The sequence below is a fragment of the Myxocyprinus asiaticus genome, chromosome 13 (assembly GCF_019703515.2).
Source record: "Myxocyprinus asiaticus isolate MX2 ecotype Aquarium Trade chromosome 13, UBuf_Myxa_2, whole genome shotgun sequence".
Taxonomy (NCBI): domain Eukaryota; kingdom Metazoa; phylum Chordata; class Actinopteri; order Cypriniformes; family Catostomidae; genus Myxocyprinus; species Myxocyprinus asiaticus.
Window position 1 is genome coordinate 49766922 of NC_059356.1, and position 68968 is coordinate 49835889.

At 39.8% G+C, this 68968-nt stretch overlaps 3 protein-coding genes across 7 annotated transcripts; all 3 read right to left on the reverse strand.

Moving 5' to 3' along the window:
* Positions 1-341: 341 nt before the first annotated feature.
* LOC127449853 (gastrula zinc finger protein XlCGF57.1-like) lies at positions 342-58018 on the reverse strand. Of its 5 annotated transcripts, none has more exons than XM_051713448.1 (4): positions 57877-58018; positions 11016-11122; positions 3455-3602; positions 342-3133 (listed from the first exon to the last, which is right to left on the reverse strand). In XM_051713448.1, exons 3-4 carry the CDS (start codon positions 3507-3509, stop codon positions 1605-1607), a joined length of 1584 nt encoding a protein of 527 aa, XP_051569408.1. In that variant the 5' UTR covers positions 3510-3602; positions 11016-11122; positions 57877-58018; the 3' UTR covers positions 342-1604. The 5 variants fall into 5 exon arrangements, with proteins under 5 accessions (XP_051569408.1, XP_051569410.1, XP_051569406.1 ...); XM_051713450.1 differs by lacking the exon at positions 11016-11122 and adding an exon at positions 55613-55736; XM_051713446.1 differs by lacking the exon at positions 57877-58018 and adding an exon at positions 11295-11461.
* LOC127449860 (gastrula zinc finger protein XlCGF57.1-like) lies at positions 21919-26171 on the reverse strand. Its single transcript, XM_051713461.1, has 2 exons — positions 26032-26171; positions 21919-25777 (listed from the first exon to the last, which is right to left on the reverse strand). Exon 2 carries the CDS (start codon positions 25162-25164, stop codon positions 23710-23712), a length of 1455 nt encoding a protein of 484 aa, XP_051569421.1. The 5' UTR covers positions 25165-25777; positions 26032-26171; the 3' UTR covers positions 21919-23709.
* Positions 58019-60168: 2150 nt separating the features above from the next.
* Positions 60169-67621, reverse strand: LOC127449816 (alpha-2-macroglobulin-like protein 1). Its single transcript, XM_051713388.1, has 34 exons — positions 67539-67621; positions 67207-67390; positions 66970-67126; positions 66832-66884; positions 66665-66685; positions 66406-66571; positions 66249-66333; positions 66057-66171; positions 65864-65984; positions 65667-65776; positions 65422-65589; positions 65114-65341; positions 64826-65038; positions 64590-64739; positions 64300-64425; positions 64079-64194; positions 63711-63845; positions 63376-63601; positions 63180-63303; positions 62982-63103; positions 62846-62897; positions 62649-62732; positions 62386-62562; positions 62221-62296; positions 61974-62130; positions 61821-61895; positions 61575-61737; positions 61299-61483; positions 60991-61209; positions 60796-60917; positions 60640-60721; positions 60476-60559; positions 60286-60391; positions 60169-60209 (listed from the first exon to the last, which is right to left on the reverse strand). Exons 1-34 carry the CDS (start codon positions 67619-67621, stop codon positions 60169-60171), a joined length of 4326 nt encoding a protein of 1441 aa, XP_051569348.1.
* Between the last annotated feature and the right edge of the window lie 1347 nt (positions 67622-68968).

The following is a 68968-nucleotide window of genomic DNA, read 5'->3' on the forward strand; positions in this document are numbered from 1 at the left end:
TTCTTTGTCTGAAACAAGAAAGGAAATTGTTACTACAAACGTTTCCGCGCTTGGTAAAAAGTAAGCCAGTGTTTTTTTCCCTCTGCTCTGGTGTGCTAAAGGGGCTGCCGTACAGTGTTGTTTACTGCCTGTGTATGTTTACTGTTACTGTACTGTAATAAATGTTGTCCACAATGCTTACATACATCCTATTATTTTGAGAAGAAATGATAGTGAACGTTTTCAGGTTCACACGGCCTCGGGTCTCATTTTAAGGCCCATGCAGACCTTTACTACATGGTAGTCCTTCAACTTAGACTGAAAGTCTCAAAAATCAAAGCTCAGGGAGACAACTGCAACCTCAAAACCTCTGTTTTATTGGTTACAATGCTTAAAATTAAAAAGGTATTGTAAATGGTTAGAAAGGTTATGAAAAACAATTTCAACTGAACAACAACAGCATTGCGGAAACAGTCAAAATCAATGTCGAATCCCATGTTCAGTCAACTTATCAGTCTTTATATAGTCAGTCTCTGCATTCTTTCTAAGTTAAAGGATTCTCTGGGTGACATCACTTGCAGCTTTGAGAGCGCCTTTAAAACCCTCTTTTGCAGTTTCTTATCCAGACGAACTTTTCTTCTCATGGATCTCTTTCTCTAGAGTCTGTTATTTTGTCTGTAAAACTATTCATACATACCCCATCCTCTGTTGTACACTTATGTTTACTACATGTTTATCTCACTGGTTACATTTACTTTATTCTACTACATGTATATACAGTACTTCTAAACGTAAATATATAAGAAAACGGTGTTAAGCAGTTAAAAAAAAACCTCTCTTTTTATCTTTTTAATATTACACAGAAACAGCTGTTTGATGAAGCCAGTCGCTTGTTACATACACAAGACTTCTTCATTTCAGCTCAAAACTGATACATCGAAGCCATCTTCTGAACATTCAAATGTATGACATAAGCATTTCAAACAAGGTACACTACATCAAACTTATAAGGAATAGTTGTAAGGTTACATATAATGAAAATAAACATAGTAAAGTTTAGTATAGCAAAGTATTCTAGTAAATAATTCAGAGTAAATACACATTATACAGTACTTGTAAAAGCAAAAACAGTATAAAAAAAAAAAAAAAAAAAAAAAAGAAGTGTAAAAAGCAGTGTTCTTGCATTTATCTAATATCCAAACAGTTTTTAGACTATTTGTTTTTTCATTAAAAAAATACTATAATACATTTTTTAGAAAGACTATATGGTCTTACCAGTGGTTTTGGACTTATTATTAGAAATGCCACTCTTAAGCAATGGAAGAGCAATGGTAATCTTTCATAAAGGCAAGTACAATTTAGAATGAATGGGTTTGAAGTCTAGACTTCCATGAATTATGGACACTGTCTTCTGTCCTGCTAAACTCATTACTTTCTTGTTAAAATAAAATTTCCAAAGAAATGCATGCAGTAACAGTCTCCAGAACCTTTATCACTTTTTGTTGGGTGTGGGATTTTGGCTAGTGAAAATGCATGCACGACCAAACTGGTTTGATTACACTAGGCTGGGCTCAGAACTCTAAGATCAAACTGGTGCAATCTCCATTTGTGCTGCTATTTGCCAGTTATAATGTTGTTTCTGTAATTTCATCTTTGTGATTTATCTCATGGGTTCTCAGATTTCCTGACATCATGAAACACTTTTCACAATGAGAACACTTGAAAGGTTTCTCTTCAGTATGGAGTTTCATGAGATCCTGAAGGTTTTTCTTTTCTGTGAAACTCTTTCCACACTGAAGGCAGGTGAAAAGCTGCTCTACGGTGTGAATTCTCATGTGTTTCTTAAGGTGTCCTGCTTGTGTGAAACTCTTTACACACTGAGTGCATGCGAAAGGCTTCTCTCCAGTGTGAATTCTCAGGTGCCTCTTTAGATTTGCCTTTTTTGTGAAAATCTTTCCACACTGAGTGCATGTGAAAGGCTTCTTTTTAGTGTGGATTTTCATGTGATCCTGAAGGGCTTTCTTTATTGTGAAACTCTTTCCACACTGAGTGCATGTGAAAGGCTGCTCTACGGTGTGAATTCTCAGGTGCCTCTTGAGATCTCCTTTTTTTGTGAATCTCTTTCCATACTGAGTGCATGTGAAAGGCTTCTCTCCAGTGTGAATTCTCAGATGTTTGTTAAGGCTTCCTTTTTGTGTAAAAGTCTTTCCACACAGAGTGCATGTGAAAGGCTTCTCTCCAGTGTGAATTCTCAGGTGCCTCTTTAGATCTGCTTTATTTGTGAAACTCTTTCCACACTGAGTGCATGTGAAAGGCTTCTCTCCAGTGTGAATTCTCAAGTGCCTCTTTAGATCTCCCTTATTTATGAAACTCTTTCCACACTGAGTGCATGGGAAAGGCTTTTCTCCAGAGTGAATTCTCATGTGTTCTTTAAGGCTTCTTTTTTGTGTAAAACTCTTTCCACACTGAGGGCATGTGAAAAGCTGATCCACAGTGTGAATTGTCAGGTGAATCTTCAGGTTTCCTTCTTGTGTGAAACTCTTTACACACTGAGTGCATGTGAAAGGCTTCTCTCCAGTGTGAATTATCATGTGTTTCTGAAGGGTTTTCTTTATTGTGAAACTCTTTCCACACTGAGTGCATGTGAAAGGCTTCTCTCCAGTGTGAATTCTCAGATGAACCTTTAGATCTCCTTTTCTTGTGAAACTCTTTCCACACTGAGGGCAGGTGAAAGGCTTCTCTCCAGTGTGAATAATCATGTGTTTCTGAAGGATTTTCTTTATTGTGAAACTCTTTCCACACTGAGTGCATGGGAAAGGCTTCTCTCCAGTGTGAATTCTCAGGTGAATCTTTAGATTTCCATTTCTTGTGAAACTCTTTCCACACTGAGTGCATGTGAAAGGTTTCTCTCCAGTGTGAATTCTTATGTGCCTGTTAAGATCAGCTTTTTTTGTGAGTCTCTTTCCACAGTGAGGGCAGATGAAAGAATATTTGGATCTTGTTCTTTGAGTGCTTTTTTGTGAGAAAATCCTTTCACTCTTTAAGCAAATATTAGATTCTTCATCAGTTATTGAATTATTAGATTTAGGATGCTGATGGTGTTTCTGATCTATGTCATTTAGTTCTTGACTTTCCTCTTTCACCTCCATCAGGTCTAAAATGAACAGTAAACAGAAACAGACAAAAGAAACAGAAATGTGAAACAAAACATTCAATTGAACTCCAATTTAATGTCTCAAAGCAGCAAAGGCTGCTATCTATTTTGTGTTATCTTTAACATGTTGAAGGTTAGTTCTGTCATTCTCAGGTTAATATCACAAAATCTGGTAGATTCTGGTTTTATTTTTTTAACTGTAATTTCACTGCTTCTATAATTGTCAAACTACAGCTGCAAGATCTAGCAAACGGTCTGAAGATTTGTTCCTTTACCATGTTCATCAACAGTCATTACAAACAAACAAAAATGGACACCAACCTATTTGTTCCTCAGTATCTTCAATTTTTATTCTGCATGGTTTTAGATCACTCATGTCTTCACTGTTGCAATAGTATGTCAATAGACTTCAGCTGTTACACTTGGAGTTGTTCCCTCTTTATATGCCACCTTATTCTTCTTTCTTCACCTATAGGATAATGGGAATATTCCAAGCATTTATAAGTTAATTGCAAAGGGAGGGGCTTACCTTAAGGTGTGAACTGTGATTGCTGTGTAATTATACATTGTGGTCTTTTCAATTTTACTTGATTTATATTTGGTATGTGAGTGAAACAATATTTGTTGTATTCTACACGAGAAATTTCCGATCTGTATGATGTTCTGATTGTTTCTTTGACAATATGTTGTACAGTAAATAAAAAAGGAGAGGTCTGACTTTAAAGTAAAATAAGTTAGGATAAGAAATATACTTTTGGTGATGTGGGCATGGCCGAGCGACGTCTGTGGAGAGCGAGGCCGGGAGAGGAAGAATGGCAAGGATTGACACATGTGGGAAATGATCTCTAACAGGTGTTCTGTGTTACAGTGAGAGCTGGAGAGGGATAAGAGTGCAGTCCAGACTGCCGGAGGGGAGAGAGAGAGAGCGACACACGAACCTGGCTGTGTGTGTGAACAGTGTGCTGAAAAGAAATTAGTGTGTGTGTGTTTACACTGAAGTGTGAATCCGTACCCACGGCAATCGCACTCCCCTGACTTCCAGTGCTTGTTCACTAAGGGTGGCGCCCAACGCATGCTCGCCAGAGACGGTACTCCACACTTGCTATCTGGAGGCAGCTCCAAATGCTTGCTCAACGAAGGTGTTTGGTTTTGGATATTCCAGTAATTGAGGCCCCTCTGCTCTCCATTCTGTTGGTCCAAGTCTTGATGGTCCCAATAGTCTCAGCCACAGTGATCCCAGCCTCTGTGGTCCAAGAGATTTCTGGTTTGGTGCCTATGACCTCTGAGCCCTCGGCCACCCTCCCCTACCCAGCACAGTGAATCGAGTCAGTGATTATTTCTGATACCAGTATTGTCAGATTTTATTGCTGATTTGAAATATGTTCTTTGGTCGTAATCTTCATCAACTGTTTTTGAGATTTTGGTCTTTCTCCATTCATGTAGACAGGAGCTGCACTGGCATGACTGGAAATAGCCTCCCAAGAGTGTTCCAAAGATGGCCAACAGTGGACTGACTTGCTAGAAAGACTCTGATCGAGTTGATTACATACTAATATGTTGGGCAACTGTTTCAATTTTTGAAAACATACAAAATAAATTTTGACATGTTACTTGAGCATGTAACTATTACTTTAATGTCCTTTTTCTCTCCAGACAAGTTTTCTCTCTCATGAAAATTCTTAATGTCAAGCCCTGTAACGTTTTCCCTAAACATCATTTGAATTTTAAACTTTACACTCTTTGGAGATGGGGGCGTGGTTGAGTGATGTTCTGTGGAGAGCAAGGCCGGGAGAGGAAGGTGGTAGGGATTGAACCCTGGGTGAAATTATCTCCAACAATTGTTTTATGTTGCAGTGAGAGCTGGAGAGGTATATAAGGGCAGTCCAGTCCACTGGAGGGGCAGAGAGCAGAACTTGAAGCTGTGTGTGTGTGTGATTCCAGATTGTTCTGCTGAAAAGTGAGTATTTTGTCTTACTTTGAACGAAGTGTGCTGCCACCGTGTAACGGGTGGCAGCTGGTACGTGACAGCTATGCGGTATGTATAAAACACACTCCCCTGGCCTCAAGAGGTGCACTAGCAACTGAAGCTAGAGGCTGTAGCCTTTAGGCTCCTTGTTATTGCACCCACCTCCCATGCCGGCTTGTTACAGTGGTGCAGTGACCCGGATCAGAGTGAGGTTTAGGGTGGTGAGTGTAACGGGAGCCAGCTGGTACATGATAGCTGTGCGGTCTGTATAAACCACATTCCCCTGGCCTTAAGAGGTGCACTAGCAGCTGAAGCTAGAGGCTGTAGCCTTTAGGCTCCTTGTTAGTGCGCCCACCTCCCATGCTGGTGATGCCGGTTCTAATCCCATTTGGTGCAGGTCGAGCAGGACCGGTTACAGTGATTGTGTTGCAGTGAGAGCTGGAGAGGGATATAAGGGCAGTCCAGACCGCCGGAAGGGCCGAGAGCTGAGACTGAAGCTGTGTGTGTGCGTGATTCCACAGTGTTCCGCAGAAAAGCGAGTATTTTGTATAATAAAGACTGTTTTAGTTTGAATGGAGTGCGCCGTCTCCTGCTTCCTCATTCCCTGGAACAAATGCAATTGCTAAAGTGGTGCTGAAACACGGCTCAGAGTGAGGACTGGGACGGTGAGTGTAACGGGAGCCGGCTGGTACATGATAGCTGTGTGGTATGTGTAAACCACATTCCCCTGGCCTCAGGAGGTGCCCACCTCCCGGTTCGAATCCCACTTGGAGAAAGTTGAGTAAGTCCTGTTAAAATGGTGCTGTGACCCGGATCAGAGTGAGGTTTAGGGTGGTAGTGTAATGGGAGCCAGCTGCTACGTGATAGCTGTGCGTTATGTATAAACCACACTCCCCTGGCCTCAAGAGGCGCACTAGCAACTGAAGCTAGAGGCTGTAGCCTTTAGCCTCCTCATTAGTGCGCCGACTTCCAATGCTGGCAATGCCGGTTCGAATCCCGCTCGGAGCGGGTCAAGCAGGACCGGTTACAGTGGTGCTTTGACCCGGATCAGAGAGAGGTTTAGGGGGGTGAGTGTAACGGGAAGCCAGCTGGTACGTGATAGCTGTGCGGTATGTATAAACCATACTTCCCTGGCTTCAGGAGGCACACTAGCAACTGAAGCTAGATGCTGTAGCCTTTAGCCTGCACGTTAGTGTGGCCACCTATGCTGGCGATGCCTGTTCGAATCTCGCTCGGAGCGGGTTGAACAGGACTGGTTACAGAATCTAATTATAAGTTTTGACTCAAACAAAAGCATAAAGCTGCCATTGAAATTATATAACATTCATTATTAAATTAGATTATCAACGTGTGTTAGAGGTGTAATGATTCACTCATCTCACGATTCGGTTTGGTTCACGATACTGAACTTATGGTTCGGTTTGGTTCACGATTCTTTAAACGAAGCCAAAATCAAGAAAAGTTGAGATTTAAAATTTTTTATTATTATTATACTTTAAAGACATATGCAAAACAGTTCCTTTCCTGTAGCTAAAACTACTGTTTTTAAAAATTTTAAATGATCCATCCATGTACAGGAACTAAAAATCAGCCTAGAACAGGGCAATGGTGACACCAAATGAAAGTATAAGATAATTCTGCTTACTGGAAATACGGAATTATGTTAGGATACTGTACATATGCTGCTTACACAATGTCACTGATTATTAGGGGTGTAACGGTTCTAGTTTCTCACAGCTCGGTTTGTATCACGATTTAAGGGTTACAGTTTCGGTATGGTTCAGTATTTTCTTTGTTCAGAAAAAAAATATTACTGCCAAATCCAAAGAATAATCTATTTGGTAAATACTTCAACAGATCTGCCCTTAAATAACAATCATTATTTTACAACAGTAACCATAGTTTAACCATGGCATTTGTAGTAAAATCATAGTAACCACAATATAAACATGGTTACTGTCATGGTTACAATATATAGTAAAATCATGGTTACTATATAGAAACTACAGTATTACTGTTATAAAACCATGGTTAATTTGCATAAGGGTCCTTAACTAAAACACATTCTCGAATTACTAAATCAACATTTTAAATTAATAACTACACTAATATGCAACATGCATCAACAAAGTGCACTTCATTCTCAACATACAGTACTGTGCAAAATGTTTAGGCACTTAAGACATCCTATCTGCCAACAACCAAGAAAAACTGTGTCCACGTGTACCTAGGAGAATTGGAGCTGTTTTAAAGGCAAACGTGGCCACACCAAATATTGATTTAGATTTTTTATGTTTACTGGACTTTGTATGATGTTAATTGATAAATGAAAACTATTTATGGCATTATTTTTGAAGACATCCTCACAATGCAACATTTTTCACAAGTGCCTAAAACATTTGCACAATACTGTATATTCAATATTCGGAAGCTGTACATCACTATACAAGGAATAACCTTGCTATTAAAATGCATATGAGAATATTGTGATAATGCTGCTCGAGTATTATAATAATTTGTGGAAATCCCACATTAATACCCCAAATGCTTTAGTTATTGTTCCAAGTCTGCTTAAATTAGCACTGAGGGCCTGCTAAAAAAACGGCAGGGAGTGTGTGCAGTTTCCTCTCACCTGTGGCTCTTTCCCTGGGTGATGTAGGCGTAAATGATTAATCATGTATCAATGTATTACGATAACAGCATCTTAATGCCATTAATCAAAGCACATTATTAACGCTCGCGATAGATTACAGCCACGTGAGGAAACAGGAAGAACTTGCGTGTGCGTTTTAAATAAACCCTCATGCACATTACTGACATATATTACCAGTATACAGCACTCATGTCGAGCGATGTCTGCAAACAGTGCCTGTTTTCTAAACATCTTTTGACCATCGTTGTTGTAATTGACTGCAAAAAGAAAATGTTTCCAAAAAGGAGAAATGAAGGGGGCTTCTCTACCAGTGGTTCGTTTTCTCCACTTGCCATTTTCAACTACAGAATACGTGCAGAACTGTGATGTCATCAAGTTGACCCACATGAAACACAGGCAGAGCGTATCCATCTAAAGATGCATACAGGTGCATTAGTGGAAGTTGTAACTGTCTGTTTGATGCTTTGTTTTCTTCACCAAAACTTGTGCATCAGATGCATCATTAAACTTGAGGTGAACTGACCGCGGTGCCAATGCTTCCCGAACCATAAGGTTTTTTTTTGTTTTTTTTTTTTACTGAGAACCGTTACACCCTTACTGATTACATACATTTAAAATATTTTAAATTAAACTGCTTTAAATTAAATCAACTATTTTAATTTTCAGCAAACTTAACGTGTAAATATTTCTATGAACATAAGAAGTTTCAAGACATAAACTGAACAAGTTTCACAGACATGTGACTAACAGAAATGGAATAATGTGTCTTCCCTGTAATGCACAGCATTGAGATTGCCTGTGATAACAACAAGCTCAGTCTGATGATGCTGTGACACACCGCCCCAGACCATGACGGACCCTCCATCTCCAAATCGATCCCGCTCCAGAGTACAGGACTCGGTGTAACGCTCATTCCTTCGACGATAAACGCGAGTCCGACCATCACCCCTTGTGAGACAAAACCACGACTCGTCAGTCCTGTCTGGTCCAGCGAAGGTGGGTTTGTGCCCATAGGCGACGTTGTTGCCGGTGATGTCTGGTAAGGACCTGCCTTACAACAGGCCTACAAGCCCTCAGTCCAGCATCTCTCAGCCTATTGCGGACAGTCTGAGCACTGATGGAGGGATTGTGTGTTCCTGGTGTAACTCGGACAGTTGTTGTTGCCATCCTGTACCTGTCCCGCAGGTGTGATATTCGGATGTACCGATCCTATGCAGGTGTTGTTACACTTAGTCTGCCACTGCGAGGACGATCAGCAGTACTTCCTGTCTCCCTGTAGCGCCGACTGTCTTAGGCGTCTCACAGTACAGACATTGCAATTTATTGCCCTGGCCACATCTGCAGTCCTCATGCCTCCATGCAGCATGCCTAAGGCACGTTCACGCAGATGAGCAGGGACCCTGGGCATCTTTCTTTTGGTGTTTTTCAGTAGAAAGGTCTCTTTAGTGTCCTAAGTTTTTATAACTGTGACCTTAATTGCCCACCGTCTGTAAGCTGTTAGTGTCTTAATGACTGTTCCACAGGTGCATGTTCATTAATTGTTTATGGTTCATAGAACAAGCATGGAAAACATTGTTTAAACCCTTTACAATAAAGATCTGTAAAGTTATTTGGATTTTTACAAAATTATCTTTAATACACAGTGTCCTAAAAAAGGGACGTTTCTTTTTTATCTTTAAAAAAATAATTATTAAAGATTTAGGGTGTGTTCACACTTGTAGTTTGGTTCTCTTGGTCCGGACCAATAAAGAAAATGATACATATAGTCCTAGTTCGCTTAGCGTTCACACTGGCATTTTTAACACCGAACCTAAAGATACAAATGAAAGGCATCAGTAAAAAGTCACAACCTGATTGGACAGCTTTTATGACAAAACAATGCTGGCTGCTGGGCGAAATGCGCTCATTAGATTTATATGTATATATGGTTGTATTTTTACCAGCTGAGAACAAACGAAGAGCTAATAAAATGTGTAAAGGAGTCAAAACAGTGCCAGGAATTCCTCCGTTGCACACACAAACGAAGATATGCTGCAAGGACGGATGACGGTGGTTCTGGCGCCTGTACCGAACTGTAATGGGCAAAATAGCTCCAATGATGAGAAGAACCAGGTATGCTTGAGGTCAGTATTAGGCAAATTACTTCCTGTTATTGGTCCGTTTAGATGTCTTTGGTCCATGTTGCGTTCATATTTCAATCGAACTGCACCAAAGTTCATTTGGAAGCGAACCGAGACCCACTATTCAGGCGGTATCGGTCAGCTTGTTTGGTGCGCACCAAGGTTCGGATGGCAGCGTTCATACATGTTCAAATGAACCGCACTAATAGAGCAATCGCACCAAAGTTCGTTTTAATCGAACCAAACCTGCCATGTGTGAACACACCCTTAATCGGTTTTTGGGTGAGAACAGACCAAAATGTTACTGCTTTTCACTGTACAACTTGTCATTGTACTCTCTAGGCACGATCATGATTTCAAGCTCGATTATACATCCTAGTGCTTGATGCATGCACAGAGCGCTCGATGGCGTTATAGGTAGTGTAATTGAGCTTGCTATCATGATTGCCAAGGAGACTGCTGATGTCAAGATTAACAGTGGAAAGGAATAACATTTCAGCACATTCTTATCTAAAACCCATTGGATCACTTCAAAAGACATTAATTAAACCACTGGAGTTGTATGGATTACTTTATGCTGCCTTTATGTGCTTTTTGAAGATTCAGAGTTCTGGTCACCATCAACTTGCATTGTATGAACCTACAGAGCTGAAATATTCTTCTAAATATCTTAATTTGTGTTCAGCAGAAGAAAGAAAGTCCAACACATCTGGGATGACATTAGTGTGAGTAAATAATGAGAGAATTTACTTTTTTAGGTGAAAAATCCCTTTAATTTCTACAAACACATCATTTTATATTATTAATAATGAATAATAAATATAATAAAAATGTAATATGTTATCTCACTATATTTCATGTATATTTTCATTTTATGGACCATGATTGAAGAACATTTCATCTCCCAGAAAGCTCTAATTTGTTCAATATATTAAACAATCAATAGAGTCGCGTTTTGAAATAATAACTCAATAATTTATGTCATAAGATGTGTCTCGGACTAATGAAATTGTGTTACTGTGTTGAATTTCTTTGAATTCAACTTCCTGTGTGTGTGTAATCGAATTCATTTGAAATTCCAACTCATGAGTTGAAAGAGGGTCAGTTTTGGATTTTGCAGTTATTTATGTTGGTGTTACTCACAGTTTGTCCTCCTGCAGCTCACAGTCCATATCTGTGAACATTATCAGCTCTAATCGTGTGTGTTCAATGTGAATCAGATGTTCAAACTGTCTTCATTCATTCACACACTGAAATACAACAGAAATACACACTCTTCAATACTCTCTACTGACATCACACTCATATTTACTCATATAAAGATGCTCATCATTACTGTCATTATTCATATATTATTATTTTGACTACAGGTGTTCATCAGACAATAATAAAACAAACAGTTTATGAAGGTTTCTCTCTTACCGCTCGGTCGGTGAGTTGTTAAAGCTCAAAGACGCGTTAACATGTGAACTAATGTTTAAAAAAGTATTATTTGACGATTCATTGAGATAAATTCATCAGTTTCATCTAAACAACAGTCTGCAGGAGCTCGAGTGTCTTCTTCTTCTTCTTCTTGTGTTGTTTATTGACGGTTGGCAAACCAACTATTGTCTCATTAGCGACACCAGCTGGACTGGCGTGTGCAGCGACAACGTTGAATAGTGACCAAAATAAACAATATTAAATACCAGAGGTGGGTAGAGCAGCCAAAAACTGTACTCAAGTAAAAGTACAATTATTTCAAAGATAATAATTACTCTAGTAGTAGTAAAATTACTAACATAAATAATTACTTGAGTAAGAGTAAGAAAGTATCCAACTAAAATATTACTCAAGTATTGAGTAACTCTCTACTTTCACAAATGACATAATGGACATTAACTTCCCTATATTCCATTATATAATACACATTTAACATGTATTACATAATTATTATTATTAATGTAAATTGAATTTTTGCACCAAAAGTGGCATAAAGTCACCCAACAGCAATGTGAAAGACTGGTAGAGAACATGCCAAGACGCATGAAAGCTGTGATTGAAAATCAGGGTTATTCCACCAAATATTGATTTCTGAACTCTTACCAAGTTAAAACATTAGTATTGTGTTGTTTAAAAATGAATATGAACTTGTTTTCTTTGCATTATACGACGTCTAAAAACACTGCATCTTTTTGTTATTTTGACCAGTTGTCATTTTCTGCAAATAAATGTTTTAAATGACAATACTTTAATTTGGAATTTGGGAGAAATGTTGTCAGTACTTTATAGGATAAAACAAAAATGTCAAACACACTCATTTTAGTCAAATACATACCTATAAATAGTAAATCCAGTGAAACTGAAAATTTTGCAGTGGTCTCTTAATTTCTTTCCTGAGCTGTACATTTATGGTGGTTTTGGAGCAGTGGCTTCTTCCTTGCTGAGCAGCCTTTCAGGTTATGTTGATATAGGACTAGTTTTACTGTGGATATAGATACTTGTCTACCTGTTTCCTCCAACATCTTCACAAGGTCCTTTGCTGTTGTTTTGGGATTGATTTGCACTTTTCGCACCAAACTATGTTAATTTCTAGGAGACAGAATGCGTCTCTTTCCTGAGCGGTATGATGGCTGCGTGGTCCCATGGTGTTTATACTTGCATACTATTGTTCCATTGCACTTGTGTATATGGCTGTGTGACAATAAATGTGATTTGATTTGATTTGATTTGAATAGTGGATAATTCATGTACATTCTGATATGCTGCCAGATGGCCACAAGAGGGTGCCAATGCCCACATCAAAGGCTACAGAAGTAAAGGTCAATTGGCTTAAAAATGAAAGAAAACAGAAATTGACACATTTAACACGCAAAATGAAGGAGATTGACAGATTAATACCAGATGAAAAAGAAGTGAAGTCAGTTGAAAGACAATTTAATGTCCTTAGCCAGATGTTAAGTGAGTTTGAAGAGTTAAATGCTGAAATGTTATTCACTACATCAGATGAGGGGATAAAAAAGATGAGGTTAATATGTTTCAACCTAAGATTGAACGTTTTCAGCGGTTTATGTTTGATGTGAGAAACTGAATCTCAATGACAAGTAAAGATGATGAGTCTGATGAGTATGAACACCGAGACGAAGATGACGATGGTGTCAAGCCAAGTGATAATGTTTCAGAAGTGATGTCACATAAAGAAAAAACTGGATCTGTGGCAAGTAGTTCCATGACACAATCTACAACCAGTTCTGCTTGTGCAAAGGTGGAAGCTAAGTGTGCAGCACTGTTAGCATGTGCAGCTGCTTTAAAAAAGAAGAAAGAATTAGAGGCTGAAGAATTAAGAGTAAAAGCTAAAGAGAACATTGGAAATGGATACATAGATTGCTGCATCAAATGCTGAGCTCAAAGTGTCTGTCAAGTGTTCAAAGTGCAAAGAGCATGAAGAAGGTCAGGATGGTATGAATAATTATTAAGTCACTGATTACATTTCAAGCTGATGGTTTAACCAAAGACAGAAAAGTATGTCAAATTAAGCCAATTCCTACTCCCCGTAGAAGGTCTGAGCCAAAACGAATTGAGTTGCTGGTCAAGCAGCAGAGCTTGTCTCAGTTACCTCAAAGAGACGTGCCAGTATTCTCTGGAGATCCTCTTGCCTATACATCTTTCATGAGGGCCTTTGAGCATGTAATTGAGAACAAAACAAACAGCCCACAGGACAGGTTGTACCATCTGGAGCAGTTCACAAGTGGGGAACCACAAGCTCTTGTTCACAGCTGTAAACATATAAGTCCTGCGAGGGGATACAAAGAGGCTAAGCATCTCCTCCAGCAGCATTATGGGAATGAACTGACAATAGCCACAGCTTACCTTGAGAAAGATCTGAAATGGCCACAGATCAAGGCAGAAGACAGTATGGCAATGAAAACCGATGGATGTAGAAACACCATGGCGGATGTTGAATTCATGGATGAGATGGACAATCCCACAAACATTAGCATTTCAAAACTTCCTTTTAAATTCAGAGAATGCTGGAGAAGCACAGCATTTTATATCCAGCAACGGAATGGAAGAGCCACATTTGAAGATTTGGTGGACATTATTGATTTGAATGCTCATATTCTGAACGACCCTCTTTTCTGTGATATCCAGGATGTTAAAGCTAAGAGAAAGGGAAAGTCCAGGTCTCAAGAGAGGAAGAAATCTAAGAAGAGTGGCTTCAAGGGCAGTAGTTTCACCACAAATGTCTCACTGGCTGGAAACGACAAAACAGAAAACACACAATGGAAGAAACAGAGTACAGAGAAGTCTGTTCATGCCTTCCAAAAATCGAATTTGTTCTGTAGCAAGGAACATTCTCTGGATTCCTGCGATAAGCTTAAAGAACAGGAATACAAGGATAGAATTCAGTTTAGAAAGAGTAAAAGTCTCTGCTTCAGATGTCTGACCCAAGGACATCTGAGCAAAGATTGCAAGAAAATAATGTCATGCCCAGATTGCTCACTGAAGCATCCAGGTATCCTACATGTCATCAAACAGGACAATATTGTGGGCGAGAAGTCTGAAGACAATAGCCCTACGGCTTCCAATGCTCTTCTCTCATTGGGTCAGTAAACTTGTGGATATAATGGGGCTGGTGGCATTTCCATAATAATGCATAATTCCTGTTAAGGTAAAGTTCAAAAGGATTAAATGATCATTAGAGACTTACGCCTTCCTGGACCAGGAAACACAACCACCTTTTGCACAAAAGACCTCATGCGCCGACTTTATCCCAGGCAAGAAGACTGACAAAGAAAGGTGCATGGATCCTTACTGTCTGACTTAGAGGTGTGCAGTTTAGAAGAGACAACCTACACTGATCTTCTCAGTGTGTTGACTCAACACTTACCTGTGAAGAAAGGGAATATTACAGAAAAAAAGGATATCCAGAAATGGTCTTACCTGAATGAAGTTTGTCTTCCACATATTGAAGCTGAAGTGGGGCTACTGATTGGAGTGAATGCTCATAAGGCCATGGAACCTTGGAAAGTGATATATAGCAGAAACACCAGAACATATGCAATGAAGACGGTTCTCAGCTGGATAGTGAATGGACCAAAAGAAGAGAGCTTCAAGACAAGAACATCTGTCTTACACAGCTAAACAGTGAATTGCATATCTGTGGGGAATATTGAAGATTTGCTAATAAAGCAGTTCAATATTGATTTTCCTGAACGTCGCAATGAGGACAAGTCTGAAATGTCTCAAGAAGATTGACAATGCATGATGTCTGTCACCAATTCTACTCAGTTCCTTGATGGTCACTACTGCATGAAATTGCCTTTGAAGAATGACAAGATCCATATGCCAAACAACCAGGATGTAGTAGAGCAGTGTCTCAAGAATCTTTAGAAAAACTCCATGAGTTCCATGAGGACTACACTGGATTTATGAACAGCATAATTGAGAAAGGGTATGCCAGGAAAGTACCTGAAGAAGAGTTGCACCGTGGTGATGGAAGAGTGTGGTACATTCCTCACCATGGGGTGTACCATCACAAAAAGAAGAACATTTTTGTTTTCTTAGACTTTAATGCAGCCTACCACAGATTTTCTTTGAATGATCAGTTACTTAAGGGGCCTAATCTCACTAACACACTTATTAGAGTACTGGTCAGATTCTATGAGGACTGGTTGCAATGATGGCTTACACTGAATCAATGTTTTATCAAGTCCAAGTGCCTAGTGAAGACGCAGACCTCCTGAGGTTCCTTTAGTGGCGGGAGGGCAACTTAGATCAAAATGAAGTAGAGTACAGGATGTGCATACACCTGTTTGGTGCAACCTCTTCTTCAAGACTTTCATGTTACACTCTTTGAATAACAGCAGAAGATGGAACTAATGTTCAGTTGTGCATTCATGATGGGAATGTCCAGAGTGGCACCATTCAAGCAAGTTACTATCCCAAGAAATTTGAAAGCAGCAACCATCAAAATGGACAGGATGCTGAAGCAGGATGTCCTCATCCCAAAGCTAACACTGCAGTCAGAAGAATCATTAATGAGTGTCAAGTTTGCCGACGATTAAATGCCAAGCCGAGTGTACAAAATATGGCAGATCTGCCAGAGGATAGGCTGCTACCAGACAAACCATGGTTTACCAACAAAGGGGTTGATTACTTCGGACCGTTCAAGGTTAGAGGACATACAATGGTCAAAAGGTACAGCTTAGTTTTTACCTGCCTTACCATTAGAGCAGTCCATTTAGAAGTTGCACCTTCCCTGGACACAGATGCATGCATGAATCCTTTTTGATGATTCATTAGCAAAAGAGGGCATGTGTCAGTTATCTGTTCAGATAATGGATCAAATTTTGTAGGAACTGAAAGGGTGTTGTGTGAAGCACTGCAAAATTTGAATCAGTCCATGATCAAAGAAGAGATGCTAAAGAGAGGAATTCAGTGGATATTCAATACACCTGGTGCATCTAACCACGGCAGCGCCTGGGAATGTCAGTTGTGCACAGTGTGGAAAGTTCTAAATTCCGTACTAAAACAGCAAGTATTGGATGATGATGGTCTACATATACTGTTGTGAAAAGTGGAATCAATTATCAATGATAGGCCCATTACCAAAATTTTGGATGACCCTAACCACCTTGACCCCTAACCTCCTGTTGCTAATGAGAAAACAACTAGTTTTATCTCCAGGTGTGTTCAAAAGAGACAATATCTATGCAAGGCATAGATGGAGAGAAATTCAATACATGCCGGAACTTTTCTGGCATAGGTGGACGCTGGAATACTTACCTCTCATGCAGGAATGGCCTGTTTAAACTTGAACAAAGATCTGCATCAATTCTTGCATGAAACAAGAAAGAAATTTGCTAGTACAAACATTTCTGCGCTTGATAAAAGGTAAGCCAATGATTTTCCCCTCTGCTCTGGGGTGCTGAAGGGCAACGTGCCATGTTGTTTACTGCCAGTATATGTTCAATGTTACTGTAATGTTATAAATGTTATCCACAATGCTTACATACATCCTATTATTTTGAGAAGAAATGATAAAGAGAGTGAACGTTTTCAGGTTCACATGGCCTCGGGTACGGATCTCATTTTAAGGCCCATGCAGACCTCTACTACATGGTAGTCCTTCAACTCAGACTTAAAGTCTCAAAAATCAAAGCACAGGGAGACAACTGCAACATTCATCTTAGTCATCAATTCGTCTTTATATAGTCAATCTCTGCATTCTTTCTAAGTTAAAGGATTCCCTGGGTGATGTCACTTGCAGCTTTAAGAGAGCCATTAAACCCCTCTTTCGCAGTTTCTTATCCAGACAAACTTTTCTTCTCATGGATCTCTTTCTCTTGAGTCTCGGTCATTTGTAAAACATATTCATACATATCCCATCCTCTGTTGTACACTTATGTTTATAACATGTTTATCTCATTGGTTATATTTAGGTTAAACTTGTTAAGCAGTGTTAACTGCTAAAAGTGTTAAGCAGTTAAAAAAAAATTATCTCTTTTTATCTTTTTAATATTACAAGGAAACAGCTGTTTGTTGAAGCCAGTCGCTTATGTTACATACACAAGCCTACTTCATTTCAGCTCAAAACTGATACATTGAGGCCATCTTCTGAACATTCAAATGTACTACAATACAAGCATTACAAACAAGGTGCACTACATAAAAATTATAAGTAATAGTTGTAAGGTTACAAATAAGGAAAATAAACAGTAAAGTTTAGTATAGCAAAGTATTCTAGTAAATCATTCAGAGTAAATGCAAAAACAGCACACACAAAAAAAGTGTTCTTACATTTAATATCTAAAGTTTTTAGGCTTGTGATGAGGAGGAGGGCATGGCCAGGCCAAGAGAATGCAAGCCTGGTGCTGAGTTGCCAAGTCAGCGGGAGAGAGATAAAAGGAGGAGCCAGGGATGCCAGAGAGAGCGAGAGAGACGCACAAAGCTGTGTGTGTGTGCGTCTTGGTTTATGTTGAAATTCTTCATCAGTGTTTTATTAAAAGTTAGAGAGCCCTTGCTGCTGATGGAGGATCACGATGCAAGATGAGGATTGATTCGATGGTACTGGAGCCGTCCGCCAGGGGACAGAGGACCCGCTGCCGTATGCCAGGAAGCGGAGGAGCCGTTGCCTCCTCCAGGGGACGGAGGACCTGCTGCCATACGCCGGGAGGCACAACGGCGCCGAGTTGCCCAATCAGCAGGAGAGAGATAAATGGAGGAGCCGGGGACACCAGAGAGAGAAAGAGAGATAGAGAGATAGAGAGAGAGACGCACAAATATGTGTCAAGACATTTTTATTTGTATAGCACCTTTCACAACATTGTTTCAAAGCAGTTTTACAGAAAATCATGCATTAACAGAAAATGAAATCGTAATATCTATAAAGTCATCATTGTGTAATTTGATTAAATACAATTAAGAAGTGTGTATAAAAATAATTAAATAATAATTGTATTTAGAAACCCAGTGAGCAAGCTGAAGGCGACTGTGACAAAGAACACAAAACTCCATAATATGTTGGTTAATGGAGAAAAATAACCTTGGGAGAAACCAGGCTCACTGTGGGTGCCAGTTCCCCTCTGGCTAACAGCATGAATATAATGCTTTACCAATTTATGTGCAGTGCAAGACATGGTTTAAAATTATTAAACAGTAAGTATTAAGGGCCAGTGTTTAAACAAAGATTTTATAAGAACTGTAAAATTTATGACTAATGTCTTTGAAGATTATCCTGGATTAACTGCAGAATTCATATAGATGCATTGTCCTTTGTTAGTTGGCTGATGAAGGGTTTTGTTGGCAATTTATTGATAGTCTATGTATTCCATTTTAAGAGTGTAGTCCATCATTAGACCAAGGTGATGCAGGCCGAGATCAGTGAAGTGCTTCGCAGTTCAACAGGCTGGTAATTTCGTGAGGTCTATCCTAAATCCAAGGTTTAGGCAGTGGCATATGTGATTTGAGTTGGCATCAGTTCATCCTCTGAGGTCCATTGTAATAGACTGAAGTGATGTCTGGCTAGCACTGGCTGCATTTTGTCATCATCACTCAGAGACATGTAGCAGTGGTGTCCGATACTAAGCAGAAATGGAGCTGGATGCAGTTAACAGAATTTTAAAATACTAAATTTAACAGGTAGACAATGTAACAACGATAAAATGGGGCTAATATGATCATATTTCTTGGTTCTAGTCGGCACTCTGGCTGCTGCATGTTGAACCAATTGAAGTTTGAACTTGCTGGACATCCTCCCAGTAATGCATTACAGTAATCTAGTCTTGAGGTCATGAACGCATGAATTCATTTTCTGGCATCAGCAACAGAGAGCATGTGTTGTAACTTAGCAATATTTCTTAGGTGGAAGAATGCTGTTCTACAAACACTGGAAATTTGATTTTCTAATGACATATTGGTATCAAATAAAACACTTAAGTTCTTCACTGTTGAATGTTGTGATGTAACAGTACATCCATCAAGAGTCAAATTTTTAGAGTTTTTGGTCCAATAACTAGTACCTCTGTTTTGTCGGAATTGAGTAAAAGGACATTTCTGGCCATCCAATCTTTTATTTCATTGATACACTCTGCTAATTTGGAGAATTGTGAAATTTCATCGGGTTTCGAAGAAATATAAAGTTGGGTACCGTCGGCATAACAGTGGAAACTTATTCCATGATTCCTGATAATATCTTCCAGGAGAAGCGTATATAAGGAGAAAATCAGAGGCCCTAAAACTGATCCCTGTGGCACTCCAAACTTAACTTTTGTTTGATTTGACAATTCCTCGTTTACACAGACAAAGTGGTAGCGGTCTGCTAAATAGGACCTAAACCATGCTAATGCAAGTCCACAAATGCCAACATAATTCTCCAGCATATTCAAGAGAATAATGTGATCTATCATGTCAAAGGCAGTACTAAGATCTAAAAGCACTTGAAGGGAAATGCAGCCATGATCAGCAAGTCATTAGTAACTCTAATAAATGAAGTCTTTGTACTGTGGTGTGGCCTAAATCCTGACTGAAATTGTTCATATATACTATTTCTCTATAGAAATAAACATAATTGGGAGGATACAACCTTTTCTAGTATTTTCGACATAAACAGGAGATTTGAAATCAGTCTATAATTAGCCAATTCTCCAGGATCAAGTTGTGGCTTCTTAATAAGCGGTTTGATAACTACCATTTTAAAGTTTTTAGGATATATCCTAAGAATAGCGAGGAGTTAATAATATTAAGAAGAGGTTCTGAGATTACTGGGAATACCTCTTTTAAGAGCTTAGTTGGTACTGGATCTAACATACATGTTGTGGCTTTTGTTGTTTCGATAAGTTTTGTTAGATCTTCATGACCTATGACAGCGAAGGATTGAAGTTGCACGTGAGGAAAATTATGAGACATTGTTTTTTGAGGTACTGTGATAGATGATTGCATAATTCCATTTTATCGAAATTTTTAGTGCCTGTCAGTAGCTACAGACACTATACTTCCATGCACCGCAAAATACCTCTAATTTTGTATTCTTCCACTTGTGCTCCAGTTTCCGAGCTGGTCTCTTGAGAGTATGAGTGTGATCATTGTACCATGGCTTTTCTCATAAAATTTTCTTTAATCATAGGGGGCGACACTATCAAGAGTGCTAGAGAAGACTCAAGTTCTTCTAGACTTTGGGGCTTACTGAGTGTATGAGATAGATCTGTAAGATTATTAGTGAAGCTATCTTTAGTGGTCGAAAGAATTGTTCTACCTTAAGGATAGCATGGTGTAGCTTGATTAACATTAGCTGATCGCAGCAAACAAGAGCCGCGGTAATGATCTGAGATGTCATCGCTCTGCAGTAGAATTTGTATAGAATCAAAATCAACTCCATATGACAGAATTAAATCTAGTGTATGATTATGCCGATGAGTTGGTCCTGTCTCATTTTGTCTGACTCCAAGTTGGTTGAGAATATCGATAAATGCTAATCCCAATGTGTCATTTTCATTATCTATGTGAATGCTGAAGTCACTACTAGATCTGATAGAAAATTTGCTAATTCACCAAGGAAATCAGAAATAGGCCTGGGTGATCTATATACTGTAGCAAGGGTAAAAGACAACAGAGTTTTTTTATTTATATCTGATGGTGTTATATTAAGCATTATTAGTTCAAAAGACTTAAACTTATATCCTGTCCTCTGAGTAACACCAATTACATAATAATAACATAATAATAAAGTCACTGTAAATTGTAACAACATCTCCTCCTCAACACTTCAGACGAGGCTCATTTTTATAACAATAACCTGGGGGAGTAGATTAATTTAATATATTCATCTGGTTTAAGCCAGGTTTCAGTCAAACAGAGCATATCCAAACTATGATCTGTAATAATTTCATTTACAGTTAGTGCTTTGGTTGAAAGAGATCTAATGTTCAGTAGCCCTATCTTTATATGATGTTTATCTTCAATTTTGTTTTTTTTTTGTTTTACAAGTTTGACCTAAATCAATTTTTCTAAATGATTTAGTGAGGGGTTTGTGTTTGGTAGTTCAGGGAACAGACAGTCTCAATATGATATCTAGGTGATACAGTCTTTATGTGTTGTAGTTTATGTGACCTGAGTGTTGTCTCAAGGCAGCTAGCAGACGTTCGGATTAGCCAGTTTGTCTGCTTCCTGACATAGGCCCCAGTTAGTCAAATACTATCACTATTAAGACTATGAGCCAAATTACTAGAGAGGAGAGCAGCACCTTCCCTGGAGGGATGGAGTCCGTCTATCTTTAGCAGGTCAGGTCTACCCCAAAAACTCTTCCAATTGTCTATAAATCCTGTGCCATTCTCTGGACACCACTCAGACATCCAGCCGTTCAGTGACACTAATCTACTACAAACCTCATCACCACGATGAGCAGGGAGGGGGCCAGGGCATATTACAGTGTCTGACATAGTTTTTGCAAGTTCACACACCTCTTTAATATTATCTCTAGTGATCTCCGACTTGCGAAGCCGGACATCATTAGTGCCGACATGAATAACAGTTTTAGAAAATCTACGTTTAGCATTAGCCAGCACTTGTAAATTTGATCTGATGTCAGATGCTCTGGCACATGAAATGCATTTAACGATGGTGGCTGGAGTCTCTATTTCCATGTTCCTTACAACAGAATCACCAATTATCAAGGCTCTTTCAACATGATTCTCAGTGGGTGCATCACTGAGTGGGGAGAATCGATTGGAAACCCTAACAGGAATGGGAGAGTGGTGTCGCTTTGCTGAGCGAATATGTCGCCGTGACTCACCCAATCGCCCTGCTGCGGGGGCTCTACAGCCAGAACCAAAGTGTGTGTGTTGCTCATTGTATTACCCGCATCCGAAACAGTATCTACCGGCTTCTCTTTCACACTGACCTCCACTAGCGTTCAGATGCGGGTCTCTAACTCATTAACCTTCTCTGTCGGCCTGACTAATTCCTTACATTTATCACATGTGAATGCCTCACTGCTGACGGAAGAAGCTATAGTAAACATGTGGCATGTGCAGGAAGCAATGATCCCTCATGCAATTGTTTCTTATTATAGTTGTTCTTTATAAGCGGTGCTTTGAGATCAATGCAATAATCCGTGTAACACAGAGGAGAAAATGGGTGCACGCTGTGAAATGCATGCAGTTTAATCGCGATACAAATAGAAAGCAGATGCACGGGGGAAAATGCACGCAGTTGAATCGCGATAAGAGAATAATGCGAGGGAAAATCTGACGTGTGTGTGCGTTATTGTTTATGTTTAAAGTCTTTGTCAGTGTTTTAATAAAAGTCTTGTGATTGTTAATCCGGTTCATCCTTTTATCTCTCTCCCGCTGATTGGGCAACTCAGCGCTGGGCGTGCATTCTCTTGGCACAGCCATGCTCTCCTTCCCGTCACAAGGCTATTCATTTAAAAAATACTGCAGTTTATTTTTTTAGAAAGACTGCAACCATGGTCTTACCAGTGGTTTTGGCCTTATTATTAGAAATGCCACTCTTAAACAATAGAAGAACAATGGTAAACTTTCATAAAGGCAAGTACAATTTAGAATGAATGGGTTTAAAGTCTAGACTGCCATGAATTATGGACAATGTCTTGTGTCCAGCTAAACTCATATCTTTCTCGTTCAAATAAAATTTCCAAAGAAATGCATGCAGTAACAGTCTCCAGCACCTTTATCACTTTTTGTTGGGTGTGGGATTTTGGCAATTGAAAACACATGCACGATCAAACTGGTTTGATTACACTAGGCTGGGCTCAGAGCTGTAAGATCAAACTGGTGCAGTCTCCATTTGTGCTGCTATTGCCAGTTATAATGAAGTTTCTGATCATGAAATTTCATCTTTGTGATTATCTAAATTTCACACAGTTTACTTGAAAGAGTCTACCCTGAAAATGATCTTTGCTCAGTATGACAACTTTGGGCAACACTTTCTAAGATGAGTCAGTAGATTATACTTGATTCAGTGAAACTCTTTCCACATGAAGTGCAGTGGTATGGCTTCTCTCCAGTATGCACAGTCTCATTGGTTCTCAGGTTTCCTGACATTAAGAAACACTTTTCACAATGTGAACACTTGTAAAGTTTCTCTTCAGTGTGGATTTTTGTGTGATCCTGAAGGGTTTTCTTCACTGTGGCAGGTAAAAAGCTGTTCCACAGTGTGAATTATTTCTTAAGACTTCCTTCTTGTGTGAAACTCTTTCCACACTGAGTGCATGTGAAAGGCTTCTCTCCAGAGTGAATTCTCAGGTACCTCTTTAGATCTGCCTTTTTTGTGAAACTCTTTCCACACTGAGGGCATGTGAAAGGCTTCTCTCCAGAGTGAATTCTCAGGTACCTCTTTAGATCTGCCTTTTTTGTGAAACTCTTTCCACACTGAGGGCATGTGAAGGCTTCTCTCCAGTGTGAATTCTCATGTGTTCCTTAAGGCTTCCTTTTTGAGTAAAACTCTTTCCACACTGAAGGCAGGTGAAAAGCTGATCCATGGTGTGAACTGTCAGGTGACTCCTAAGGTTTCCCTCTTGTGTGAAACTCTTTCCACACTGAATGCATGTGAAAGGCTTCTCTCCAGTGTGAATTCTCACGTGCCTCTTTAGATCTCCTTTTTGTGAGAAACTCTTTCCACACTGAGGGCATGTGAAAGGCTTCTCTCCAGTGTGAATTCTCAGGTGCCTCTTTAGATCTGATTTTTTTGTGAAACTCTTTCCACACTGAGTGCATGTAAAGGGCTTCACTCTAGTGTGATTTCTCAGGTGCCTCTGTAGCTCTCCTTTTTTTGTGAATCTCTTTCCACACTGAAGGCAGCTGAAAAGCTGATCCATGGTGTGAATTATCCGGTGAATCTTAAGGTTTCCCTCTTGTGTGAAACTCTTTCCACACTGAGCGCATGTGAAAGGCTTCTCTCCAGTGTGAATTCTCACGTGCCTCTTTAGATCTCCTTTTTGTGAGAAACTCTTTCCACACTGAGGGCATGTGAAAGGCTTCTCTCCAGTGTGAATTCTCAGGTGCCTCTTTAGATCTGATTTTTTTGTGAAACTCTTTCCACACTGAGTGCATGTAAAGGGCTTTACTCTAGCGTGATTTCTCAGGTGCCTCTGTAGCTCTCCTTTTTTTGTGAATCTCTTTCCACACTGAAGGCAGGTGTAAAGCTGATCCATGGTGTGAATTGTCCGGTGAATCTTAAGGTTTCCCTCTTGTATGAAACTCTTTCCACACTGAGTGCATGTGAAAGGCTTCTCTCCAGTGTGAATTCTCACGTGCCTCTTTAGATCTCCTTTTTGTGAGAAACTCTTTCCACACTGAGTGCATGTGAAAGGCTTCTCTCCAGTGTGAATTCTCAGGTGTCTATTTAGATCTGATTTTTTTGTGAAACTCTTTTCACACTGAGTGCATGTAAAGGGCTTCACTCTAGTGTGATTTCTCAGGTGCCTCTGTAGCTCTCCTTTGTTTGTGAATCTCTTTCCACACTGAGGGTGTGTGAAAAGCTGTTCCACAGTGTGAATTCTCATGTGTTTCTTAAAATTTCCTTCTTGAGTGAAACTCTTTCCACACTGAGTGCATGTGAAAGGCTTCTCTCCAGTGTGAATTCTCAGGTGCCTCTTTAGATTTGCTTGTTTTGTGAATCTCTTTCCACACTGAGGGTAGGTGAAAAGCTGTTCCACAGTGTGAATTCTCATGTGTTTCTTAAGGTGTCCTGCTTGTGTGAAACTCTTTCCACACTGAGTGCATGTGAAAGGCTTCACTCCAGTGTGAATTCTCAGGTGCCTCTTTAGATCTCCTGCTTCTGTGAAACTCATTCCACACTGAGGGCATGTGAAAGGCCTTCTCTCCAGTGTGAATTCTCAGGTGCCTCTTTAGATTTGCTTGTTTTGTGAAACTCTTTCCACACTGAGGGCAAGTGAAAGGCCTTCTCTCCAGTGTGAATTCTAATGTGTTCCTTAAGGCTTCCATTTTGTTTAAAACTCTTTCCACACTGAGTGCATGTGAAAGGCTTCTCTGCAGTGTGAATTTGCATATGACCCTGAAGGGTTTTCTTTACTGTGAAACTATTTCCACTTTGAAGGCATGTAAAGGGCTTCACTCTAGTGTGATTTCTCAGGTGCCTCTGTAGCTCTCCTTTTTTTGTGAATCTCTTTCCACACTGAGGTCGGGTGAAAAGCTGTTCCACAGTGTGAATTCTTATGTGCCTCTTAAGGTTTCCTTCTTGTGTGAAACTCTGTCCACAGTGAGGGCAGATGAAAGAATATTTGGCTCTTGTTCTTTGAGTGCGTTTTTGAGAGAAAAGTCTTTCACTCTTGAAGCAAATATTAGATTCTTCATCAGTTATTGAATTATTAGATTTAGGATGCTGATGGTGATTCTGATCTATGCCATTTAGTTCTTGACTTTCCTCTTTCACCTCCATCAGGTCTAAAATGAACAGTAAACAGAGACAGAAATGTGAAACAAAATGTAATTGACACTTTAACATGTTGAAGGTTAGTTCTGTCATTCTCGGGTTAATATCACAAAATCTGGTAGATTTTGGTTTTATTTTTTTAACTGTAATTTCACTGCTTCTATAATTTTCAAACTACAGCTGCAAGATCTAGCAAACGGTCTGAAGATTTGTTGCCTTAATGTTCATCAACCGTCATTACGAAGAACCAAAAATGGACACCAACCTATTTGTTCCTCAGTATCTTCAATTTTTATTCTGCATGGTTTTAGATCACTCATGTCTTCACTGTTGCAATAGTATGTCAATAGACTTCAGCTGTTACACTTGGAGTTGTTCCCTCTTTATATGCCACCTTATTCTTCTTTCTTCACCTGTAGGATAATGGGAATATTCCAAGCATTAATAAGTTAATTGCAAAGGGAGGGGCTTATTTGAAGGTGTGGATTGTTGTGTAATTATACATTGTGTTCTCTTCAGTTTTACTTGATATATATTTGGTATGTGAGTGAAACAATATTTGTTGTATTCTACTCTACACATTTCCGATCTGTATGATGTTCTGACCGTTTCTTTGACAGTATGTTGTACAGTAAATAAAAAAGGAGAGGTCTGACTTTAAAGTAAAATAAGTTAGGATAAGAAAGAAACATACCTCTTTTAGGCTTTAAAACAGTGCTTTAGAAAAACGAATTTGTGCAGAGTTTCAAAGTCATGGTCTTTACTCTTCTAATTGTTTTTTTTCCTTCATATTTTAGTAGTTTAATAGTTTAATTGTTCTTCTGTTTTATCTAATTTCTACTTACCCATAAGAGGAAACAAAACGAGAACCGCTGATCCATGACCATGATTTCGCAATCTGTACTCTCAGTTTATAAATCATACTCACACATTTGTAAACTGCTCCCTCATTTTAACTAATCGTGCCCATGGTTTTTTTAAACCGTATGCTCAAATTTGCTACCTGTACCCACAGATTCATAAACTGTACCCACGGTTTCGCAATCCATACCCACGGACAATCGCACTCCCCTGACTTACAGTGCTTGTTCACCAAGGGCGGCACCAAACACTCTCTCTCAAGAGACAGTACTTGACCTCCGAGCCTTTTGAGTCCCCAATGCCTCGGCCCGCTGAGTCCTCCATCATGGCTGCCATGCCCGAGTCCCCAGTTGCCTCGCCTGAGTTCCCAAGTGCCTCGACTGAGTCCCCAGCTGCCTCCACCGAATCCCCAGCTACCTCGTCTGAGTCCACACGTGCCTTGACTTCTGAGTCATCTAGTACCTCACCTTCTGAATCCCCTAGTCCCTTGACCTCTGAGTCCGCAAGTGCCCTGACTCTGGAGTCTGTTTTGTGTCTTTGTGTGCTTTTGCTTTTGGTGTATTTACTCATTTTGAATATGGACTCTTATTTTGATAGTCTTGTGCTCACTACTGCCCATGTTCCTATTTCCTGTCTTTCCCTTGCCTAGATGTTTCTAGTTTGTCATTAATTTCATGTGTTGTCACTCATGTTTTCCTTGATCACTGTCTGGTCTTGTCCTTCTTAGATGTATCATTGGTGAGTGTTGTTAAGTCTTTTTGTTGTACTTTTTCTATGAAACTGAAGCAGCTGATAAAATGTTGCCGATAAGCTTCCCATTTAAGATTAATAATTTTCATAACTCTATGGGTAGTTCTTTTTTGCTCACTCTGCAAAATAATAAATAAAAAGTATCAGTTTCACTAAAATCCTTTTAGTCCTTGACTATGACTACAAAATGATATAGGAATTAATGGCTGAGCATGAATATGTGTTAGCTGGTTCTAGTCCAGGAGAAACGGTTGGCTATGCAATGAACTGTCATTTTAAATGAAATGTTAATATTGGCTATATTAAGATTATATTTAATGTACATAAATTGCATTGCATACCTCTATGAAATTATCAGAAAAAATAAAACAAATATGTCAATTTTACACCTTTGTCATATGTTATATTATGATGGAGTAACACCTTATTCCCAAACCAACATGTACATCACTCATTGTTAAGTATAAAAGGTGCTGAGGCCAAAACTTTCACCAATATGTCCAGGAGCATAGGTGGAGCCACAGGGCACGGCATGTGTATATTAATACAATAATGATAATTAGTGGTCGACCTATATATCGCAGTGGCCGATAAACCGTCCGATATTCTGACTTTTTTTAATTATCGACATCGGTTGTAAAATTTTGCCATTTGGCAGATTTGTTCCTTGAGAGTGCAGAGAATCGCCTGCTTATGTGCCATTGTGTTACTACAATAATAGACCAGTGTGCAACAGAGTCATTTAAACGGTCCGCATATGAGCCGCGGCAGACACGTTTGAGTTCATTGTTAAAGTGCTCTCCTGTTTCATTCATCTTCTCTCTCATCAACAGTTCCCTGTAACTTTTAATTATCTTGTCTAATGATTAAAAGACAAATATTAATAAAACTAATATTATATACCATCTGCAAATATACGCATATTTCGTTTAAACAGATGTAATAAACAATCCTCACAAAACTTGAGCAGATCCAGCATCCTGTGGAGCGCTCATTTATTTACCTCTAAAGCACGTATTCTAACAGCCTCTTCTCAGCAGTTCCTTGTCACCTTTAACTTTCTTTTCTAACAATAAAAGACAAATATCAATAAAACTTCTATTATATACATATGCAAATATCTCATTTAAACAGATGTAATTCGCTAATCTCATGAAAATCCAGCGCTTTCTTACCATTGAGCGCTCATCTAATATATATCTCTGAAGCGAGTATTTCATCAGCAAGAATCAATACTTCAGGATCAGGATAAAAAGTTCCTGATCCTGAAGTTTGGGAGAGAGATGCGTCTCTGATTTCAGTATTAGTTTCCACAGTTTCAGTCAAACTCAACTTACAACAGCTGTAGCTGGTAGTGTGCCATCATGTTTTAGAGTTCCTTCAGATCAAATCACTTTATTGTCACTCAGCCATATACAAAAGTGCAACAGTGGGTGAAAGTCTTGGGTGCAGTTCCAAGCAACATAGCAGTCATGACAGTGATGAGACATATACCAAGTCAAGTCATTTTTATTTGTATAGTGCTTTTCACAACACACATTGTTCCAAAGCAGCTTTACAGAAAATCATGCTTTAACAGAAAATTAAACTGTAATATCTATGAAGTCTTAGAGTGATCATTGTGTAGTTTGATTTAATATGATTGTAAAATGTGTATAAAAATAAATAATTAAATAATAACTGTATTTAGAACCCCAGTGCGCAAGCCGAAGGCGACTGTGGCAAGGAACACAAAACTTCATAAAATGTTGGTTAGTACTCCACTAAAAATAACCTTGGGAGAAACCAGACTCAATGTGGGGCCAGTTCCCCTCTGGCTTACAGCATGAATATAATGCCAGTATTAGTTATATGTGTGCAGTTCAAGTCATTGTTTAAAATTTGTAAATTAAGTGTGAAGGGTCAGTGTTTAAACAAAGATTTTGAATGAACTGTACAATTAATTACTAATGTCTTTGAAGTCCATCCTGTATTAACTGTAAAGTGCACATAGATCAGGGCTCCAGACTGAAAAAAAAGACTAAGGAGCTATTGGCTCCTAAACTGAAACATTTAGGAGCCAAATGGCTGTTATTTGCTATATCACAGAATTGCTCGATTTAGATCGTTGTTCAAAAACAAGATAGAAAGCCAAAAAAAAAAAGACAGCTAATAGCTCATTAATCAGGTGTAACATAACCTGAGCTCCCGAGTTCAAACGAGCTCTTGTCGGCTGATTCATTATAAAGATCCGGTTCAAAAGAGTCATTTGTTCACGATTTGGACATCATGGCTCATGCGGTGTTTGTTGTTGCGTGCAGCCAGCAAGCTCATATCATCAACAGAACGGGTGAAATGTGGCAGGAGACACACTGGCGCTCTAAAGATGTATTCAATAACTCACAAGATGATATATGACGAAACCGCATATGAAAGCACACATCCCGACTGTAAGACTGTCACAAAATTGTTTGCATCACTTCCGGGAAAGTCAAAGAACTCTGCGAGAACCAACGTCATAAAACTCTCACACAGAGGAGCATCTCCACCTGAGAAAACACACCCCATTGATTGGGGACCATAAAACGCAAATCACACTCACATCTGCTCTCTCTCTCTCACCTCAGGTCACTTTAAGGACACTAAAAACTAAGTTATGACTTATCCTGTTCTGTAATGTAAAAGGTTTTCTGATCATACATGTTTGGTATCATTCAAGAGGTCTCAGTGCAACTGGTAAAACGGTCTCATTCCCTTTCAGCAAAGTCAAATCGCAAGTAAGATTTAAGAACTTAGTAAAATACAGTATTCTATCCGGGGCATGCCCCTCCCAAGTCTCACACAGAGACCAGATGCTGTATGCAGATTAGGTGTATTCTTTGTAAACATCAAACAACCTACTCAATCAAAGGTCGACTTACAACTCCCTGAATTGTAAACCAAATCCTAAATAACATCAAACATACACATCTGAAACAACAATAGATTCGTTTGGTACTTAAGGAAGGATGGCAGAGGAGCTCTTGGAATCTGTAAGCCAGATCTCCCATGCTTTGCCGTTTGCATGTAGTTTTTCTCTACCAGGTATTTCTCATTATTGATAAATGTTTGAAGGAATCTGTAAGCAGATGTCCCATGCTGTACTGCTGCATGTAGTTTATATTTATCAAAGTCTCTCTGTAGCCAGAAGATATGAACGTGGCCAAATAAGACTAAACGGATAAAGCCGGGAACCTATAAGGACTTAGTCTAAAATGTACTAATATCTGAAACTGATGAATTTGTAGTTAAAGGACCTGTGTCCGTCCGGCACAGGACCCAAATAACATTGAAATAACAAATGCAGTCTAGAAGAGAGAATTACTAAAATTCAGAGCATAGATACATCAATGAGGTTTTTCATAATTGGAGTCAGATAAATAAAGAAAATAATTAATGATAAGATTAATAAAACATGGAACTCAAATCAAATAATCAAAGTATTATTTAATGTCACGCACGATAAGACAGAACACGCAGGAGACCTTCAGCCACGCCATTGGATACCGTCCTTGGACCAGTGGGTGACCTCCCCCTTACACGACTGTCGCCAGTGGCAACTAGATTTTCAATTATTGTCGCAATCATTTATTTTTGGTCGCAATTGCGACCATTTTAGTCAAAATCTGGAGCCCTGTAGATGCATTGTCCTTTGTTAGTTGGCTGATGAAGGCTTTTGTTGGCAATTAAATGATAGTCTGTGTATTCCATTTCAAGAGTGTAGTCCATCAATAGACCAAGGTGATGCAGGCAGAGATCAATGAGGTGCATTGCAATTCAACCGGCAGGTCATTTCGGTCAGGTTCGGTGGGGTCCATCCAAGTCCAAGGTTCAGGCAGTGGCATATGAAGTATCCGATGTCTTACAGTTGGAGTTGGCATCAGTTCATCCTCTGAAGTCAAAAGACTGAAGTGATGTCTGGCTGGCACCGGCTGCTATTAGTCATCATCACTCAGCGACACGTAGCAGTGGAGTCCGACACCAAGCAGGAACAGAGCTGGATCTGGCCGGCTCTGGTAACCTTGGGATATGAATCCCGGGGTTGGGACAGGGAAACAAACAGCATGATATTAGCATAGATGCCATTCACTTTATTGCAGAGTTATAGATTATTATAAATTTTTCTGAGACATATTTCTGGTACCGGCAGACCTAACTAAAGCAGCCTAATTGTGAGATGATGGATAAATTAGGTGTATGCCTGGCTACGAGTCTTTAGTCTATACTAAGGCTGGGCGATATGTAAAAAATATTTTTGAAATAATTGCCTTAAAAAATATCACGATATCTGATTACATCGTCAACCCCCCTGCCGAGCCTCAGTGAATTTTTTTGTTTTATTGATTTTGCTTTAAAAATGTAATTCATTTATTGAAACATGAAAATCATAAAAAAAAAAGACATTTCTAAATTCAAATTGCACTTAAAACTAAATGAAAAAATAAATAAAATAATGAAGTGATCAAAAAATTGTATTCAACCATCTCCCCAAATCCAAACATTTAACGTCTCCTATGGCTTCATTTGCCATCATGCAAGCATCCATTAACAGATGGAAAATTACTAATAGCCTACAGATTAAGAATTAAGACAATTATAAATGTAAAGACAATAATAATCAAAAATGTGTCAGACAAGCCTCTTGTTCATCGGGAAAGGAGGAAGCAGGAACTGGGTTATCAACCAAAAAGACTTTAATTACAACATAAAATGCAGAACTGAAACACAACGACACACACACACAGCGGCCACGTGCACGTGTCTCTCTCTCTCGAACTGGCATCCCCGGCTCCTCTTAATCCCTCTCCCAGCTGACTGGGTTGATTCAGCGCCAGGCGTCCATCATTACGGCCCAGCTATGCCCTCCTCCTTGTCACAGTAAGCCTAATAACTTCCCTTGTGTTCCCAAAATAATGCTGACAAATGTGTGTTCTTATCGAATTTGTGTTTGTATTGCGTTTTGGTAATACAGTTAATGCTGCCTAAAGAAAATAAAATAAAACTCAATTTTAGGTTCAAGGTGAATGTGTCTTGCATTACTTTATGATTTAATCACTTTCGTCTTTGTTTCTTTAATACTAAGGTATATATTACTGAACCTGCAGAGTTGCGTTCCAATGCATGCCAATCGCGAGGAAATAAAGTGAACTAAACTTCGATCGGAGATAATTTGCAGCATTCTCACAGATGACATAATTCTTGTAAACAGTTTTCAGATGAATGAAACAGAGAAAGAGTGAAAACTCTTAACATGCGCTTGTTCCACATGACAGGCACGTCAACAAACAGCGAATAAGGTGATGTTTTTTGCTTTATTGATTTTGCTTTAAAAATGTAATTCATTTATTGAAACACGAAAAACAAACAAAAGACATTTCTCAATTCAAATTACACTTAAAACTAAATGAAAAAGCAATAAAACAACAAAGTGATCAAAAAATCTTATATAACCACCTCCCCAAATCCAAACATTTACCATCAGCCTTGTGCTGCATGCCGACATGAGCTTGTTCCATGAGACAGGCTCGTGCTGCACTCCTCTGAACAAACAGTGAATCAGACACAAGCATTGATAGCTATTTTTTTGTCCGTTCTTAAAAATATAATAAAGTGTGTTTCTTCAAGCGCATGTATTTGTGACTAACAGCATTTCTTGTCATGTGTACCCACCTTTTGCAGGTAGATAAGCAAAATTACCTGCGCATGAAATACATTTGGATGAGGAGCTTGCGAACTGGTTTCAGCCTTGTCGCAATTGGCAGGTGCTAGTTTCACACCCTGGCCACCGTTTAATATATTTCATGACTTCACAGATCCATGGTTTTGCCATTTCCCGATACTGTCAATCATCATCTGTTCGCAATCGGCATCTGGATCTTTATAAGACATTGTCAATATCCGATTACACTGCCATATCGCCCAGCCCTAGTCTAGACTTAAACTGAGTGATGGGTCTGCATCCTGAACAGTGTTAGGGAGACTATTCCATAGTTTAGAAGCCAAATAGGAAAAGGATCTACCTCCTTTTGTGGATTTTGATATTCTAGGATCTATTAACAGGCCAGAATTTTGTGATCCTAATGAACATGATGGAATATAGCGTGACAGAAGGTCACTTAAGTACTGTGGAGCTAGACCATTCAAAGCTTTGATGGAGTTAACAGAATTTAAAAATTAATACGAAGTTTAACAGATGTAGCCAATGTAACGACAATAAAATGGGGCTAATATTATCATATTTCTTGGTTCTAGTCGGCACTCTGGCTGGTGCATTTTGAACCAATTGAAGTTTATTTATTGATCTTGCTGGACATCCTCCTAGTAATATATTAAAATAATCTAGTCTTGAGGTTATGAACGCATTAATTCATTTTTCAGCATCAGCAACAGAGCGCATGTGACATAACTTAGCAATATTTCTGTGGAAGAATGCTGTTCTACAAACATTGGTAATTTGATTTTCAAAGGACATATTAGTATCAAATATAACACCTAAGTTCTTTGCTGTAGAAGATGATGTAACAGTACATCCATCGAGAGTCAAATTATATTTTAGCGGCTTGTTTTTAGAGGGTTTTAGTCCAATAATTACCGTCAGAATTGAGTAGAAGGAAATTTCTGTGATGAAATCTTTGACTTCATTGAAACACTCTGCAAATTTGGAGCATTGTGAAATTTCATCAGGATTAGAAGAAATATAAAGTTGGGTATCACCGGCATAACAGTGGAAACGTATTCTCGATTCCTGATAATATCTCCCAGGGGAAGCATATATAAGGAGAAAAGCAGAGGCCCTACAACTGATCACTGTGGCACTACATACTTTACTTATGCTTGATTTGACAATTCCATGTTTACACATAAAAAGTGGTAGTGGTCTAATAAATAGGACCTAAACCATGCTAATGCAAGTCCACTAATGCCAACATAATTCTCCAGCCTCTTCAAGAGAATGTCATGATCTATAGTGTCGAATGCAGCACTAAGAAATAAAAGCGCTAGAAGTTCTCTTGCAGCCACAATCAGATGATAACAGCAAGTCATTTGTAACTCTGATAAGTGCAGTCTCTGTACAGTGATGGGGCCTAAATCCTGACTGAAATTGTCCATATATACCATTTCTCTATAGAAATTAACATAGTTGGGATGACACTACATTTTCTAGTATTTTCAACATAAATGGGAGATTTGAAATCGGTCTGTAGTTAGCCAGTTCTCCAGGATCAAGCGGTGGCTTTTTAATAAGCGGTTTGATTACTGCCATTTTAAAGTTTCTTGGGACATGTTCTAAGGATAGTGAGGAGATATTAATATTAAGAGGTTCTGAGATTACTGTGAATACCTCTTTTAAGAGCTTAGTTGGTATTGGGTCTAACATACATGGTGTGGCTTTTCAATTTTTTATGTTTTGTTAACTCTTCATGACCTATTTCATGAAGTCATTACTATTGTGCTTTATTCCAAACCAATTTTGCCACAGTACTGAATAAACACCTAGGATTGTTGTGGTTATTTTCTATGAGTTTACTATAATATGCTGACCTGGCATCTTTTAGTGCCTGTCTGTAGCTACAGACACTATCCTTCCATGCACTGGGAAATACCTCTAATTTTGTATTCTTCCACTTGCGCTCCATCTCCAATCAAAATCAAAGGACTTTAATGACTACAGACCTGTTGCCCTGACATCTGTGGTCATGAAATCATTTGAAAGACTGGTGTTGGCCCACCTGAAGGACATCACTGGACCCTTTCTAGATCCCCTTCAATTTGCTTATAGAGCAAACAGGTCTGTGGATGATGCAGTCAACATGGGATTGCATCATATCCTGCAACATCTGGACAGACCAGGGACATATGCAAGGATCCTTTTTGTGGACTTCAGTTCGGCTTTCAACACCATCATCCCAGCTATTCTCCGGACTAAATTACACCAGCTCTCTGTTCCTACGTCTATCTGTCAGTGGATTACCAGCTTTCTGAGGGACAGGCAGCAGCTTGTGAGACAGGGGAAATTCACTTCCAGCACCTGTACAATCAGCACTGGTGCCCCCCAGGGATGTGCTCTCCCCACTACTCTTCTCCCTCTACACCAACGACTGCATCGCCAAGGACCCCTCTGTCAAGCTCCTGAAGTTTGCAGACGACACCACTGTCATCTGCCTCATCCGAGATGACGATGTGTCTGCATACAGAAGGGAGGTTAAACAGCTGGCTGTCTGGTGCAGTCAAAACAACCTTGAGCTGAACACACTCAAAATGGTGGAGATGATTGTGGACTTTAGGAGGAACACCCCAACACTGCCCCCCCTCATCATTCTAAACAACACTGTGGCAGCAGTGGAGTCATTCAGGTTCCTGGGCGCTACCATCTCACAGGACCTGAAGTGGGAGACCCACATTGACTCCAATGCAAAAAAGGCCCAGCAGAGGTTGTACTTCTTTCGCCAGTTGAGAAAATTCAACCTGCCACAGGCGCTGCTGATACAGTTCTACTCAGCAGTCATTGAGTCTGTCCTCTGCACTTCAATATCTGTTTGGTTTGGTTCAGCTACGAAATCGGATATCAGAAGACTACAAAGGACAGTTCGGACTGCTGAGAGGATTATTGGTTGCCCCCTGCCCTCCCTTCAAGAACTATACACTTCCAGAGTGAGGAAAAAGGCTGGAAAAAAATCACTCTGTACCCCACTCACCCAGCCAACTACTTTTTGAACTGTTGCCTTCTGGCCGATGCTTCAGAGCTCTGAGCACCAGAACCGTCAGGCACAGGAACAGTTTGAGATCTCCCCAGAGTGGCTTGATGATATTAAGGTCAGGAGACTGTGATGGCCACTCCAGAACTTCATCCTTTTCTGCTGTAACCACTAGAGGGTCAACTTGGCCTTGTGCTTAGGGTCACTGTCGTGCTGGAAAGTCCAAGAGCATCCCATGCGCAGCTTTCATGCAGAAGAATGCATATTGTCTGCCAGTATTTTCTGATAACATGCTGCATTCATCTTGCCATCAATTTTCACAAGATTCCCCGTGCCTTTAGAGCTCACACACCCCCAAAACATCAGTGAGCCACCACCATGCTTCACAGTGGGGATGGTATTCTTTTCACTATAGGCCTTGTTGACCCCTCTCCAAACATATTGCTTAAGGTTGTGACCACAAAGCTCTATTTTGTAGATTGAGTGGCATTAGCTGATCGCAGCAAACAAGAGACGAGGTAATGATCTGTGGTAGAATTTCTATAGTATCAACATCAATTCTATATGACAGAATTAAATCTAGCATATGATTATGGCGATGAGTTGGTCCTGTCACATTTTGTCTGACTTTAAGAGAGTTGAGAATATTGATAAATGCTAATCCCAATGTGTCATTTTCATTATCTATGTGAATGTTGAAGTCACCAACAATTAAAGCTCTATCTACAGCAGGGCTCCAGACTAAAAAAAAATTGAAGGAGCCAAATGGCTGTTTTTACTTGCCAAATCACAGAATTGCTCGATTTAGATTGCTGTTCAGAAACAAGATAGAAAGCAGAAGGAAGACAGTTGATAACCCATTAATCAAAGGTTTAATAAACAGTATACAGTAAAGATAAGTTTGCATTCCCTTTTGTCTCATAGATGTTCAAACCCCTTTCAGAATTCACACAAATATAAGAGATAAAATATTTTTTTATTTAATACAGCTCTTCACAATCTACATTACAGATAATTACATAAAGTATAGTATGCATTTAGTAGTTTGTTGTCTTGAGACAGTCAATCCACACATTATCTTATCACGTGGCTTGTTGAGCGTGTTACCGTGGAGACATAGCGTGTGTGGAGGCTTCACGCCATTCTCCGCAGCATCCGTGCACAACTCACCACCCGCCCCACCTATAACTAAATTATAGTGACAACAAGGAGGTTACCCCATGTGACTCTACCCTCCCTAGCAACCAGGCCAATTTGGTTGCTTAGGAGACCTGGTTGGAGTCACTCAGCATGCCCTGGATTCGAACTCGCGACACCAGGGGTGGTAGTCAGTGTCTTTACTCGCTGAGCTAGTTTGTTTTCTTCTTGAGCATCAATGAATGTTTTCACCTTGTGTAATAGTTGTGAACAAGTCCCTTAATTGTCCAAAGTGTCAAAAGCTTGATCTCATATATATATATATATATATATATATATATATATATACATACAGGTGCATCTCAATAAATTAGAATGTCGTGGAAAAGTTCATTTATTTCAGTAATTCAACTCAAATTGTGAAACTTGTGTATTAAATAAATTCAATTCACACAGACTGAAGTAGTTTAAGTCTTTGGTTCTTTTAATTGTGATGATTTTGGCTCACATTTAACAAAAACCCACCAATTCACTATCTCAAAAAATTAGAATACATCATAAGACCAATAAAAAAAACATTTTTAGCGAATTGTTGGCCTTCTGGAAAGTATGTTCATTTACTGTATATGTACTCAATACTTGGTAGGGGCTCCTTTTGCTTTAATTACTGCCTCAATTCGGCGTGGCATGGAGGTGATCAGTTTGTGGCACTGCTGAGGTGATATGGAAGCCCAGGTTTCTTTGACAGTGGCCTTCAGCTCATCTGCATTTTTTGGTCTCTTGTTTCTCATTTTCCTCTTGACAATACCCCATAGATTCTCTATGGGGTTCAGGTCTGGTGAGTTTGCTGGCCAGTCACGCACACCAACACCATGGTCATTTAACCAACTTTTGGTGCTTTTGGCAGTGTGGGCAGGTTCCAAATCTTGCTGGAAAATGAAATCAGCATCTTTAAAAAGCTGGTCAGCAGAAGGAAGCATGAAGTGCTCCAAAATTTCTTGGTAAACGGGTGCAGTGACTTTGGTTTTCAAAAAACACAATGGACCAACACCAGCAGATGACATTGCACCCCAAATCATCACAGACTGTGGAAACTTAACACTGGACTTCAAGCAACTTGGGCTATGAGCTTCTCCACCCTTCCTCCAGACTCTAGGAACTTGGTTTCCTAATGAAATACAAAACTTGCTCTCATCTGAAAAGAGGATTTTGGACCACTGGGCAACAGTCCAGTTCTTCTCCTTAGCCCAGGTAATACGCCTCTGACGTTGTCTGTGGTTCAGGAATACAATAACTGTAGCCAATTTCCTTGACACGTCTGTGTGTGGTGGCTCTTGATGCCTTGACCCCAGCCTCAGTCCATTCCTTGAAGTTCACCCAAATTCTTGAATCGATTTTTCTTGACAATCCTCATAAGGCTGCGGTTCTCTCGGTTGGTTGTGCATCTTTTTCTTCCACACTTTTTCCTTCCACTCAACTTTCTGTTAACATGCTTGGATACAGCACTCTTTGAACAGCCAGCTTCTTTGGCAATGAATGTTTGTGGCTTACCCTCCTTGTGAAGGGTGTCAATGATTGTCTTCTGGACAACTGTCAGATCAGCAGTCTTCCCCATGATTGTGTAGCCTAGTGAACCAAACTGAGAGACCATTTTGAAGGCTCAGGAAACCTTTGCAGGTGTTTTGAGTTGATTAGCTGATTGGCATGTCACCATATTCTAATTTTTTGAGATAGTGAATTGGTGGGTTTTTGTTAAATGTGAGCCAAAATCATCACAATTAAAAGAACCAAAGACTTAAACTACTTCAGTCTGTGTGCATTGAAATTATTTAATACACGAGTTCCACAATTTGAGTTGAATTACTGAAATAAATGAACTTTTCCATGACATTCTAATTTATTGAGATGCACCTGTATATGTGTGTGTATATATATGTAATATATATATATATATATATATATATATATATATATATATATATATATATACAGGTGCATCTCAATAAATTAGAATGTCGTGGAAAAGTTCATTTATTTCAGTAATTCAACTCAAATTGTGAAACTTGTGTATTAAATAAATTCAGTGCACACAGACTGAAGTAGTTTAAGTCTTTGGTTCTTTTAATTGTGATGATTTTGGCTCACATTTAACAAAAACCCACCAATTCACTATCTCAAAAAATTAGAATACATCATAAGACCAATAAAAAAAACATTTTTAGTGAATTGTTGGCCTTCTGGAAAGTATGTTCATTTACTGTATATGTACTCAATACTTGGTAGGGGCTCCTTTTGCTTTAATTACTGCCTCAATTCGGCGTGGCATGGAGGTGATCAGTTTGTGGCACTGCTGAGGTGGTATGGATGCCCAGGTTTCTTTGACAGTGGCCTTCAGCTCATCTGCATTTTTTGGTCTCTTGTTTCTCATTTTCCTCTTGACAATACTCCATAGATTCTCTATGGGGTTCAGGTCTGGTGAGTTTGCTGGCCAGTCAAGCACACCAACACCATGGTCATTTAACCAACTTTTGGTGCTTTTGGCAGTGTGGGCAGGTGCCAAATCCTGCTGGAAAATGAAATCAGCATCTTTAAAAAGCTGGTCAGCAGAAGGAAGCATGAAGTGCTCCAAAATTTCTTGGTAAACGGGTGCAGTGACTTTGGTTTTCAAAAAACACAATGGACCAACACCAGCAGATGACATTGCACCCCAAATCATCACAGACTGTGGAAACTTAACACTGGACTTCAAGCAACTTGGGCTATGAGCTTCTCCACCCTTCCTCCAAACTCTAGGACCTTGGTTTCCAAATGAAATACAAAACTTGCTCTCATCTGAAAAGAGGACTTTGGAACACTGGGCAACAGTCCAGTTCTTCTTCTCCTTAGCCCAGGTAAGACGCCTCTGACGTTGTCTGTGGTTCAGGAGTGGCTTAACAAGACAACTGTAGCCAAATTCCTTGACACGTCTGTGTGTGGTGGCTCTTGATGCCTTGACCCCAACCTCAGTCCATTCCTTGTGAAGTTCACCCAAATTCTTGAATCGATTTTGCTTGACAATTCTCATAAGGCTGTGGTTCTCTCGGTTGGTTGTGCATCTTTTTCTTCCACACTTTTTCCTTCCACTCAACTTTCTGTTAACATGCTTGGATACAGCACTCTGTGAACAGCCAGCTTCTTTGGCAATGAATGTTTGTGGCTTACCCTCCTTGTGAAGGGTGTCAGTGATTGTCTTCTGGACAACTGTCAGATCAGCAGTCTTCCCCATGATTGTGTAGCCTAGTGAACCAAACTGAGAGACCATTTTGAAGGCTCAGGAAACCTTTGCAGGTGTTTTGAGTTGATTAGCTGATTGACATGTCACAATATTCTAATTTTTTGAGATAGTGAATTGGTGGGTTTTTGTTAAATGTGAGCCAAAATCATCACAATTAAAAGAACCAAAGACTTAAACTACTTCAGTCTGTGTGCATTGAATTTATTTAATACACGAGTTTCACAATTTGAGTTGAATTACTGAAATAAATGAACTTTTCCACGACATTCTAATTTATTGAGATGCACCTGTATATATACACACACACATACACACACACACACACACACATATATATACAGATTGTTTTACAATATTGCCTTAGTCTTTTACTGTTACCAGATGGCCCAGACACAGAGACTACAAGAGTGCAAATTGAATGAAATCTCAGATGCAGTTTATTGTGCCACTCCAATCCCAATCCCAATCAGTAATTACTAGGAGAAAAAAAAAGTGGTACACAATACGAGACTATTAACTGTAAAGAAGCCTGAAATACACGAGACTCTTATTTTTAAATGTCTGCACTCCCAGTTGTGAGCTCACTTACAGCTGATTCACTGAGAAAGTGAATCTGATTCAAACTGCTAACCTGAGCTCCTGAGTTCAAACCCTTAGTTCTTTTCGGGTGATTCATGAAAAAGATCCGGTTCAAAAGAATAACTTGGTCACGCCTCTCTCACACTGGGTTTGTTGTTGTGTGCAGTGAGCTCGTCAGAAACAGAACGGGTGAAAAGTGGCTCGAGACACACTGGTGCGCGCTCTATAGATGTAATCAATAATTCATAAGATGATATCTGATGAAACCACATACAACGCACCCAACCCGACTGTCGCCAATGGCGACTAGGTTTGAAATTATAGTCGCAATAAATTATTTTTGGTTGCATTTGCGACCATTTTAGTCGCAGTCTGGAGCCCTGTACAGTAACTACTAGATCTGACAGAAAATTTGCAAATTCACCAAGGAAATGTGAGTATGGCCTGGGTGATCTACAGCTGAAGTCAGAAGTTTACATACACTTAGGTTGAAGTTATTAAAACTCATTTTTTAACCTCTACACATATTCAATATTAGCAAACAACAGTTTTGGAAGGCCATCTACTTTGTGCATGACACAAGTAATTTTTCCAACAATTGTTTACAGACAGATTGTTTCACTTTTAATTGACTATATCACAATTCAGTGGGTCAGAAGTTTACATACACTAAGTTAACTGTGCCTTTAAGCAGCTTGGAAAATTCCAGAAAATTATGCCAAGCCTTTAGACAATTAGCCAATTAGATTCTGATAGGCTAATTGGCTTATTGGAGTCAATTGGAGGTGTACCTGTGGATGTATTTTAAGGCCTACCTTCATCAGAGACTGTGTTGAGCTGTGTGCACTGAAAAGCGTATTATAGAGAAAAGCCATTTTTGTGTTATAAAATAGTTGGATTTCCTGTCTCCCGCTTCCTCCTTGCATCCCATTACAAACTTTGTTACAAAGATGTTCATCTGTACAGACAATAATACACAAGTATAAACACCATGGGACCAAGCAGCCATCATACCGCTCAGGAAGGAGACGCATTCTGTCTCCTAGAGATGAATGTAGTTTGGTGTGAAAAGTGAAAATCAATCGCAGACCAACAGCAAAGGACCTTGTGAAGATGTTGGAGGAAACAGGTACACAAGTATCTATATCAACATAACCTGAAAGGCTGCTTAGCAAGGAAGAAGCCACTGCTCCAAAACTGCCATAAAAAAGCCAGACTACAGTTTGCAAGTGCACATGGGGACAAAGATCTTACTTTTTGGATAGATGTCCTCTGGTCCGATGAAAATAAAAATTTACTGTTTGGCCATAATGACTATCATGTTTGGAGGAAAAAGGGTGAGGCTTGCAAGCCGAAGAACACCATCTCAACCATGAAGCATGGGGGTGGCAGCATCATGTTGTGGGGGTGCGTTGTTGCAGGAGAGACTGGCATACTTCACAAAATAGATGGCATCAAGAGGAAGGAAAATCATGCGTATATATTGAAGCAACATCACAAGACATCAGCAAGGAAGTTAAAGCTCGGTCGCAAATGGGTCTTCCAAATGGACATTAATTATCAAGCATTATAAGTTCAAAAGAATTCAACTTATATCCTGTCCTCTGAGTAACACCAAAACTTCACTATATATTTTAGCAACATCTCCTCGACCCTCATGTCTATAACAATAATCTGAGGGAGTAGATTCATTTAAACTAATATATTCATCCGGTTTAAGCCAGGTTTCAGTCAAGCAGAGCACATCCAAATTATGATCTGTAATTTCATTTTTAATTAGTGCTTTGGTTGAAAGAGATCTAATGTTTAGTAGCCCTACTTTTATATGATGTTTATCTTAATTTATGTATTTTTTTTTTTCAAGTTTGACCTTAATCAAATTTTTTCTAATTGATTTAGTGAGGCATTTGTGTTTGGTAGTTCGGGGAACAGACACAGTCTCTATTTGATATCTAGGTGACACCGTCTCTATGTGATGTAGTTTATGTTACCTGTGTGATGTCTTAAGGCAGCTAGCAGACATTCGGATTAACCAGTTTGTCTGCTTCCTGACCTGGACCCCAGTTATTCAAATTACTAGAGAGGAGAGCGGCACCTTCCCTGGAGGGATGGAGTCCGTCTCTCTTTAGGTCAGGTCTACCACAAAAACTTTTCCAATTGTCTATAAATCCTAAACTATTCTTCGGACACCACTCAGACATCCAGCTGTTCAGTTACACTAATCTACTAAAACTTTGCAGGGTTGCATGGTATACCAATACTAACGAAATATCGCAATACCAAACAATTTTAAATGGTACGATATCATCTTGTTGTTAATTTCAGTACCATATTAAAGTATTCTGCCTAGAGCTGCACGATTCTGGATAAATTGAGAATCACATTTTTTTTTTGCTTAGAATAAAGATCACGATTCTGAAGAAAAAAATGCTTATGTGAGTTACAAAACCTGGACATAAGGGTACTAATCAAAGTAACATGTCATGTAATGTACTAGAGGTTCTGACAAAATGTTCTCTATTTCAATCTATGCAAAAATGCAATAAAGTTGTAAATCAAATATATACATTTAAATGTCCACAAGAGGGTGCAACGAATACATTACAAACTAAACAGCACCTTGTTATTATTGAAAAATGTATAAATAAATAAAAAATAATTCTGTTAAAAAAGGGCATAAAAAATAAATGAAATGATTTAGCCTGTTTCCTCACATGCTAAGTAAAAAGCAAAACAAGCGGAAAAAGCTTCACTAACAGTTTTGTCAACTTAGTTTTGCACTGGTAGGCAAATATGCAATAAAACACAGTTATTTTACAATTTAAATATAATTATATACTAACAATTTAAATTAAAACAATGTGGCCTTCAGTGTCTCTTGTAAAAAACTGCTTCGAGCTTTTAAAGGAATTGTTCAAGAGCCAGTAATTAAATAGAGAACAGAGTAAATGGTGGTTTAAGTTTTTCAGCAACAGTAATTAACATTTAAAGAATTTGTCCTGTCTGCTTATAAATTAATGGCAGGTGTTTGCTTTAATATCTCGTCAAGACAGTGCAGATTTAATCCCGTCTGTTTACACTCTCGTAATTCATTAACAGCTGTGTTTACATTAATATAGCCTAAAGAGATGTATTTTGATTAAAAACAGCACAGAGTCTCGTGCAGGAGCGCTGCATTCATCACAAGACACAAGTGCATAGGCAGACACACGCATGTGAGCATTTGGCTGTAATCAAACAGCACACGGGAAGTGAATTTAGTCCGATCTTGGTAATGCCAGTATTTGTTTAAGCATCGGTCGGTGGCTATTAAAATATTGAACTGAAAAGAGATTACGTCACACTCCTAGTTAATCGTGGCAGCATCCTGCAGTTTGTAAACCACTATGCTGGACAAACATCTTTAGCCGTTGCGTTTTAGTTTATTCAGCGTCTAATGCAAGAGCACTGTATTTTGTAGATGCCATATAAAGTTTAAAAGATCAACATTTAAAAATGCATCTTGAAGTGAATTTCTCATTTAAATTTGACCGCCTTACAAAAGCATGCCGCGGGAACGTTAATATACTGTACAGAATTGTTGTCATTTAGAAATGAGATCATGTGCGTGTCTGAATCGAGATCGCAATCTTTTAACGATTAATCGAGCAGCTCTAATGCTGCCATAAGCAAAATGTGATGTAATGTGAGAGTTTTGAGATAAAATCAAAGACCATTTGAAAATAATATTAAAAAGACTCTATATGGCCAAGTGTGATCATTAAACAGCAGAAGGATATCATTTAATGAAATAATATACAGTTACATGTGCTGCGCGCCACAGTATGAATAAGAGGCACCTCTCTGCCCCGTCATCTCCTTCACACACACACGCAACACATTACTAATACTTGATTTTCATGCAGTGTGTCCAATAGTATACATCTGCAGAGCCACAGATCAGTGTGTTGAGTGTACAAACAGTGTGAACTCTATAATGAACTCTTTCTCCGTAGCAGCTCAGAGATTTCAGTTTTCTAGTAGCGGGAAGCTTGATATAATGAACTCTTCACAAAAAGGAAGAACTTTAAAGATCTTTCAATATAAAAGTCTCGCTGAAATGAGAGCTCTGTTCAACTGACTGTGAAATTGAAGACATTATGAAATATTACTACTGTATAAAAGTGCAATATTCAAAGAAGTCACAGTAATACTCATATTAACAATAATATAATATTAAATTATTATCTGTATAGCAATATCACATAAGCAAGTGTACTGAATATCAGCATGTTGTGATTCAGCCATGGCAGCCTTTTGCCTCAGGTAATCAGATTTGTTTTCATTATATGTTTTCATCAGAACTGTAAAGCTCTGTTGTGCATCTTTTTTTTTAACCAAAAATAATATATATTTTATATATAAACAGCTGAAGTCAGAAGTTTACATACACCTTTATCACAATTCCTGATATTTAATCGTAGAAAACATTCCCTGTCTTAGGTCAGTTAGGATCACTACTTTATTTTAAGAATGTGAAATGTCAGAATAACAGTAGAGAGTATTTCTTTCATCACATTCCCAGTGGGTCAGAAGTTTATAAACACTTTGTTAGTATTTGGTAGCATTGCCTTTAAATTGTTTAACTTGGGTCAGATGTTTTGGGTATCCTTCCACAAGCTTCTCACAATAAGTTGCTGGAATTTTGGCCCATTCCTCCAAACAGAACTGGTGTAACTGAGACAGGTTTGTAGGACAACCTGCTCGCACACGCTTTTTCAGTTCTGCCCACAAATTTTCTATCGGATTGAGGTCAGGGCTTTGTGATGGCCACTCCGATACCTTGACTTTGTTGTCCTTAAGCCATTTTGCCACAACTTTGGAGGTATGCTTGGGGTCATTGTCCATTTGGAAGACCCATTTTCAACTGAGCTTTAACTTCCTGGCTGATGTCTTGAAATGTTGCTTCAATATATCCACATAAATTTCCTTCCTCATGATGCCATCTATTTTGAGAAGTGCACCAGTCCCTCCTGCAGCAAAGCGCCCCCACAACATGATGCTGTCACCCCCATGCTTGACGGTTGGGATGGTGTTCTTCGGCTTACAAGCCTCTCCATTTTTCCTCCATACATAACGATGGTCATTATGGCCAAACAGTTAAATTTTTATTTCATCAGACCAGAGGATCTTTGTCCCCATGTGCACTTGCGAACTGTAGTCTGGCTTTTTTATGGTGGTTTTGGAGCAGTGGCTTCTTCCTTGCTGAGCAGCCTTTCAGGTTATGTTGATATAGGACTCATTTTACTGTGGATATAGATACTTTACCTGTTTCCTACAGAATCTTCACAAGGTCCTTTGCTGTTGTTCTGGGATTGATTTGCACTTTTCGCACCAAACTATGTTCATCTTTCTGAGGTCTTGACTGATTTCTTTTGATTTTCCCATGATGTCAAGCAAAGAGGCGCTGAGTTTGAAGATATGCCTTAAAATACATCCACAGGGAGGGGTCACGTGACGCTATGCAAGAAGCAGGTGTGTGAGCGACGAGCTCTGCGCACTTTGCTAAATGATTTATTATTTTCATGTTATAATCTGGTGAAATTTGATACACCCAGTTACACATTTGCTCTTTGAGGCAAAACATGGCAAAGAAGTCAAAATCCTCGGGCTCTGGAGACATTAAAAGACACTTACGTGTTCGGGATGAAAGCCCCGACAGGCCTACAGACCAGGGACTCGATTTGGATGGCGCGGTGGGAGAGGTGATCCAGCGTTAGTGTTGTCCAACATGTCGGTGATGTTGACGAAGGTTCTTGCTGACTTGGAGGATCTCGCTGTAATACGTCAATCGATTACGGTGATGGAAATAAAATTCTCTGATTTAGTTACAAGAGTGTCTGATGTTGAGAGACGAATCGATTGTCTGGAATCTTCGGAGAGGGAATTGCCCGTGACCGAAGTTGATTTGGAACATCTCCTGGAAAAGCTCGAAGATCTTGAAAATAGAAGCCGCAGGAATAATGTTCGAATTGTTGGAATTCCTGAGCATGAGGAGGGCAGAGATATGGTGAAATTCCTAGATAAGCTTTTCCCGAGTCTGCTCGACATAACAGGCCACAAGCTGGAAATCGAGCGAGCTCACAGAGTCCCAGCTCACAGACTTGCTGAGGGAGACAGGCCCCGATAGATTCTGGCCAGATTTCTGAGATCATCCGATAAAGATCTTGTGTTGTGCCAGGCGAGGAGCAAAGGGAAGCTTTCTTGGAAGAACCATATTTTCTTGCTCCCAGACTTTGTGAGTTCGACAAGAGAGAAACGCAATCGGTTCAAGGAATGTAAGAAACTCTTACATCAGTGAAAGATCACTTGTGCTCTGATGTTTCCGGCCAAACTGAGAACAGAAATGAAGGACGGTCGCAAAGTATTTACATGTCCCAATCAGTCAATGTCTTTTATTGAATCAATGGGTGAGTAAACCATTGGGTGTTTCTCAAGTGAGTGGGTCGACTCGCTGTACTTACTCTGGCTTTTGAGGAAGCTGGGCGTCATTTTGGTTTCTTTTTTCTTTTTGCGTTGGCTCCGCCGAGCGGCTGGAGCCTGTTTTGTGAATAACACTTTTCCTTAAAGAAACTTTTGCATTGACGAAGATTACTTTTGCACTGAAGTTCCCGGCCAGTTTGAGAGTGGACACTACGGATGACTGCAAAATATCTACATGCTCACATAAAGGATGTCTTTTATAAAGTTGACCGATTGTGTAAGTCATGTTATATACTTTTATGCGGCATCCAAGTGAATTGACTTGACCATCCGGGGAACCAGGATGCCGGTTTTGTTTCTTTTTGTATTGGTTCCGACTAGAGACTGGAGCTTGTTCTATTGAATAACACTCCTTTGGAACAGCTGTGGATTAATCTGTTTGTTCTTCGTGCTTATTCCTCCTGCTGGCTGGAGTTTGTTTTGTTGAGTATTTTTACAGGACATTGGAATGATCACGTCATCCGCTAAACTCATAACAGCCGGCTCACTGAACATTCGTTTGTCTGTCCGAGGAATCTGAACGGTTTTATATCAGCTGGAATTTGTTTTGTGGAAGATCACACCTTTGAGACAGTTCTGTGAATGAATCTACACGTTCTTTGTGTTCATTCTTCCTATTGGCCGGGGTTTATTTTAAAAAGTATTTTCTGTTATGTAATTTTGCCTCACAAATTTGTGAGGCAAAATTGAGCAATCCGATGGCAAAGTTGTCGTGGGGGCTCGTGGGCATTCATGGACCTTTTGAGTTTAGAGGGATTGTTGCCGGTTGGCTCTTCCGCGCACGTTCTTAATCTCTTAATGCGCACGTTTTTCTTTTTTCTGTTTGTTTTGTTCGGGGGAAAGTTCGGGGTTTAAATGTTTCACTAATGTGGTCTGTATAATTTTGTTTTTGACACACAAAAACAATTTATTTTTTCTACTATATCAAAATGTCAAATGTTAATATAAGTGGATTGTCTCTCTCCACATGGAATGTAAATGGGTTGGGGCACCCCATAAAAAGAAGGAAGGTTATTACTTTTCTTTAATGTAAGAAATATGATATAGTGTTTCTTCAAGAAATGCATCTTTCTCCGCAGGAAGCTGAAAAAAATTGGGAAGATATGGGGTGGACATGTTTTTTTTTAGTGCTGGCTCAAGTAAGAGCAAGGGAGTCATTATATTGATTAATAAACATCTACAATTCAAATGTCTCAAACAGACTAAAGATAAATTAGGGAGAGTCATTATTGTTTTAGCTGAAATTCAAGGGCAAAGGTTGATTTTGGCTAATATTTACGCACCTAACGCTGATGATCAGTGCTTTTTTTATAGATCTTGAAGGGATGCTGCAAACTGCTGGCACCCCTCATGATATAATATTGGGAGGAGACTTTAATCTTTTGATGGACTCAGTCCTTGATCACAGTGAAGCAAAAGTGTGTAAACCCCCTAGAGCAACACTGATGCTTCACAGGATGTGTAAAAATCTTGGTTTTATGGATATTTGGAGACTTCTGAACCCATCTGGTAGGGACTATACATTTTTTATCATCAGTCCATAAGATTTATTCTAGAATAGATTTTTTTTTTTTGATATCCAAATCCCTCATTTCATCTGTTGTTGATTGCTCAATTGGAAATATCTTAGTCTCTGATCACACCCTGGTGAGTTTAGAGGTGTTGCCATATACAGAGAAAAAGAAATCATATAGTTGGTGCCTTAATGTGTCCCTTTTGCAAAATCCTGACTTCCAACAAATGTTTACTTAGCTTTGCATTCAGGCAAGGCTCCAGGTCCTGACGGCTTTTCCTCTGAGTTTTTCAAATCTTATGCTACAGAACTGGCTCCACTTTTGTTAGAAGTTTATATGGAATCATTAAAGAACGGAAATCTTCCTCCAACCATGACGCAAGCCCGGATCAGTCTGATTCTTAAAAAGGACAAAGATCCAAGCGAGTGTAAAAGTTACCGCCCGATTTCCCTGATCCAGTTAGAAGTAAAAATTTTGTCCAAAATTCTGGCTAATCGATTAAGTTATGACATCACTTATACATATAGATCAGGTGAGGTTTATTCGAGGTCGTAGCTCTTCTGATAATATTAGGCGTCTCATCAATATCATGTGGTCAGTACCGAATGATCAATCTCCGGTCGCTGCCATCTCACTTGACGCCGAAAAGGCGTTTGATATGGTAGAATTGGATTATTTTTTTAAGATTTTGGAAATGTATGGGTTCGGGAGTACATTTATTGGTTGGATTAAATTACTTTATAGACACCCTGTAGCAGTGATGCAAACAAACGGGTTAATTTCAGATTGTTTTACTCTGGATAGGGGCACCAGGCAGGGTTGCCCTCTTTCCCCATTATTGTCTTGCACTGGAACCATTAGCAGCTGCGATAAGAAATGAGGATGATTTTCCAGGGGTGATTGCGGGAGGAGTGGCGCATAAGCTTCTGCTTTACGCAGATGGTATTTTATTATTCGTCTCCGACCCTACTAGATCTATGCCTTGCCTCCACAGAATTACTAACTCCTTTTCCAAATTCTCAGGATACAAAGTCAATTGGTCTAAATACAAAGCTTTGGCTTTGACAGCGTACTGTCCAGTAACGGCCTTCCAGCCAGGCGCCTTCAAGTGGCCCAAACAGGGAATTAAGTATTTGGGAATTGTATTCCCAGCAAATTTGTCTGATTTAGTCAGAGTTAATTTTGATCCCTTAATAAAAAGGTTTTTGAATGATGTGGACAGGTGGGCTTCATTACACTTATCGATGATTGGGAAGGTTAATGTTATTAAAATGAACTGTTTTCCAAAATTCAACTACCTGCTACAGTCTCTCCCTGTAGATGTCCCCCCTTATTTCAAGCAATTTGATAGCATAGCGAAGTCCTTAATTTGGAATGGTAAGCATCCCAGGTTAAATTCCAATAAGTTTCATAGGCCGATTGACAAAGGTGGATTAGGCCTACCCAAGATTTAGTTTTATTATTATGCATTCAGTCTTAGACATTTGGCTCATTGGTCGCTTCCACCTGAGAGAGCCCCTCCTGGTTTTGTATTGAAAAGGAAGTTCTTGCCCCTATCTCACCACTGCAAACCCTTTCGATCAAACTAACCGGAGAGGTTAAGTCGCACCCCGTTATTTTGCACTCGATATGGACAAAAGTGTCCACAGTGTTTAATTCTGATATTTATTTAAAGGTAGCCTCAAGCATATGGCTGAACCCTAAATTATGGATTAATAAATCCCCTTTCTGTTGGTCAGATTGGATTGAGAGGGGGGTTAATACACTTGGTGACCTATATGAGAGTGGAGTATTTAGATCTTTTGAAAATTTTATTCAACATTTTGGGATTCCCAGATCTCAATTTTATAAGTATTTACAGCTGCGCCACCTGCTCTGCACTGTTTTTGGGAGTAGCATACACCTCCCTAGAGCTGCAGATACTCTGGAAGTGGTGATTGCTGCTTTTGGAAAAGGTAATGAGGCATCAGTGTATTACTCCCTGCTAATTCAGAGGCTGGGGGACGGAGCTTTAAATTCTCTCAAAAGATTATGGGAGGAAGATTGAAATTTGTTATTGAAGGAGGGAGTGTGGGCTAGGATTCTAAAAAACATCAAGTCTGCATCTAGAGATGCAAGGGTTCGCCTTATGCAATTTAAGATTTTACATAGATTTTATTGGACCCCCTCTAGACTGTATAGGCTTGGTCTTAAGGACACACCCATCTGCTGGCGATGCCATTCTGAAGATGGAGACACCACCCATGTTTTTTGGGGGTGTCATAAGATCCAAGAATTTTGGCTGAAGGTGCAAAGTTTTGTGTGTGATGTGTTGGGCACTCAGGTCTCATTCTGCCCCAGACTCTGTATTTTGGGAGATAGGGAGGTCATGGATTTGGAAATACATGAAGGACTGGATTTTGACCAGTGTGATGATTGGTAGGCAGGTTATTTTGAGGAGTTGGAAGTTGGATGAAGCACCCTCGTTCCCGGAGTGGTGCGCGGAGATGGGGAGGGTGGCTGCCTTCGAGGAGGGGCCGAGCATAAGGATGGGGGTTAGGGATTCTTACAATAAGAAATGGGGCAATTACTTAGCATTTTTGGGGGAATCTCGAGGAGGGGCGGTGGAGGGAGTAATTTAGAGTTCAGTTTGTTTTTTTATTATACTTGATTATTATATTTTATTTTATTTTTGGTTGTTGTTTTAGTTTTGTGTTTTTTTCTGTGTGTGTGTCTATATTCTATTGACCACAGGGGTGTTCGTGGGGGAGTCAGGGTGGGGTGGGAGTTTGGTAGGGGTAGGGGATATAGTGGGGGTTTAATGTTTAAAGTGTTTGATTCAATATATATATGTTGTCGTAATTTTTGCGTTAATTTATGAATCAATAAAAATGTTAATAACAAAAACAAAAAATACATCCACAGGTACATCTCCAATTATCCTATCAGAAGCAAATTGGCTAATTGCCTAAAGGCTTTACTTCATTTTCTGGAATTTTCCAAGCTGCTTAAAGGCACAGTTAACTTAGTGTATGTAAAATTCTGACCCACTGGAATTGTGATAGAGACAATTAAAAGTGAAACAATCTCTCTGTAAACAATTGTTGGAAAAATTACTCATGTCATGCACAAAGTAGATGTCCTAAATGCTTGCCAAAATTATAGTTTGCTAATATAAAATCTGTGGACTTCTGACTTCAACTGTATGTGTGTGTGTAATATATATATATATATAGTTGAAAAGTATTATATTTTCATTTGATTAAAGCTGTACAGTATGTATTTGATTAAACACAATTTGATCATAACATTTCATTAAAACATTTAACACTGAATCCAGAAAAGGCATAATTTGTATCTTTAAGACTTTATGCAGTTCTTTTAAACAAGTAATTTTCTGTGTAATTTCATAAAAAATCTGAGGGTTTTTTAGTTGTTAAAAGTTAGTATCGATACCGAGGTATCAGGGCTGGTATCGTACCGAAGCCAAAATGTTGGTATCGGAGCAACCCTAAAACCTCGTCACCATGACAAGCAGGGAGGGGGTCAGAGCATATTACAGTGTATGACATCATTTTTGCAAGTTCATACACCTCTTTAACATTATCTTTAGTGATCTCCGACCGGCGAAGCCGGACATCATTAGTGCCAACATGAATACAGGTTTTGGAAAATCTACATTTAGCATTAACCAGCACTTGTAAATTTGATCTGATGTCAGATGCTCGAGCCCCGGAAATGCATTTAACAATGGTAGCTGGAGTCTCTATTTGAACGTTCCTTACAATAGAATCACCAATTATTAGGGCTCTTTTAACATGATTCTCAGTGGGTGCATCACTAAGTGGGGAGAATCGATTGGAAACCCTAACAGGAACGGGAGAGTGGTGTAGCTTTGCTGAGCGAGTATGCCGCTGAGACCTCACCCAAACGCCCTGCTGCGGGGGCGCTACAGCCGGAACCAAATTGTGTGTGTGTTGCTCGCTGTACTACCCGCATCCGAAACAGCATCTACCGGCTTCTCTTTCTCACTGACCTCCACTAGCGTCAGCCTAATTCCTTACATTTATCACATGTAAATCCCTCACTGCTGACGAAAGAAGCTACAGTTAACATATGGCATGCAATTAAGAAATAACATGAGCGGATGCCATGACTTACCGCAATTGTTTGTTGTTGTTATGGTTGTTCTTGAGCGGTGAGGGTTTGAGATCGATGTGGTTTGATGGGGTTCTTGATCAGCAGAGGTTTGAGATTGATGCAATAATCAGTGTTAAACACAGTGGAGAAAACAAATGCACACAGTCGAGACGCGAGATGTAGACAAGTGGAAAAAAAGAATAGAAAAAAGAGAGAAAACGGGTGCGTGCTGTAAAATACACGCAGTTGAAACAGCAGAAAAGAGGAAAAACCCGAAACGCGGTAAAATGACAAAGGATAAAACGATGAACGAATAAGAATAAACAATGCTAAACAAGCTAGCAAACTACAAACACAGACTTGTGCAGCATGCCGGCAGCAACCTGAACAGGAATTCAAACATCTTATTTACACATAACACTATACAATAAACAACTAATAATATACAATATACAGTATACAATATACACAATATAAAATACACTGTATACTAGGGCTGCACGATTATAGAAAAAAATCATAATTGCCGATTATTGCCCTTGTTATTGTAATCGCGATTATTAATGCCAATTAAAATATTAAATTACCAAGACGTCACAAATTAAGCAACCGTGCGGTTCTTCAGAGTAGCAGATTTCAATGGTGGATATGAGCTGTGCTCTAGTTTCTTTTAAGCATCTTTTAAGCATTAAATATTGTAATAATGTTTGTTAATGTTAGGCCAAATAAAAATTATTTTAAATGGATATCTATGGTATAAATTAAATTATTGCTAAATTACTGCTTAAATTATTAGTCCACGTACAGTAAATAATATTCAATATTCAAACTTATTAGCAGCTGATTTAGATTGACCAAGTTTCTGCATTCAGTAACCCCTTTGGTGGCGAGACAGGGCAACATTCATCCCATCTTCAATGGTAATCTTGTTCATGCTATTCATGACAAATTTACAATGAGTGCTGTCACTCACTGCAGGTTTTAGACCTGCGTTTTGAAGTGAGCTCAGTGATGCTCCGCACAAAGTTCTGCACTCTTTCGAATGCTCTCATTAAAAACAAAGCTGTCTAATCAACATAATAAATCTATTATTTATGCCACGTCTATGCCTTGATTAAAATGGGATCGTTTTAGTTTAGTCGTGTTGCTCATTTGCAGTGTATTTAACATCTACGTTCCAAGCGAGCGGCGCAATAAGCAAAGTCTGATCGCTTCGGTGAAGACATTGTCATGAAGTCGTCTGGTGCGGGTCCTTGTGTGCAATTAAGCAATTTCCATTTGTATGCCCACGTTATGTAGGCTCAAGACGCTGTGCGTATTGGACAAAACAGACACTAATTTTAATTTAAAAAAAAAAGTCCCATCTCAATCATTTTTGAATTGTGATGTTTAGTGCCATAATCCGTTACACCCCGAATGTGTATGGTTGCTAGGTTTGAAAAACAGGCTATCTGCAGGTCTCTGCACTTTACATTTTTAATATCTTAAAAAAAAAAGGTATTAAAGATTCAATCGGTTTTTGGGTTTGAAAAGACCAAAACTCGTTCACTGTACATCTTGTCATTGTAGTCTCTAGGCACGATCGTGATTTCAAGCTTGATTATACATCCTGGTGCTTGATGCATGCGCAGAGCGTTCGATGGCGTTATAGGTAGTGTAATTGAGCTTGCTATCATGATTGCCAAGGAGACTGCTGATGTCAAGATTAACAGTGGAAAGGAATAACATTTCAGCACATTCTTATCTAAAACCCATTGGATCGCTTCAAAAAACATTAATTAAACCACTGGAGTTGTATAGATTACTTTATGCTGCCTTTATGTGCTTTTTGAAGATTCAGAGTTCTGGTCACCATCAACTTGCATTGTATGAACCTACAGAGCTGAAATATTCTTCTAAATATCTTAATTTGTGTTCAGCAGAAGAAAGAAAGTCAAACACATCTGGGATGACATGAGGGTGAGTAAATGATGAGAGAATTTACATTTTTAGGTGGAAAAGCCCTTTAATTTCTACAAACACATCTTTTATATTATTAATAATGAATAATAAATATAATAAAAATGTAATATGTTATCTCACTATATTTCATGTATATTTTCATTTTATGGACCATGATTGAAGAACATTTCATCTCCCAGAAAGCTCTAATTTGTTCAATATATTAAACAATCAATAGATTCGCGTTTTGAAATAATAACTCAATAATTTATGTCATAAGATGTGTCTCGGACTAATGAAATTGTGTTACTGTGTTGAATTTCTTTGAATTCAACTTCCTGTGTGTGTGTAATCCAATTCATTTGAAATTCCAACTCATGAGTTGAAAGAGAGTCAGTTTTGGATTTTGCAGTTATTTATGTTGGTGTTACTCACAGTTTGTCCTCCTGCAGCTCACAGTCCATATCTGTGAACATTATCAGCTCTAATCGTGTGTGTTCAATGTGAATCAGATGTTCAAACTGACACACTCTTCAATACTCTCTACTGACATCACACTCTTGAATAATGACAGTAATGATGAGCATCTTTATATGAGTAAATATATGTTGTTGTTATTATTATGGCTACAGAGGGGTTTTCCAGAAAGCAGGTTAAGCAACTTATCCGGGTAAGTTTACTCCGAGTAAGCGGATAACCTCAACTTTCTGTTCCAAAAACAAAGGTCATTTCAGGGTATGTTAGTAGCCAGTTTACTCTACTTACTGGGTGCGAGTAGATTATGTTCCAGAGTTAGTTCATTTCAGACAGATATCATTCAGAGATTGTTAGCGCACACGTGCGCTTTTAACAGCGACGCAGTGGCCGTGGAAGCTCATATTACGCACACGATTAGACTTTTAAAGCAATGTTACAGTAAACCGCAATCTTTACCTCACGAATCTTCTTTATTCCGGCATTTCCAGTCTCACACAACACAGATTTGCATTCAAAAGTGAACAAATTGTGTACATTGTGTTTTTCTTTCAACGGGAAGTTTTTAATACTGTAATATTTTTAACGTAGAATACATTGGAAAGGCCTCCACACTCTTCACCGTAAAGAAAGGGCTTTATGTATTTATAGTTAGCCCATCTAATAAACACGTTTTATTCTACACATTTCATAGAATACAATTATTACAGTACCCACATTCTTCTGACAGTTGCTTCAGTCAATTCACATATCATGTTATTTATAACATTACATAGTATCGATATGCAGGTAATGTCTGCCAATTCGAAGCTTCAGCAAATAATCAATCATTCTTCTTCTTCACTAACTAGATAATGTGATCACAGACCACAGATATAGCATAGAGATCTTATTTCATATCACTTGAATTCATGTACTGTACTTATAAATGCACACATTTCCAGACTTGATTGTTGTACTCTATTATCTGAAAATATAAATGAGACATGCTGTCATTTAGAGTCACCCACAGTGCCCTCGTTTAGCTGGTGGTGAAGCGATTCAATGAAAAGATGTCTTTCTGATGCTCAGTCTCCTCTACTCCATTAGAAGCTGTACGTGGTCCTTTAATCTGCCTTTCAGTACTGACCTTTTACAACTAGGAAGAGATGAGAGTTACTTTTCTCTCTAATATTGAGATCATTAACATATATAATGTGTAATCAAGACACATGATCTTCAGTTGTAACAACATAATTTCATTCAGTAGCGAGTTGTTGGAGGCCGATGGACCCTCTACACGAGACTGCACAGCCATTGTCTTTTAGGGGACAAGACAACAAACAAGTTTGATTGCCACACCAGATAAGAAAAGGATATAATGGACATACATCTCCCATCATTGTCCACCTCTGTTACAGCAGATCTTACGAATCATCACGCGTGTCCTACTGACAAACATTACATTCAATCTATGAAAAAGGATGCGAACTGTGGGAGATCCTACAATTAAAAGAGGGTGTATTAAGACAATGTCACCATCAGCAACTGTGGGAAATTAAAGGTGATGTGATTCTAAGTTTTCCAAATGTTAAACTGGGAACATCAAATGGAAATGCATAGAGTAAAATAAAATTAGCATGCACAGAATATGGTAAATACAAGTGGAATTCATCTTAAAATAAAATATATAGTAAACCTATAAACCTAATGGTATTATCATAATGTTAATAGAATATGAACGTTAATGCTTATAATGAAGTTCAGTGCAAACAAATAAAGGTCGACCTATTAAACATTAATGCAGGCGAGAGAGGTCTAATATTATAGCTGAATTAAACTTGTACATATACAGTATAACTCTATAGTTTTATTAATAAAAAATTCACGCAGTGATTCAGTATACTTTCTGTCAAGTCCTGAACCGATGCAGCTCCTGTCGCTATTAGGAGTGAAGATGAAGTAATGCTCATTTACAGTCATTAAAACTTCATGTTCTGCATCACTGAAATATTAATAAGTCTCTTTCCGTTGTGACGATTGTGAGAATCACCATGAACGCGCACAAACTCCGAGTTTCAAACTCACGGCTGAGTGAACGAATCCCGCGAGTAAACACGTTTTGGGTCAATCAACCGAGAGTTCAGGGTTTATGTCACGCTAAGTTAACCTTGCTTTCTGGAATACCCCTCTTGTGTTCATCAGACAATAATAAAACAAACAGTTTATGAAGGTTTCTCTCTTACCGCTCGGTCGGTGAGTTGTTAAAGCTCAAAGACGCGTTAACATGTGAACTAATGTTTAAAAAAGTATTATTTGACGATTCATTGAGATAAATTCATCCGTTTCATCTAAACAACAGTCTGCAGGAGCTCGAGTGTCGTCTTCTTCTTCGTGCTGTTTATTGACGGTTGGCAAACCAACTATTGTCTCATTAGCGACACCAGCTGGACTGGCGTGTGGAGCGACAACGTTGAATTGTGACCAATATAAACAAACAATATTAATTACCTACCTACAAAATAAAAAATCCTTTATATAACACAACAGAGCTTTATCAATTCCTGATTGCTTAGGAACATTTTGCATGGGATTCTGCACTGATAGTCTAGCAATACCCAATGATCTTAATTCTTCTTTTGGCTGATATCTTTCTCTCTCATATGCTTTGCAGCTTAATAGCACATGTTCAATAGCCTCTGAAAGACCGACACCCGCCACATCCAGCACTGTGCTCTCCTCCACAGTTACAGCCTTTGGGTTTTACCCCTTGCCCACACTTCCCATACTCATGTTCTCCGTCACACCTTGTGTAAAGGGAGCCAGCTGGTACACGATAGCTGTGCGGTATGTGTAAACCTCACTCCCCCGGCATCACGAGGCACACGGATGACTGACGCTAGAGGCTGTAGAGCCATGCTGGAGATATCAGTTCGGATCCCGTTTGGAGCAGGACCGGTTTCACTTGCACACCATTGCTTCTCTCTACATACAGCTGCTACAGGTCCATATTTTTGACATTTATAGCATCCAAGCGTTGGTGGACCACATGGCCAAACCATATAGCTGACGAAACCAAGAAACACATCTATCTGGCAGTTTCTTCTCGTCAAAATGCACCATTATAGAGAGGCTTTCCAACTATGTATTATTTCCGGTACATTTCAACCATCTAACAATCACCTTCGCCCGTTATACCTCTCTTGATCCTATCTCTTAGTTGTTAGCATTTGGGGATTATTCAGAGCTCATATTATAAAGTTCCACCATCATTGTGATTTGTATGTTGTGTGTACAGATCACATGTATTGCAAAGCGCCATGCAGCAAGTCAGTTTCAAAACTAAAGTTAATGAAATTAGCGAATTAATGAAAACATTGACTTGACGTATTCATGGGGGCACTTCAGCCACGTCGTGGCCCTAGGCAGTCACCTAAATCGCAGATAGGACGGGCCGGTCCTGGCGTCTCCATTCGCAGATGCCCTTGAAAACTGACACCATGACTTGACACGCTTCATCTAACGCCAGGTTCACACATTTGTGAGCGGTCAGGTTGGATGTTCACATTGGCTCTGCCGCGAGAAACAGCAGCGCCTCTGCACAGAAAAGAGGCCTATGGGGTCCTATGCCAAATTTTCTCTTTATTATGGTCATAAGCTGAGGTTAGTGCTGCTTCAAGACAACAGCAGGCAGTCACATGCACTTCATCAGCACACTTGGGTGCGATTGGTTAATGTTGTGTCTATACTACACACAAAAAAAAAAAAAAAAAAAAAAAGCCTGGCAGTTTAATTCTTTCCTTAAGTTAACTTGCATGCAGACATAAATTGTATTATAGGTCTGAATAATTGGTGTCTTTTCAATAACCTCCTGATTATTTTAGCGTTGTACTGCACCCAGAGCTGCTGAGCCACATGGCAAAAATAGTTTCAGCATTGAGCCCATCCGCTCACTGCCACGTCGCCTCATGTTTGCAGTGGGAATGGTGTAGCGTTAAATTACGAGTAGGCAAAACAGAAACTTAGTGTACTCTATATTCATAGAGAATGCGAGTAGGCTGAAGAATTATTTTTTACCAAATTCACCGAGGTGATATTTTAACTGCATGATTTAAATCCACTTAATACAACATGTAGGTTATGACAATTTGGTCAGATGAGGGTTCTGTGCGAAATAATTGGTAGCCCTAGAATCAGCTATGGAGAGAAAATGAGTCTCAACCTCACGCAAATGCATACAGAGTTGCACGTGTGTTCAATGATCCAAACTCGCAACAGAATGCGCAAGCTTGTCGTTTTTCCTATAACGGAAAAATACACGCCAGGATCCAGGAAATCCACACACCAACAGGACGAACAGCCCTGCATCCATTTCATTAAAGCAAAGTGGGCCAGGAAAGAAAAGGACCAGACCAAGTGAGCAATTCCGCAACAAGCACTTGTTAATGTTGGTCTAACAAAAGAGGCAACAAAAGACTGATGTATACTTTAATTTTTTTATTTAAGCCATGCATCCTGTAGCCAGTACTGAAGCACAATTATGGGCAGGGAGATGTGTATACAGTCTCAAACTGATCACCTGAAATAGAAACAGGAAATAAGACTCTTCAAACAGACAAGAGCACAGCCCAAAATCACATTGAGAAAACGCATACTTGTTTGATAGTAGTCATAAACTCGGACTACAGCTGGCTTGAGATTTTTCACTGCTAGAACTGCTTTCAGCTGGAGCGCATAAGTCATAGGGACACTTTTAGAAACCTGCAAGACAGGATAAACATGTACGTACTGCATGTAGCATTTTAATGTGGCTGGTAGGGTTAATATCCAGTATACACGTCTCACCTCTTTCAGATACACTAGGACGCGATCATCTTCAGTATCAACACGCTCCACTAGTGGGGCATACGCATTGGGTGGAGCACCAAGCTGTGGAAAGGACCCATCATGCATAGTTACATAAGTAGCTTCCAGCATCTTGGGATTTGTCACCTTAAAAGAACACCAACCGTTGAGGTGTCTGCCGTGAAGCCTGACAGAAGTTTAATGTCCACTACAACCATGTTGGTACTTCCTTTTGGTCCATTGTATCTGAAGACACACACCAAGTTCAGAAATGTTCCAGTCACATTACAGAGATTTATGCAAGTTAAAGCAGATCTTACTTCACAGTGAAGCTGAGCAGGAGTTTGTCTCCAAGGGGTCTGCATTCTCCCTTCACTTTAGTTTCAACACTCAAGGTTTTGGTGGTTTGAACAGGTGGTGGGATGTTGTAGAACATTGCAACCTACGAGTGAAAGTCCCAATTATCCTTGAGCTTGACATGCAAGAGACAGACATAGCAGCCAAAACATACAGACCTGCACAGACACGCATGCAGAACCAGTCACTTTAACACTGTATTTGCCGGGAACATTCTTCAGCGGCTTCTCCTGATACAGCAGCCGGTTGTCTCGATTCACATCAAAGTTATAAACTTCTCCTCCTGCGGAGGACTGTACAATAACTGTACTGGAGCCCTCGGAGCTGAACACTGCAGCCGCGTACAAGGAGAGAGCCTGAAGAGCCACCACCGTGTCCTGATAACCACCAACATGGGTAAAACTGCATTCATATAGACATGGAAGTTAAACGGAATATGGTGCACTTGTTGGGTAGTTTGCAGAACCTGGGTGGAAGAGAAGCCTCCATAGGGATTCTGTTGAGCCACAAGCCAGTTGACAATCCTGTTAGCATAGCCCAGATTAGCTGCAGAGAGGGGGTTTACAGCAAGAACAGCTAGCAGCACATAGGAGCTGATCTCCACTGCCAGAGTGTCACCAGATACAGTCTGAGACCAATGGAGACGTCCTCCTTCAGGAGGAGAGAGGGAGAGAAACGTCAAGACACCAAAAACAGAAATGGACTGAGAAATCTCACATTAAATGTCTAGTATATGGTTTACCATCAGTAATAGCAACATTGTCCAAGGCATTTAAAAGCTGTAATCGAGTGTTGGTCTCTCCAGCCAGACCGAACGTGTAGGCAAGCAGAGCAGTGGCGTAGGTGTTTCCCAGGTTCCCAACGACAGACCTCAAGCATGACAAAGCGCTGGTGACAACAGGATCCTGGAACAACGCAAACAAATGACACTACAGCCAAAACTGGATTGCCAATAGCTTGTGCAAATGCAACCCCTTGGCGTTTTTACCGTTGCTGGGATGTCTAGTTCAAGCAGTGATGCAGTGATGTAGGCAGTCATGGTCACATTATCACCAACCCCACCCTTGAACACATGAAAATAAAATTCAGAAAGAACCATCTCAGACCTCATGACCAAGTTACGGTTTGTGCAAAGAAACACCTTCATGGCATTGTGGTACAGAATTCCCTGTTGCATGAAACAGCCATCTGAACCCTGCTTGCTCATCAGCCAATCCTTTGCGCTCTGAATGACATGTGGATCAATGAAGATGAATTTCTGTGCTTCGCCAAAAGACCTCAGGACAAAGGCAGTCAACCTGGCAGAGAAAGTTCCCAGAGAAAACTGGTTTGTAAATGCAGTTATCCACTGGTGACAAAGAGGACACTTCTGCATCAATGAAACCCACCATGTATTGGACTCATCGTAACCAAATGTGCTGAAGGAACCGTCACTGTGCCTGTAGTTCAGTTGTCTTTGGTACCCTGTTTAGGTCAGAAACCCAGTACATGGGCAATGTGTTCAGAGACTCAGGTGGACATTGAAATTTGATAGGTCCATTCGGTTAGCATACCACTCTCAAGGTAGCCAGTGGCTCGTTCTCGGATGGCTGCGGTCAGTTGCCGAGTGAATTTCAGATACTGCAGGATGTAAATATTGGGAGAAAGAACAGCTATATTCTGTTCTCCACAGCCATATGGCATCTGTAATAGTCCATCAAGATTCTTCAAAGCACGGCCCATTATATCCCCTACAACAGGAAAACAAACATGTTAAAGCTAAAACCCATACCTGGAGGTATCAGCTAAACTTTTTGGTTCTCATTAAACAGTTTACCAATGACCGAAACAGAGCATTTGGCTGATCCCTGGATCACATTTGCAGGAAGCATCAGCACCACCTCTTCTAAAAGAGGGCTTCCTGCCAAGCAGAGTGCAAGAGACTGAAAACAAATTGATCAGAGCACTAGGCTAACATTTAACTGTACATTTGGGAGGGAAAAAAAAAAAAAAAAAAAAAAAAACCCCACTAACCCTTTGGGCACAGTAACCAACTCTGGGTCTTTATCCTCTCAACTCCTTCAGCCTACAAAAAGCATTAAAAACCAAATTCCTCAGTAAAAAAGTACCAGCAACTCAAACTCCAGAAAGTTGGTTAACACATGCTGACCAGTACAAGTAGACTTTGAGTCACTATGTCAATGCGTCCTCTTGCTGGCACGCTCACAACCTCATTGCCACACGTAGTCCGGGACTGCTCAGCCTGTGCACTGACGGTCACATTTAGAGCTCCTGTAAATGAGGACATCAGCAAACCTCACAAGACCAGACAAAAAAAAATAAAAATATATATTGATCCAAAACAGACCAAGAACAGAAGCCGTGAGAACCCATTTGAAGGTTTTTCTCCCATTGGTGCAGAGACATGAATACGGATCACTAGACACCAGTTTAAGAGTGTAGCCCGATGATGGAGCTGGAGTTACTTGTACCTGCCAGAGAACAGCATTAGTGCACATTTTCCGACGAGGTGATGCCTTATGCAAAAATAAACAAACCCTGACCATGATGCACTTGGACTGATAGTTGAAGACAGTGGCCTTCAGCTCAAAAAACTCGCCACGGATGATGGAGTAAGGCAGGGAAAGCTCCAAGAAGAAGGGCTGGAACACAGTCAACAGAGCAGGAGGTGCCAGACCGAGACCATTGGAGGACAGACAGAATGCCTCAGTCTCCCATGTGGTGATTGTGTCAGGAACCTTGACGGGAATCTTTGCCGATCCAGTGCCCCTGTGAAGAAATGACAGGTTGACAAAGGCATTTAGGATATGAAAGTACTGTGGGCAAATGGCTTTCTGGTGTCAACCATTGACATTTACAGGAGATAATCCCAACTAACCCCACATCAGCAAGTTGCCAGATCCACGTTTCTGGAAAGAATGTCCTGAAGGTCAGGTCAAAAGAGGAACTGCTCTCATCTGCTCCTTGCATGGCACCCACCAGGGCACCCATGGCAGTTTCACCCCTCTTAAAACTCACAACTGAAACAGAGGAGCAATAAACACATCTAGTAGTGCTTGCATATTGATGCACTTTAGGATGGGAACTACAAAAGAGGCATAATTGTGTTCATGACAAGTAGAAACGGCACACTCCGGAACTAACAGCGCAATAGACCATTACGGAGCAAATAGTTGCAAAGTATATCATCTAAAGAAATTGGAAGAGCTTTTTTTTTTTTTAAAAATGGGAAGTAATTTTTTTTACAGAATGCCAGACAACTGCATGGACCTACATCCGTTGTGATAATAATTCAGGCCCCTATACATCAGGCACTCCGGTTCTCGGACAGGCAAATTTGTAGCAATCTTCAACCCCACACTCTGCCAGAGCAACAAGACAGACACAAAGTCAATGTGATTCATTTAGGGGATTCTTCATTAAGCATTACAGTGCTCACAATAAACTACAAGTCAGGAGTACTTTACCTTGAAGGCGTCGTAGGCTTTGTCTGTAGGAACAGCTCGACGGGGTCTAACAATCAGGCACTCCCGTTCATCCTCCACAACATATGGGTAATCTGACGGTGATCGCATCGGGAGTAAATTGAACACCTGGGACCATAAGAGCACATCCAGGTCAAAGAGACACTAATATACCCAGTGCGTTTATTAAACCCCAAAAGACTAAAAATTTGCATTTGAAATAAACTAGGACCAAGTAATAGAGATGGAGCACAAATGTTCCAACAGGAACTTCACCAATTGCACATGGGTACCGTTTCAGCATTCAAACGTCTTCCTGGCTCCAAGATTCGGATGCTCTGATCTATTGCACTGAGGCCACACAGTGATCCTGGCTGAGCAGAGAGTGTCAAAACATTTCCCTCACCAGGAACAGCCATAACAGGGGAGAACTGCAGGGACACCTGCAACAAAACAAAAACCACAGCTCACACACACACACACACACGTCACTCGTCCCATCATAAAGGCGTTAAAGTGCTCTTCAAACCTGGTTTTTTAAACACATTTCAGTGTCAAATGTTGCACTGCCAGCAACTACATTCTCACTGGGAAGAACACAGAATGCCAGAATCTGCACTGCTGGAGCCAAATCGACAACAATTGACAGCTTGAACGATACGGTGCCACTGGTTATGGAACCAGAAGTCCTCACATCAACTTTCTCAAATCCATGTAGTATTATCACTCCTCTGGACAACACCTGACAAGTCAAACCAGTGCATCAGTGCAGACCAACAGAATTTTAAGACATCCACTACAAAACGGATATACTCACCATGTAGGTAATGTTGGTGTTGTAGTTACCAGACTCCCCAACAAAAGAATATTTGATAGTCACCGTAAACTCAGCACCACATTTCAATGGCTGCACGAGCTTCATTATAGCAATTTCACTGAATGTTGGCGTGTAGGGAGTAGCAGGTTGGAAGAGACTAACGGTCTTTCTGTCTGTGGTAAAGTATGGTGTTTTGTAACCATAAGACTCCTCAGGAGTTGCACTTGCCTGGGGAACAATGAATGGAATTGGTTCCTTGCAAGTCAAAGTCCTCAATTTAATTCAGTGTACTCAATGAACAATCATACCACCAGATTAACATCAGCATTAGGAAGACTAGCTGTATTGAGGGAGAACGTGGCCAGTCCATTTTGGTTTGTAGTGAGATTCAACAACAGTTTGGGTGGCCAGCTGGAACTCTCCAGGAGATAGACCTTGCGTGCAATTGGGGTCCCATTGAAGTTAGATGCAGAGATCTGTTAGGATAGAAAGAGGTTGGCAAGATGCATCCAATGTGAAGTGCTGAACTGAAGAATTTAAAAATTGTATGTACCTTTCCCTTTATGGTTGATCCAGGTTCAAAATACTCAGGCATGTCCACAAACGTGACACTGCCAATTTCAAACGTAAGGGATACAGTTACAGATTTTGTGACGACAATGTCTGAGAAAAAAGGTAAACCCCACAAACATTAACGCACAGAACAAACTTGCAGCAGCCTACTTTTGTTCAGATCAGAATATAGCTCACCAGTTCCCTCTTCAGTGAGGTTCACATTAATGACAAAATAATCTTGCAGACGGTCCTCAAATTTGGTGTTGAAAAACACTGACATATTGAAGGTATGGGAGGCACAGCCAGTGTCATTCATCTTGTAGCAGAACACAAAAGGTCAGTCAAGTCAACCAGATGCAGAAGAAGAAACTCCACTGTACTCACACACCTTCATGGTTTTATTCAGGCACAGAGGGGTCACCTCAGGAACCGAAATGAATTCAAAAGGCTTACGACAAACTTCAATCCATGTTTGACCAGGTACAGGTTGCCCATATGTGTATCTGGGAAACGGTACAATGACGTGTCACTCACCAACGACAAGAGGATTGGGAAGGTTAAGAAAAAAGGCTTCACTTACTTGCCACAAACCTCAACTTTCAGTCCCACATCTCCAACACTACACATCTGTGGTGCTCTCACGGTAACGTCAAACTTGGGTAAAACTACACCAGAAACAAAGTGCTTACTCAAGATCTGAAGTTACCCATTCTGATCGTTTTAACCCTTTAACTCACCGTATTCTTTCACCTCAAAAACCTGCAAAATCATTCTTTCACCAATAAAAGCCTTCAGTGCGTACATCCCTAGCCGAGCCTCTGGGTTTAACTCATGAGAAAGTGTCAATATCCACCTTGTGGAGGAAACATTTGTCCACTGACCAATTCGGTTACTCTGACTGTCCTATTAGAAACAAGACAGCACAGAAAGACGGAGCAAAAAGCACAAAAAAACCCACCACAACATCTCAAGACTTGAACAGGAGCAAATTCTCACCTCCACCACCACCACACTATACTGTAAAACAAAAACAAAGAGGCATTTAAATCCACACACTCCAATATGATTGAATATTTGCATAACTGTGCTACTGCATCAAAAAACAAGTTCCATTTTAAAACAGTTTTCTTGCTCAATATGGTCAAAGAAAGATCAGGCCTAACCATTTGATCGAGAGGCACAAACTTGCCATCCACGGTAACGACTCTGAAATTCACTGTAAAATGAGAAACATTACACGCTTTAATATGAAAGCGTGCGGTAACTGGGTCAATACTGATATTCATCCCAGGGTCATTCACCCATTTGTCCTGGATTATAGATGGGTTTGTCTGTTTGGATGAAGGTCAAAGGTAGGGAAGGTCTGAACAGGACTTTCCTTTCTTCAGTCATTTTGAAAGCCCTCCCTTGAATCACCACCTTCACTTTCTGCACAGATTCTACCCCTACTTGAGGAGCCTGTAGTAGAGAAAGGTTTCGTTAAGGTACAACAAACCAGAAGGTAAAATTGCACACAGCTACACATTCACATGACGGACCCGGAAGTTATAGCAGCGCTGAAAGTCGGTTGCAGATCTCTGCTGTACAAGTTCAGTTATCACATTTCTCTCATTAAAGAGAGAAATGGTCATCGTGAGACTCTCGTTGGGTTTGAGAAGGCCTGCACACAACTTGGCCTCAGATCCTGACTCAATCACTGCAGGAAACGTCACCATGAAAAATCTGTCCAAATATACAAAACACAAGTCTGTCAGAGTCTCAGAAACCATTATGGAGTCAGTATGCATTCAGAAATAAACATGTGACTGAGCTTACACTATTAGCACAGAACAGACAACAGGGAGCTAAAGCCCTTTTTAATGGTACTTACGGCCCTGATCTTTGTCCATTAACAGCAAAGAGGAACAAGGCTAAAATGAGCCTTTTCCAAACACAAATCTCCTTTACAGCCATGGAGACAGATCATCCAAGACTCAACACAAATCAACCCTCCCTTTCAGAAATACTAAAAAAGAAAGAAAGCCTGTACTACTTTTCTCATTCATCTACACTGATATTTAAACACTTTTCTTCATTATGGGGAGGAGTTAATCAAGCTTGTTAAATTGATTTATCGCTAGAGCATTTTCTTCACTCACCTTGCCCCAATGGAAACATCCTTTGGCTGGAGCTACAACCCTTCAAAGTTGGTGTTATTTGGCAAGTAGACATGATTAACACTGATTGAACGTTGCGGGAGTTCGAGAAGCGCTACAGCTGGAGATGGGAGAGATGCCGAATCTGGCATCAGAAACATAAACAGAAATTTTTGGGTGAGTGATGAGAGAAAGAAACCACTGCATGAGATCTGTAACTTTTTGTTTCCAGGGGTGTGGTATCTGGGACTTTTTCAAAAGCTGATCTAGTGCAATTAAGAAGAATATTAAATGATCAAAAAGCAAGAGTATTCGTGATTGAGAGAATGAATAAACAGACTGTCAAATAATGGAAATATATGTCACCGACACTTACTAATACTTTTGAAGACCTCAAAGGACTTAGCTGAAATGTATTTCACAAACTAGGAGTGTAAAAACAGGGCTTCAATTCCTAATGACTGGCTAAGCCAGTATGTAGCTTCCATAAAGGGTAATGCTGTAACCCATTCATTTTAAAGGATATTGGAAGACTTTTGGCAACAGTGTTGATGAATTTCAGTAGTTTGGGGTGGACTGTGAAAAAAGTAACAAAGTTTATTGGCTGACAAGTGTTGCTATCAGCCCTACTGAGCCAGTGCCAAGAACACCACATTTCCAATGGCAAAAGTTGATGTCCGGTTAGGGCTTATGATTACGATTATGACAAAAATCTTGAGTTTTAGATTTTTTTTCCCTTGGTTGTTAGTTTTGATTTACAGAACTGAAGAACTGTCACGGCCCAGTCACCTTGTCCGGTTGAGGTTCTACCTGACTGGACCAGGGCAGTATCAGCCGGCCTTTGTGTTTTGTGTTCCCCCTTTCCGGTGATGTCATGGTTCTGTCAGCCAGTCAGGTTGGGCTTTGTCTGACAAGAACCATGACATCATCGTCCCCTGTCTGTCTTGTGTTTCGTGTTCGTGTTTAATGTGGGCGAGATTTGCCGCCGTGTGCCCTCCGTTGATGTCACGTTCATGGCACCTTGCCAAGTTGGGTGTTACGCCTGTGCAGGACCGGGGCATCATCGTTCCCTTCTCTGTTTCTGTCAAAGCGTGTATACGTTTTGCCTTTATGTGTTTCAGGGCTCGCTGGCATGCTGAATCAGTTTTTCCATGGGAATGCTGAT

Excerpts from the sequence above, each read along its gene's own strand:
- LOC127449853 (XM_051713449.1), bottom strand. The coding sequence starts at position 3,509 with ATGAGTGATCTAAAACCATGCAGAATAAAAATTGAAGATACTGAGGAA. Across the intron at positions 3,134-3,454 it reads AGATACTGAGGAACAAATAG|ACCTGATGGAGGTGAAAGAG; the intron begins GTTGGTGTCCAT and ends TGTTCATTTTAG.
- LOC127449860 (XM_051713461.1), bottom strand. The coding sequence starts at position 25,164 with ATGAGTTTCACAGAAGCAGGAGATCTAAAGAGGCACCTGAGAATTCAC.
- LOC127449816 (XM_051713388.1), bottom strand. The coding sequence starts at position 67,621 with ATGGCTGTAAAGGAGATTTGTGTTTGGAAAAGGCTCATTTTAGCCTTG. Across the intron at positions 67,391-67,538 it reads AATGGACAAAGATCAGGGCC|ATTTTTCATGGTGACGTTTC; the intron begins GTAAGTACCATT and ends ATATTTGGACAG. Across the intron at positions 61,896-61,973 it reads TGTACCACAATGCCATGAAG|GGTGGGGTTGGTGATAATGT; the intron begins GTGTTTCTTTGC and ends CATGTGTTCAAG.